Here is a 70,318-nt window from a genome sequence, read left to right as displayed (position 1 = left end):
TGCTAGTTAGAGATGGTTTCTAAGATAGGAGTTGGTAATATAACAAGATATATATATGCCCCCTCCTTAGCTGTGGGAAACCTAGTGTAACGTTTTTCCTTTAATGACCTTTTTATTAACTGGCAGTAGTTCAATAGCCAAAGAGTTGTCATTTGGCTAAGTGGGCGAATAATTTATAACGTAAATAATATGCGCGGATTCTTCTGTTTGACTGAATTTATGGTTGTTTTCGACAGCTACCCTCCCGTGTTTGTTAAAAGATTAACTCTCATAATTTCCGTTTTTTTTAATAGTATGATTGGAACAAAATTAAATCCCATCATTTTTCTTTCCACATAAACAAGCTATTTTCAGTAATATATACTCTTTTCTGCAGAAAATATCTCGATCATTTGCTTGCCCAAAAATGTTACTGAAAAATATCTCGATCGCTTTTTAACTTACCTAAACAATGATTGTTTATATAGGTATAATCGATAATTGAATATTTTGGATTGCTATGTGATCTATTGCTTTGCAGGAAACTTTTCGGATCTAATGATGAAAAGGTATAATCGATAGTTGAGTATATTGCAACTTGGATTGTTATATGATCTATTGCCTTGCATGAAGCTATTCGGAACTAATGAATAAATTTCAATTCTGCTCTTTGGAGCTGTTGCTATCCCAATACTTTGACATATTCTATTTACACGTTTTCTAATTCTTTACAATTAATAAAAGGCACAAAATATGATTATAGTAGTAAGCACTGGGCATCACTGGGCATAATTGACGTGTAAACGTTAGCTTTTACAAATACAAAATATTAACACTTATAATTTTCTCTTAATATAATTTTTGAAAATCGAGAAAAATGATACTCAAGTACGTAAACGTTTTCGAAAATAAATGATTAAAATAAGACAATAGAAAAACCATTTAATTTTTGATAAAGATAGAAAAAATTACATAGTTAGAAAAACCATTTGTTCATTTGTATAATTTAACCACCAGAAAATATTGCAACAATATGACTTGTTAGTTTTTCTTCCTTTAATTAATTACATAATGATTCCATCATTTTCTAATCATCTTTTTATTCCCCAAGAATTCTCAGCTTACCTGTACTTGGAATTCTAAGCTTAACTGTTGCCACAGTCAACAAATATACAAAGCATTAGCTAGTTTGTTTGTACACAAATTTTCACTAACGACACGAAAAAAAGGTCGAGGCGCGAGATCGATGGGAAGGTATCACGGAGTTCTGTACAGGCATGAGAATCTAATGTGATTTTGGCTTGGTGATCTTATCCCACGTAGAAAAAATGAACCTCATCAAGGAGTAAAATATTGTCTGAAAGCAAGAAATCACAAAGTTCCAACAAGAGGAAGGCCAATACCACGGATAAAGCAACCTGAAGAACAAACTAATAAGATGCCGAGGGTAACGTCCCACCTGTATCATTGTATAACAAACATTATTTACGTAGTGAACTTTTATCATGGTATAACAATAACATGATTTATATAGTGGAACATTGATAGCTCGCTCCCAAGAATTATGATGTTCTCGTTGCCTTTAGAAGTGTTGTATGTCTCTTAATAAAACACGAATTGTGTGGCATATATTTTATTATGTTCAACTCTATCTATTTCTATCGAATGTACAAGAATGGCTATAACAGATAACAGAGTTTCTGTTATTACGAATAACAGCAATTTGTCCCTTGGGAAATCAGTTGAATAACTAAAAGAAAAAAAATAAAGCTGCATTTATGCGCTGGTTCTTAGATTAATCTATCGGTAGCTTAAATAATTTTACACCATAGATTAATGACATAATGCCACCTACCAACAAAACTTTTAAGCTTCTAATTGAAGTTAAATACTTCTTAACGAGGGACACTTTCTTATTTATGGCTACCTTGAATTCATGCATTATTTAGTGGTACTAATTTCACAAAAGTACGAATTAATTAAAAAAAATACTAACCGGGAAAAGTAAATCTAATGCTTCCCAAGCTGCATGACGAACGGCTCGAGTAGGATACAGTGGGCCACCAGGAGAAGTAAAGCTATACAAACAAGTTTTTAATCTCGTACTAGTAGTCATTCGCAATTCCATACCTGTGCCATTATCATAAACAAAAGAATGGCATAGCTAAATCAGGATGAGATACAAATAGAGTCCCTGTTCAAATATTGAACCTAAATGGTTGATAGAGTACCCTGAAGGATCTTCATTTCAGATAGGTAATGAAGCAGCACTGGTTCCACCTTTAGCTTTTGAAGCTGATAAGTGACAACAAAATCGACGCCATACATTAAGGGTAACATTGTCATGTCTTGATACGAAACAGAGGATACGGCTCTTAATTATGAAAAGGTAATACAAATGTACCTTACCTGATCAGTGAGTTCAGTAACAAATATATCTGCTGGACCACCGATTAAGAAGGCAGTTGGGAAAGCAGGACATTGTTTCAAGAAGCTATCTATTTTGTCAGCTGCAAAGAAAATATTATTGTGTTTTAAAGGGCTAGTACATTTTCATTTATGGGCAAATCCACTCCCCCAAATGTCTGCCTACCTTTGTTGTAAAATATAATGAATCTTGAGAGCAAGAGATACGTATCCCGCTGAGCCTAATAATAGGGTGAAAAGTAAAGAATTTCAGAATGCCATTGCTAGAAATAATATTGTAATTCAAGAGTCTAGCAAATAATTGTCGCCAGTATTTATCTAATGTCAAAAACTACAACTTATAGGGTTAATCTAACCTGGAAAGGAATTTTATTCAATCGAGTGTGGTCTAATGCAACATCTTCCAAAAGGTACTGAACTTGAGGGAAACACAAGGAACATGCAAAGGAATTGGGAAAAGAAAGCAATAATCACAAGTCACAACATTAGTCAGATGATCCATGTCAGTGCAAATAAACACACTAGATTCCTTCTAGGACTCTTACACGGAATAAAGACTGGAATCGTCTTGTATTTGTTTGAATGTCAATCCTGTACATGGTATCAAAATATATTATTGCAATATCATCCCAGATTGAATTTATGAGTATGGTACCGTATGGCACTGAACTACAGCAGATGTTCTAGCCAAGACAATCTTGATAATATTTGCCATTACTTTCTGCTTTGTTTTATATAGAGGGGATAAACTTGAATGGATTGCTATTGAATTGGCATAGCAAAACCAGGTAAAGCAAAATGTTTATGATTTTTTTAAAAGAAATAATGAAGGGTGCCTACAAATATTCTTCTTAACAATTAGGAGCAGAATAGAGCATGAAAGGAAGTTCATACATTTTGTCCAGACATGAAAATGAAAGTCGATAGAATTGTAACTATTGAAGCCTGGCTTCCGCAAATAATAGTCAATTAAGTAAAGTTTTCTATTGTGATAGCCTGCATTCATACCAGAAAACATTTGTGGCACCTTGAACCAGAGCAGATGAATACCGGAGGAGCACTTCTGGATTATCAAGATGAACTTCAAATAGCTGCAAAAGGTTGCGAAGTTATTGTGCAACACAACATGACTACATGGAAAATGTTTTACTAACAAACTACATGCCACAATTAGAATTCATGAAATATGCATGCATAGGATTCATCACAGTCAATCATTAGAAATTTAAAGGAACTTGGGTTAGGAAATATGGAGATTGACTCCTTACAGTTACAGCAGAGGAAACCCTCTGTAATCCCTAAAAGGCAGAAGTGAAACAATAGAAATGAAATTAAATATCCTATAAAGGCCACATCCCATCTAAAACCACGTACCCTGTAAAAATATAAGATTCTCATAATAAAAATTAAATAATGTTATTTACAAGGATCAAAATTATGTAATATGATGAATTCTCTTGTTATTAACTATAATTTACAAATTTTGAGATCCCTCAAAATTATAACACAATAAACAAATTATATTCATATCTTACACAAAGACACACACACATAAGCCACAAATCATTTCACTTATATTGCATAAATATTTATACAATATATTTCAAAATAATATGTATTGGGTTCCTTAAGATTAAATTAGAAACTTGCACCAAAATCCATTAGGGATTTGACAAGCAGGTTTCATCAAGTGCTCAATAGACAAAGAAATTTGGAACTGATAGCAGAGAAAGCATAAGTTTTAGAAACCTGTGACAAATATTCTAATTTCTAAATACTTATTAGTTATTAGCATTTCAAAATTAAAGTAATCAAGAAGAAATCATAGTACATAAATCAGAAATGGGATATATATATATATATATATATATATATATATATATATATATATCAAATGTTTATATATTTCATATTTTCATGAACCAACTGAAAAGGAAATAGCACAATTTCAGAGAAAATTTGCATGCTTCAGAATATCACATACAAAAATTGAAAATGTTCATTTGTCAGAAAGGCACCTGATAGAACTGGACCAGAATTGAGATGAACAAAATGAACAATCTCTGATTGGTATCAATGAAATACAGAACAATACTATGAAATGAGTAAAAAAATTTCAACTTGTAGTGTATCAAATTGTTATGCCATGCTTGTCACTTTGAAAATGGACATTTTATGTTCAGAATATTTCACGAAATAAGAAAAATTCATTTTCCTTTTAGAGATTACAGAGAGAGGTTTAAATTATTTTGAACTGCTAAATACAAGTTTGAAATGTGACTGACCATGAAATAGAATCAATTTTCTTGTTCAAAATGGGCATTTAGCCTTCAAGGCAAGCAATGAAATTATGAATGCTAAAAAGGCTGCAATTGAATGCCCAAAGTATAGGCTCTGAGGCATAGATACTATCCTTTTCCTGTTAATGACCATTCAGCTTGGGACAATTTTTTTTGCACATGTCACAAGTAGAAGCTGATTTTTATTTCTCAGATATTAAAAACCCATTGCCAGTATCAAATATGTAAGTTTATCATTAATGTCTGTCTTTAACGTTCAATCTACAAATATTATTCTAAGAATAGTTCTAATTCATCCTTACCGATATCCCAATATTATTCTAAGAAAATAAAGTGCCAAATGTTTTTGATGTTCTTAAGATATTAAACACTGAATATTATTAGGAGGATACAGCAAAACTCTTTTTGAATGCATGCCAAATATCAATTATGGATTTTTTTTAACCTTTGTTTGAAAAACTTGATAATTGGAAATATACGGACTAAGGAGAGATTAGTTTATGTTAAAAAGCTTTAAACGAGACAGATTTAGAACAAACAGAACCAAAAGGCAAAACTAGAAATGCAATGGCACTATATTACTGCTTGGAGAAGTGCAGTTCAAATGAAACAGTATCAACAGTCCATTTGGGTAAATGGCTTAATTAGGCACTTAATGAACAAGTGTTTATCATACAAGTGCTTATGTATAAAATGTTTTTATCATATCAATTCAAGAGTTTGTTGAAACAAATTAAAAATTTATGGTCATATCATAAGCTCTTTTCATACGCTCTCCCAAACACTTGTACAAGTGTTCATGCCATAAGATAAGTTCAAATAATATGAAAATAATCTCTTCCAAAAGCACCCCAAATCTATAGACATGAAACAGACACTGGACATGTACAATGTCCAAAATATAAGACACCGGGATACAGCTATAAACACATGCAAGTGCACATACACACATGCATGCATTTGTATCAAAATAATTTAGTTAGTGATAAACACCATGAAATACATTAAAAAGAAACAAAATACGAATCAACTTTCAAGAACCAAATGCAGGTTTCTAATAAAAAATGAAGGATGCTTTTTGGTGCTTATTTAAGCTAAATGATGGAAACCCCATGGCAAGGCATAACTATACAACAGAAAATTGCACAAGAAAGTAATGGAAATTTGCAAGCAGCCCACAAACAACATGGAACGAGAATGGGAGTAAGGTATGAACCTTGGGGGTTGTGGAACTGTTGGTGTTACAAGTAAAAAACCTAGGGCTACTGCAGAGGTGTTCTTGAACTGGAACACTTTGTTCATTGTTCTGGAACCTTGGGCTGTCAACAGAGAAAGCATTATCGGTTCTGGAACCAAATGATGAATAGCAAGAAGCCAAAAACAAGGACAGGTACGTGATTAATAGCAAGGAGCCAAAAACAAGGACAGGTCTAGGAGGAGAGAAGTGACAAACAGCAAAGAGCAAGGAGGGAAAGGAAGGAACAAGCAATGGCGATGAATAATGAAGAAAAGGACTGAATAGAGAAAGCAATGTTCACAAAGGAAGTGTGATGGACATAATTCTTAATATTTTTTGTCTTGAATATTTTTAATAAAATAATTTTTATCTTTTTATAAGTGACAACCTTAAAGTGTCAAGTCATTGGAAATTAGGAATGTTGGTCGAGTGTGCAAACCGTGTTTTAAAAATATTTTTCTTGGACACCTGATGAGCAGTGTCATAAAGGTGTCATTGTGGGAAGTGTAACCGACACTTCTAGAAGGAGCAGTCTCTGTGCTTCATATATGGACAAACTTCTACTTCGGATGATCATGTTAACCATAAGTCATAGTTACAACAGTTTAAAAGAATGTCTGACTTGGCTTCTATTTGCTTTAATTATCGAGGACATGGTGATCATGAAAGAAACAATGATACTTATGCACTTCAAATACTTACCTTTTTAATAGAATCCAAACTGGTAAAGCTACTCGAGTAACTCATTTTTTTTTTTTTTCATCTGAATGCTAAAATCCAAAACCAGTGACGGAAGATCATACAACCACACATAGGGAAAAACGTCATCAAGAAAGCAACAAGACAAAATGTAGACACAAGCTCACATAGGGACATACCCATTTATGAAACAGGAGGGCAAAGATATGTGAAGCAAACGATTGGCTCCAAAGTTGAACAATCAAGTCAACGACAGGTTTTCCACTCTCAGATACTCGCACAAAATAATCCGCAAGCACGTCGTAGAAGCATAACGGACCATCATTAATATCCTCGGCGGGAGAAATGACATCTTCTTCCTTGTTGACAATTACACCTGTTATTGTGAAAAATAAAAAACATGCACTTTATAATTCTTGCTTAACAAATAAAAATTAATAATATATACATAAGAAAACGAAGTTGTTTTTTGGATTCAAATATCCACACATTAGTTGTGAATTTCATCCTCTATTATCCTACTCATTTCTCTAAAAAAAAAAAAAAAAAAAAAAACTCCCAATCACATGCGATCAACCATATCCAGCAATCAGAGAGCACCATAACATAAGAGCAGCTAATTATATTAGCACAAAATTATAATCCAATTTTCTTAGCCACCAACATGCTAGTAAACCTCGATGAAAAATTCATATTAAGCAAGAGAACTATATATACTTAAAGCACAAACAATTTAACTCCAATAAGCTATCTGAATCTCCGCACTCTATAATCAATCACACAGACAAAACATCAGATTGAAATAATGCATCGTTTTAATTGCAAAGCAAACTCGCCTTTGGCTCGGTCATCGACTTCTAAAGCAATGTCCGCGAACAGCTCTTGCAACAAATTGCGCCTCTGCGAGGAATTAGCCAGCGCCTGCACCACAATCATCACAGAGACAGAGAGAACCAATCGATTACTCATTCATTCGACTATGCTAAGAAAGGAGCGAGAAAATGGAGGAAAACGAACCCGCTGGAGCTTCTTGTGGATCGCTTGAGAGAGCGCGTCGAGATAGGCGGAGGTTCGGGGCGGTGAATGAGTTTCAGACATTTCCGATCGGAATCGGAATCGGAATCAGAATCGGAGGCAGCGAAGAAAACCCTAGCGCACTATTCCCGATCGAGACGCGGCTTCGGCATTCCTCTAGAATGTTGGCGAGGGAAGGGGAAGAGAGGTTGGTGCAGTATTGCAGAGTTTGGTTTGTGTGAGTTGATTAACCGGACCAGGGACGGAGCCAGGATTTCAATACTGGGGGGCCGAGAATAAATAATATATAATTTATAATAAATGAAAATTAAAGTATCAAAAGCATATAAAAAAAATATAAAAAAAAATTAAAATTGTTGGGGGGGCCGTGGCACCCGTAGGTCCCCCCTTGGCTCCGTCCTTGAACCGGACGAAGGCGATTGCAACCGCTTCGGTGTGTGTTCTGTTTATTGCTTTAAAACGGAAGAACGTAGAAACATACGTGGAAAAGAAAGAGAAGGGTGGGTGAGAGATTTGACGGTGTGTGATTGAAGCGTGCGTGGGTGTCAGATAGACTCACACGTACACAGCGCCACAAACTGATGTGTATTGTGTTATATGGAAATGGAAATCGATGCGGAAGCGTGGCGCGGTGCGGTGCTTTTCGGATAAAGAAACAATCTGAGGTGGCGTGGCGTCGAATCCACTTTTACTCGCTATATTAATTAATATCTATAATTAATAACAAAAAATATATAGAATTTCGTTTTGTCTTTTTATAAATAATTATATTTGTATTCTAATTTTTTTCAAGAGAAAATACAAAAAATGCATATATAAAAAAGAATAACTACTTTTTTTAAAAAATAATACCCCTGACCACTTTTTTTAAAAAAAAAAATTTTTCGCCCGTTTTTCATTCTTAGTTATTATTATAGTGACATGGTGAATGGGACATTTGCATCGCCATACACGACAGATAGGAGAATCGCTTGGCTTAGCTTGGCAGAACAGGAAAGAAGACAATAACATTATTACCGATTTTGTTTCTGGTGGATTCACGAGGAGGAATCTTTCTTTTCTTTCCTAAGTTTAGAAAAATTATTCATTGAAGTATCAATCTCTTAAATGCGAGTTGTAATTATTGAAATTTACTAATAAAAAATACTTTAAAGATTAATTAAGATAGAATAATATTTAAAGAGATAAGGTAATAATTTATTCTCAATTTAATTGATTACGGATTGAAATAATTATCGACTTAACTATACTAGACTAGCAACATCTTTTTTTTTCTTCTTCTTTTCAATGTTTCTTAATTATATAGGATCAGATTTAATAATATTATTAAAATTTTGAATTCAACAAGGAGATGTATAAAGTGAGAAAGTAAAAGTTATTAAAAATTAATTTAAAGTTAATTAATATTGGGATGTGTTTTAATTAAAATAAAGTACGTATTGCTCTTTTTTTTCTTCTTCTAAATTATTTATTCAGGAAAATTAAATCTTAAATATTTAATTTACTAATTTACATTTTAATTAGTGTATTATACAAAATAAATAGTTATTTTATATAATTATATTTTATAATAAATAAATTATATATTATAATTAAATTAAAATTTATAATAAATAAACATATTTTAGTATATAAATTATGCTTTGAATTTATAACCAACTATTTAAACGATTATATAAGACTGTGTTAAATTACTAATGTAACACTTTATATTTTTGATAATTATTTTATCAATTATTATGAGTTGTTGAAAATTTTTGGAGTTTATGAAATTTTTGAAGAATTTTTGGGTATTTATCGATAATTGTGTATTGATAGAGATTGTTATATTTTATTAAATTTAAACTTAAATATTATATCTGGATTTTTATATTTACTTTAAATATTAAAATTTATTTTAATTTTTAATGTTATTTAAAATAATTTATTAATTGTTATTATTTTTATGAATACTAATTTGATTACCATTTTTTTTTAGGTTCGTTCATCCACCGACAGCAGGCACTTCAAAGGGTGGGATAGCTGGTCCCAAGATTTAACGCGCTGCATACACAAGGCAGGATTCGAACCCCTGACCTTGCTTAAGCGTGGATCAACTCCTACCGCTGAACCACACGCTTGGGGTTAATTTGATTAACATTTAATCATCATTGTACCATTAAATCGTGAATTAGTATTTTCACCAATTCAATGAGTCTATTTTTAAAATATTACTTTTTGGTAACAGTATTAATCTCCATTTTTATATGGATAATTTTGTTTTTTTTTTTATTTTACTTAAAAATCTAACAACTCTTTTCTCTTCCAACATTTTTTTCATCTCGCTTACCTTCTTTAAATAACTGCCCACTTCATAATTTTTTTTTGTCAAAACAGAGACGTCTCTTTTCTACTAGTTTATAATTAAAAAGTTTTACACTTGTCAATTAGTATAGGAAAAATTGTAACTTGATCATGAAATATTCTTAGTATTTATGACTTATTCTTTGTAACAATTTTTTTTTGTTGACAATTTTAACACAACTTGACTATATATAACAGCATTAATAAAAGGCAGGTCAAAGCCCAACAGTTATATGAATAATCTTCTCTTTTCCGTCCATAATCACGCTGACAAATATCGTGTTTTTGTTGGTCTAGCCTTATTTTAGCACGTTTTATTCAAAAACATCATGTTAACCATCTTATTTGGTCAATAATCACCGCCCACAAATAACTTTTTTGAATAACATGTTTAATAATAATACCAAAATAAGGTTGGAAAAAAAAAAACTCAAACAAAGTAAGCTTGATTAATAATAACATCAAAAGTCAGAACTTAATACTGCTGACATATAACAACCTATTAATCAATGACAAATAAAAAACTTTAATTTTCTCCCAGAGGTTTAAATTCTGAAAAAGGAGCATACAACATGGACTTTCTTTAACGAAATTTTAATCAAGAAATAAATCCACCGGCAAAATTTGCACGATTGCAGTTTTTGTCAAACTAGAGTATACAGGTCTTTGACATTTGTAGAAGTCTAAAAGAGCCATTCCTACTTATCATAATTATGAAAAGGAAAAATATGAAAACTGATAGACTAACTCATCTCACTTATTATCTACCATCTACTTTGACATAAAAGGAGCGAAAATAAGTTAGTTGTTCTTGGGAACCCCAAGCCTCAGACGGAAATCCTCTTCCATAAGAGGAAGACCATCTCGCAGCTTAACCTTTGGTTCCCAGCCAAGCAATTCTTTTGCCTTTGTTATGTCAGGCTTTCTCTGTCGGGGATCATCAGGAGTGTTATCCACTGTCTTAATCTCCACATTTGGATTAATAAGCTGCAAATCAACAGCAAAAGCATAAATTTTAAAAGTATTCTCTTACAAATCCATTAATCTAGATGCCATGCATTAGTTTTATATTGTACACACTTGCTTGTAAATCAGAATATTTGCTATAATTGGTTTCCACTTTATTGTGTACAAATTAGAATTTGATTGCATATAATCATGATAATGTTCCCTGATTTAGGAGGTAAATTAGGAATTAGAATATTTTTATCTAATGGTTGCAAATATGTCTTCTCTATTTATGAGAAACTCAGAGTGCAAACAGACCATTAAAGCCAAATTTTGACAATGCAGTCTTCCCCAGAGTGAAAGCTCCCTCTTAGATAGGTAATTAAGTATTATATCACACTTTACTACTCATAAATTTTCAGCTTAAAACTAATGGGTGTATGAACCAAACTATGAGATTGAGAGGTGAGAAAACTATAAAAGCTTTGAACTGACCTCCTTCACCGTCTCAGCAAGTTCCAGCATTGTAAATTCACCTGAAAAAGCAGAGGCTTGAACAGTTAGAGACAGGAAAATAAATCAAGGACATTTTCACAATTGTAAAAAAGGTTAACATACTTAAAAACCGGCCTAGCAATAGAAATCTAACCTGGGTTTCCAAGGTTGATTGGCCCAGTGTCCGACCCGTCCATGAGACGGATAAGGCCATCAACCTATCACAATTAACATAATCAGCTTACTAAATACTAATAGCAACTCAATGAAACAAAGATGCAAATGGGATATATATACCAAATCAGAGACAAAGCAGAAACTGCGAGTTTGTGTTCCTGGAGACTGGACCGTCAAGGGTTCACCACTAAAACACACCAAAGACAGTGAGAAAACTGACAGATAAACTGATAAAGCATCAATTTTGAAATGGGGAGAAGACAGAAAAAGAAGTCACAGTCAGTCAACAAAATCAAGGTATTGAAGTAATTTAATCAGTAACTGATGCAAGTGAAAAGCATGACCCATTGCACGCATCACGCATTCTATTAAAGGCCTGAATGCTGGAACCAAAACCATTATTAACAGATCAAACAAGGCATGTCGAAATAACATTACAGCATATAAACTACAAAGAATAAAGTTCTAATTACCGAAGAGCTTGAGCAATGAAGTTGCTGACAACACGTCCATCATCAATATTCATGCGTGGACCATATGTGTTAAAGATTCTTGCAACACGTATTTCTATGTTGGAAGAATACAAAAAGCACAGTTAAATTGCAAAGAAAAATTTCTACCACCAGCTATACCTTACAAAGGAGGCAATTATGAAGAAACCAGAAATTACCTATTCCATGCTGCCTATGATAATCAAACATCAAAGTCTCAGCAACACGCTTCCCCTCATCATAGCAACTACGAACTCCTATTACAAACACGTAATCAAGTGCTTAGACTACTTTTACATAAAAATTGAATTCAAAGAATTTCTTTGCCTCAAAAAGGTCAACCTTGCATCCAGAAGCTAATGCTTATGTGAACAAGAAATGTCTCACATACACAGACACACACTTTCAATGCTTTTACCTTCTTAAGTCCATAACTAACTACCTATTCCTTGGTTTATACAGTGAAGATATCTTTCAGTCATAGCAGAAAATATAATTTCATTTAAGAAGCTCAAGGCACAGATTGAGACAGAGATAAAAGCATGTACCAATAGGGTTCACATTGCCCCAATAGCTTTCAGGTTGGGGATGCTCAAGAGGATCCCCATATACCTCTGATGTTGATGTAAGTAAAATCCTGCCAATAAAATAACAACTAAGACTATACCAAAAGGAAAAAGGAATTAAGACCAACAGGTACTAGAAGATAATTTGCCAACCTTGCCCCAACTCGCTTTGCAAGCCCAAGCATGTTCAGTGTGCCAATCACATTTGTCTTTATTGTCTGTAAAAAATATTATTTCCTAACATATTATATAGTCTCTCAAGGATCAGCAGAAAGACAGAACTTTCAGGCAATGATACATGACAGAAGTAGAATAAATATGCCACTGTATGTATGGGGTTCTATATACTCAAATATAAAGTGGCTAATGTCCGTGATTATGTAATGAATATTAAAAGCCAAACCTTGCAGTTGGGAAAAATATGTCTGCACACCAAGCAAAAGATAAAGAAACAGAGACAGGATAAAACTCAATTATACCTTCACAGGATTATATTTGTAGAAAATAGGAGACGCGGGGCATGCAAGATGGTAGATCTGATCAACCTCAATCATCAAAGTTTCGGTGACATCTACAAAGGGATCACAATGATAAAGCGTATCAGCATCATTGATTTTCAGACACATTTAAACATTCTGAACTTATTGTACTATATACACTAAGGTACTGTTAATGTTTTCTGAGAATAGCATACAGCCAGCTGATTAACATTTACAACCTTTAACATTGACATTAATGTTCACACATGTGTACCAAATGAGACATAAAAAAAAATCTAAATTTTACTCTATCATATGCACAACAATTTAATTTATAGATAATTGAATAGTAAACAAAAATGGAGTATACCATGGCGGATAAGCTCGAATCTTGGATGACCAATCCATTTCTTGAGGTTGTCCTTTGATCCGGTGAAATAGTTATCAGCAACAATGACCTGATTAGAAGTTATATAAGCAGAATAGAGACGTTGAAAAAAAAAAAAACGGTACTCAATAACATAATAAACTAATTAGCTGACCTCATTTTTTTCATTTTCCATCAATCTATCAACTAGGTGAGAACCAATGAATCCAGCTCCTCCCGTAATCAGAATTCTCATATTAGACTGTTGTCAAGAATGAAAGGAATGTTAGTGAAACAAGGCATATGTTATGCAAAGTAAGTGATTCTTTCTGACAAAGAAAACTCCGTTTCACTGATCAGTATCAGCATCCCACTCCCCCCGCCCTCCCCCCAAGAAAAAGGGATAACTTTGAATTCTTTTTTGGTTACCACTTATAACCCCCTTCCCTATCCCCAGGATATAACTCTGTGCTGTTAGACATATTTTGCAGAGTAAGCTCTCATGGTTCGATTTTCTAAAGGTCCGTGATCGCGTTCTATGTAAATAGTAAACTATACCGATCTGCAGTGTTTAAGAACAAACTTAAACACATCAATAAGGTTCATCCATTATATTTATTTTGATCATATTTTGCAAATGGTGAAAACAATATATAACAATATTCCTATCCTATAGTACATGGGATAGAAAAATCGAAAACACCACCATTGTATAACCGAAAGAAATCTACCATGCCAATTAACGATAAACTTCAATTGTACAATCCGGATAACAAACGAGAACAACAATGTGACAAGAAAATCATTAATAATAATTATAAAAAAAGAAAAACGAAAGTACACCTGAAAGAATTTGGAGAAACGCAATGGAGATGGCATGGGAGGTTGCTTTGAATGGTTATCTCCATTAGAAGAATTCGCTGCCATTGTTAGACCTCCGAAGTTCAATTCCTGCGCCAATTTCAATGGGTTATCAAAATTTTCATAAACCAAATCAATGCCTTCAAATCTATCAAACAAAAGGTTCAATCGGGCAGAGACAGAGAGAGAACAGGTAATGAACCTGATCGTGTGCTTCGGAAAAAATACCAACCCAAAACCCTATTCACACTTGTGATCCAAACACATCATGATCACAAACCAAATTATATAGATCCAAAGACAGAAGACTCTTCCACCAAATGCTATATTTAGAAGAAATTTCAAAAAATAAAAACATTAAAAATTAAATTATAAAAAAAGCAAGGCTTGAAACTCACGGAAAGTGGAAGGACGTAACGAAAGCTCCTAGGCAACGACAAGAGTGATGAAAATCAAAATGACACACAAAAACAGAACATGCAAAGAATAACCCAAGTATATCTACGGAACAAAATACCAATACCAACCAAATCCGTACGAGTTAATTACCTAACGGTTACGATTGAAGGTTGAAGAAATGAGAAACTGTGAATGAATTATGAATGGGAGGGATGAATATTGAATAAGCAAGAACAATGAAAATGGGACCGTAAAAGCAATCTCATTATATAGAAGATTAAATTAAATAATTAATTCCAAATAAATTGTACTACAGGCACGAGATTAGTGCCACGTGTCCTGCATGAGCTCAAGTGAAGTTCGGGACAAAAGCGCTTAACAGAATCAATATATTATCTCAGTTTGTTGTTGCTGTCTCTCAACTTCACCATCATGTTTGTTTGTGGATTGGTTTAAATTTTATTTACTTTATTCACTTTAGATTTTGATGTTCTGCAATTATAAATTCAATAGCATCCTTAAAAAAAAAAAATCAACAGCATAAATCTCATCCTTTAATTTTTTTTTCTTCTAACACCATAAATTTTAAAAAAATATTATCCTTAAAAAAATTTGTGGATTGATTTTACACTTTAAATTGATTTTTTTTAATAAATATGATATTTTCTTAACAACAAATAAAATTTAATTAGAATTTAGAGGAAATATAAAAGTCCAAATTAATACACAAACTAATAATATTTTAGCTTGTATGATAATTTTTATATATTAAATATAAACGATTATGTTGTAATAAATTATTTTTTAATGAAATTATTTTTAGAAAATTTTCTTATTCGATAATAGTATTTTAAGTAATTTTTTTTAAATTATCTATTTTATTATTATATTTACTTATAAACTAAATTTTAATATATACTATTAATAAAAGAAGATTACTTCAGTTGATATACACAATTTTTTTAAGACAAATTTGTTCCTATAATCACTTCTGAAACTACTCTTTATTTTTCCACCATTTTTTAAAAACTACACTTACTAAAAAATTTATTTTAACTGTTCATTTATTTTATTTTTATTTTATGTTAGTGCATTTGAAATAAGTTATCAATAATTAAAACTAATATTGCATCATAATATAAATTTTATCATATATTTAAAATATAATTTATATTTTAAAAAAGTATATTTATTAAAAATTTGATTGAGTATAAAAAGTTGGTCAAATTGCAAAAATTAATAAGAATTTATAATTATTATTAACTAAATTCATTAATACAAATTATATTTAATATATCAATTATTTATATTATTAAATGTCAAATAATTCCAAATTAATACATTGTACTACGTGTTTTGAATGCACTATCAAATAAAATAAAATATTAAATTAAAAGTTATATTATGAAATAAAAATTTATATATCTCATTTTTTTCTTAGTTTTATGAATAGATGTAAATGGAAAAGATATAAGGAGTTTAAAAATTAATATATATATATATATATATATATATATAAGGAAAAATTTACTTATTTCTCTAAATAATTTATGTTATACATTTAATTGTGAAAATTTTTAATGTATAATACAAATTTAAAAAAAAATAAAAATTATTTAATATTTTATTTCATTACAATAAAAAATTTGTATAGAAAACTCTTTCTCAAAATTGTTACCTTTCTCCAAATTTTTTTTTTTTTTTTGAAAATTGAACTTAAATCCATTTTTCATAAATTCAGCATGTGATACCAACTAAGTCACATTCATTGTGTTATAGTAGTAAGCCAGAACAAATTCATAATAATTATTTTATATTTAATATATTTATATTCATCATAGGTATATTACTTAAAATTTTGTTACTCTAATTCTCATCGTTATATTTACCCTATTAATTGATTTTTAATATTTCATTTAACACGGTCTTTAGATAAAAAATTAGCTTCTAAAAGAAATTTTCTTGTATATTAAATTAGGATAGCAACTCAGCTTCTGTATTTTATCGATCTCAATGGTATCTAAAAATTACCTTATAATGTTTTGACGGCGCAAAAAAAAAATTACACATCCAATCATGAATTGTACGTAAAACTTTAGTTTGAACATTTAGCTTATTGTTGAAAAAAAAGTAAAGTTAATATTTTAACATGTGTATTTTATAAATTAAATATTTATTATATATAATTCAATTTTATAATAAATTATATATATAAATAAATATTACATTTGAATATATTAAATATATTTAAATTTTTATAAATAAATATTTTTAGACATATGAATCATAATTTTAATTTAAGATAAATAATTTATATTATAACACAAGATTATTTTTAATTATTGATAATTTATTTTTAAAATATTAAATTTTAATTCATAAACAATATAATAAATAGAAAATTAATTTTTATAAGAAATTAAAATAATTCTTAAAAATCTTTTTGTCATAGTATAGTTCTTATAATCATTCTCTTGTAAGATAGTTGTTTACATTTAATATATAAAAATTGATAGAAAAAATTATTTGTTTTTGTAATAAAATTTTAAAAGTCATTCAAAATAATTTCTAATTAATTGTTAATATAATTTTTTTTACACTAATATTATAACAAAAATAGCATTTTTATATTATTTCAACGAAACATTAATATCTATTTACATATACATGTGAAGATAATAATGTGACTACAATAATAATATTTTTAATCTAATAAGATTTGTGAAAACTAAAAATAAAATTCGATTTTTATTTACAATTAAATTTGAAGATTGTATCATTCATATAACTAACATTTTAACATATACACATGTTCTTTTAAAAGCTAATTATTTTTAACAATTAATATGGGATAAAGTTGTTTATCTAAATCATGTCAAACTTTATTTATGATTGAGATTCAATATTTAAACTAGAAATTCAAGAGCATAAATATTAAATTACATGGGTTAAGAACCTTTAATGAATACTTAAATTTGTAATAGTGGAATAGATTAAAAATCTTTTTTATATCTGTTATAAAAGGGTTATATATTATCGTATATCGGTGTAAAATAATTTTACACTCATTTAATCACAAAGTATCATGTATAATATGTTTGTTGACTTTTATAACAAGTACTTTAAAAGTTACATTAATAGTGATTTTTGATTAGTTTATGGTGTAAAATTTGTTATATTAACAATAAATGATTATTAAATTCTTTTTAAGAAACATGTTTGCTAAGAATATCATAAGTATGTTTGGTTTGTCAAAAATATTCTTAAGAATGAGAGATATAATTATATATATATAAAAAAAGCTTTTCCTTTTTATAGAAAATACTTTTTTAAGCTTGTATAATGTATAAGTTTAATATCTATTATATATAATTAAAATTTATAATAAAATATATATACAAATAAATATTATATTTAAAATTTGTATAAATAAATATTTTTAAACATATAAAATTATATTTATATTTATGATTAATATTTTATATTGTAGCATAATATTATTTTATTTATTGATAATTTATTCTAAAATATTAAAATTATATAGGATTAATATTAGATTCCCATCATTGAAAAAGTTTTAGTGGAAAACTAATTAAAAGACGATTATTATATATAATTTTAAAAAATTTTATATCAAACATATAGGAATTTTAACATTTCCAACCCAAAATTTTCAAGAAAATTAAAAGAATGTCTTTACCAAACCCTCCCTAAACAAAATAAGTCTTGAATGAATAATTAGTTTTATAGTAAATTCAAAAAACTTATACTGTTTTTGGTAAAGAGAAAAGAAGTGAAGGGAAAAAAGAGAAAAGCAGAAAAGAGAAGTATAAAACAATAAAGTAGAAATAAAAGTTTTTAAGTAAGAGGAAAATATTGTAGAAGTTTATTTTTTTATAAAAAATAAATATAAATATATATTTTAAAAAATATACTTTTATAAATTATTTTATTTAAACATAATAAATATTTATTATAGTAACATTATTTTTAAAAAAATAAATAATATAATATTCATAAATAAATTTATTTTTAGATATAAATATATATATTTTAATTATTATATTTATTTATTTATTATTATTATTATTTACTAACTTTCCTACACTTTCCCTCATTTTAAAAAAGCCTTTTTTATGGATCTCACAATAATATCTTTACACTGCTCCTCAATTTTCCCTTATCAAACGGCACTCGTATTTTAACTTTCACATAGCTCTTTTCTTTTACCCAAACATATTATTAAGTTTATGAAGACTAGTTGGATGACTTGTGCCATGCACGGGGTTGTTTGAATTTTCTTTTTAAAACTATTGGTATCCTTATGTTCAAACATCATATCAGAATTTTAATCTCCATAATAAAAGCATTATATTGCAATTAATTAGTAAAATTATTTTCCTGTTTAATTGACATACTAAAATTATTAGATGCTAATAAATTTGTTTATAACTAATAAGAGATGTTTAAATTTAATATGTATAATGACATAATTATCTCTATAAAAAAGTTACAGAATAAATTGGATACTATTCTAAATTTAGTAATATTAAAATAAGATAAGATTCTTAACATTAATTAATATTATCATTAAATGAGATGTCAAAAGATAAAAATAAATTGTTGACAAATATTTAATGACACTATGATTTAGAGGTATATTTCTTATAATCATAATAAATTGAATTTGAATTTGAATGTCCATACTCGGGAGACTATTATATCGCCAATAATCATTAAAAAAAATTGTGCTTAATTAGAATAATTAATAATTAAACGTAAAAAATTTATTTTATAATAAATAAAAAATATTTGAATTTAATGACATGATTATTCTATAAAAGACAGAAAAAATATCGGAAACCATTTTAGATTTAATAATGTTATGATTAAAATACCTCAATTTCGACGAAGAACAAAAAATTAATCCACAATGAAACTTTAACTCTTCTTATTCTCTCAATTAGCTTGTTCTTTTACAGATTTTATATTTCGCGTATGTGTACTAAAGATATTCATTAGTCAATAAATAAGGACCAATTCCTGTAGTAGTGTAAAGATTACTAAAAGTAAATTTTACTTCTCATATTAGTTTTCTTTTCCATACAAGATTCTAATACTCAAACAACAAAACTATCTTCTACTCTTCTAACTTGAGTTTTGTTGGTTGTTTATATTGATTTTGATCCGTACGAACTAAATGCCACAAAAATTAAATTGAAAACAGGCATATGTATTATTATTTATTTATTTTTGGTAACAGTAGACATATGTATATCGTCGTGCAATATTTTCCCCCCATTTTATCATTAAATCATATCCAATTATTAGTTTACAACCAACAACCGTTATATTCATCTTACTTGACCGGACCTCTTTGTTTTGGTTGTGTACATAATTTACACAGCGATAAATTTGTAATAATAGATCTCAATTAACAAAATAACAAACAGATTCTCAGTAGAACCTATTTGACATTCATAACAGACCATTATAACTTTATTTCTAAAGGAGATTCAAATATACTCAAATCCAAAGCTGAATCCACCCAACAATCTGAATTTGTATTTCGGTACATACAACACCTTTAAGACACACCTACCCTGGCTTACAATGGATAAAGAAAGTTGAAAGAGAACTTCAAACAGCTAGTTTTTAATCAAAAAAATTCAACTCAACACAAAAATAGCATTTCCAAGGGAAGTTGGGTGGAGAAGCAATCATATTGTACCCATTGAAGAGCAAGTTCAAGTTGGTTTTCCTGGCTGAGCGTTTTAACCTTCCTCTCCATAGCTTTCAATATAAAAATGTCTTTTTAAAACTAATAGATTCATCCCAACTACTATCAAAATGTTTATTGTGATATGAAGAGAAGGAGTGAAAACAAGCTTAGTTGTTCTTGGGAACCCCAAGCCTCAAACGGAAATCCTCTTCCATAAGAGGAAGGCCATCACGCAACTTGACCTTTGGCTCCCAGCCCAGCAATTCCTTTGCTTTTGTTATGTCTGGTTTTCTCTGACGAGGATCGTCAGGAGTGTTCTCAACCATCTTTATCTCCACTCCTGGATTAATAAGCTGCAAAACCATACACAGGATTAACCAACTACAACTTTTTCACCAAAAGCTACATTATTAAAACACATGTTTTTCTCCCACATTACTTTGTTAATTGTATATTGCATTGCACATACACAGTCCCTCTCATGAAAACATGTCCATAATTTGTTATCAAGGAGTTTCTTTGTTCATACTTTTGCTCAAAGCTTGCAGTTAAAATATAACTAGATTAACACGAGAGGGGTGTAGGGATTCTCCAAGAATTGAAATGGTTTGCAAGTTACAACTAACCTCCTTCACATTCTCGGCAAGTTCAATCATTGTAAATTCACCTGGAAAAATAAAGTACCAACACATTAGTATTAGGCAGAAAAATCAGAGCTCAAGTGTCTCAGTTGTAATATAACCTGGGTTCCCAATGTTGATTGGACCAGTGTTTTCCCCTTCCATTAGACGTATAAGTCCATCAACCTAATAGATTTCAAATGTATAATCGTAGTCAATCACACCTAGTACTTAAGATAACACACAAATAGGAAACATGTATGATATATACCATGTCAGAGACATAGCAGAAACTGCGGGTTTGAGTTCCTGGAACTTGGACAGTTAAGGGTTCACCACTATAACACAAAAAAATTATATGAGAAGAAACAAATAGAGTCCAACTTGAAATGATAAAAAAAATATGTATGATTAGTCAACTAAATCAAGGTATTTGAATCAACCTAGCAAATAAACAGCAGGCTCAACAAGCACATAATTCATACAGTTATAGAGCTTGGGTTTCTCATTAGTGCACTTGAAATAAAGTAAGTAACTTGATTACAGACGTGCATCAATGTTTCTTGAGAGTTGAGATATATAAAGTCACAAAATTATTTATCAGCATAGCTGTTTTACCGAATTGCTTGAGCAATGAAGTTGCTGACAACACGCCCATCATCAATATTCATGCGTGGTCCGTATGTGTTAAAGATTCTTGCAATGCGTATTTCTGAGATAAAAATATAAAGAAAAAAAAATCAGAGTTATTAGTTAATGGCAGTGCAAAACTTGTACTGTTTGAGCCCTCAATTAATTAGAAAATGTCACCATCGACAGAAAGAGGAAAAAGAAAAGGAATTACCAATTCCATGCTGCCTATGATAATCAAACATCAAAGTTTCTGCAACACGCTTGCCCTCATCATAACAACTCCGAACTCCTGTGCACACATATTTTTATATTTAGGCCATATCCTCACAAGTTTCAGCATAACATACTGTTTGGTTTACCGTATCAAAACCTAATACAATATCAATAAACAAGTAATTGAGGAGCAGTGGAGCACCTCACATCATGAGCCCAAAACATTGGGAAAAATGTTTTTTTAACCCACCCCCAAGCAATTTTACTGGGTCATGATAAAAGGTCAGTATAGCATGCACGACATGGATCATTCTAAATTCCTACAAGTTTGGTATATAAACGACATGGATATTATCAAAATATAATTCAAAGAGATCATATATTTGCAGCTTTCAGATCATGTTCATTAACAAATGCATGTTCAAAATGACAAACCACTTTGAAGTGTGAAAATTAAACACCAGGTATACATTATGATGAATTCAGCTAAATTAGCATTGGCCCCACTATGATGCCATTGATATTTGATACACAAGTTTGGATTGAGAATGAGAAGTGTATGTACCAATAGGGTTAACATTGCCCCAATAGCTTTCTGGTTGTGGATGCACAAGAGGGTCCCCATATACTTCTGAAGTAGATGTAAGCAAAATCCTGTCAATCAAAATTACAAATTTGTAAAATCAACAGATGGTAATGGTTTCAATTATAAACTTTTTTTAGAAAAAGAGATAACCTTGCTCCCACACGCTTAGCAAGCCCAAGCATGTTCAGCGTTCCAATCACATTTGTCTTTATTGTCTGTGGAGTTTTTACTTTAATTGTTAGATCATTTCTCAAGATTCACTAGATAGAGAACAATAGACCAACGAAAAGGTCATAAACAGTCTGAATTACTAGAAATAATAACAATTGGAAACATCATAACAATATATATGAAATTCTAATTTTAAATCTGCAATAGACCAGGGGGGAAGGGGGCAGATTGGGGGAAATTCGAGCTACTTGTGTGCAAGAAATAAGTCATGTAGACAGCTGAGTGACAACCATGGTAAAGGACAGAAATACAAAAAGTAGACTCTTAAGAACCCCACCTTTACAGGATTGTACTTATAGAAAATTGGAGAAGCAGGGCATGCAAGATGATAGATTTGATCAACCTCAATCAACAATTGCTCTGTGACATCTGTTCGGGGAAAGAAAAGTATATGCATTTTAATTAAATTGAAACACATCTAGAAATAAAGAAAAACTTTGCACATGATAACATCATCATTCATGTTGTTCAACACAACATGATGCAGCTGGCTGCTCTATGTTTGGTGACTGATTTAGAAACATTGAGAATAATCCGTCAAATAATTCCCTAAAATTACAAGTCATTTTAGGCCCTAGTTTTAAGGATCTACTGATTTGATATTTGAATTTGACAACTATAGTCATTTTGGTCCCAGACTTTGGTGCACATCAGTCAATTTAGCCCTGACTTTATTGTACATCAGTTAATTTGGTCAACAAAATTTAGGACTAAATTGAATGATAATTGTTAAATTCAAGGACTAAGTTGATTGATCTATAATGTTAGGGACCAAATTGACTCATAATGCCAATTGTGAAAGTTGGGGACAAAAATTTATTTTTCACAATATCAAGGACCAACAAGCTTCTGTTGTATGATCCTTCACAGTCTTGAAGATCAATCACAATGTAGAGAACTAAATTAAGAGGCCAAACACATAGTAAAAGGTGGGAAGACAGGAAAGAAATTTTAACCACAAATTGCACCCTACATGGACAATTGCAAAAAAGAAAATAATAAAATTATACCATGACGAATTAGCTCAAATCTTGGATGGCCAATCCACTTTTTAAGGTTGTCTTTAGATCCGGTGAAGAAGTTGTCAGCAACAATGACCTGATTAAACAAACATAGTGTCACATGTTGTTCCCAAGTTTTATTGCACATGTCGAATAACTAATAAACTTCAAAACTATGAACAGAATTATATAAGCCATGCTAACCTCATTTTTTTCATTTTCCATCAATCTGTCAACTAGGTGAGAGCCAATAAACCCAGCTCCTCCAGTAACCAGAATTCTCATATTGGACTGTTGTCAGAAATGAAAGCAACATTGTAAAACCAAGAGTTCACATAAGGAAAGACAAAAAGTATCATGTAAAAGAAGAGATCCTGGCAAGAACATTGTTCAGGTAGTCAGTATTCTCTTGATAATGAAGTGTAATATGATGTTTTATGCACATATTCCACATGACTTAAACTAAGTTGTGCAAGAGAATATATAAAATGAAATGTAGTAACAATCAAAGGGGCAAATTATTTTAGTAGACCAATTGGCACCAGGAGCTGAAAAGTAAACACGAGAATGCAATCATAGCATATATTTTGACAAGAGTGAGCATTGAAATAAAAACTAAAATGGCGACAATCAGAATGACAGAATAACATGAGAATGCTACGCGAGACTTCACCTGAAAGAACTTGGAAAATCTCAAGGGAGACGGCAAGGGAGGTTGCTTTGTTGCTTTTTGATGATCTCCATTTGAAGAATTTGTTGCCATTATCAAAACCTCTGAAACTCAAATCCTGAAACAATTTCCAAAACGGTCACATTATGAGTCCAGAACACATGCATTGAGTCAATAAATTTTATAAAATCAAATCTAATAAAAACCGAGTAGATGGCCAAGGAGATAGTAACACTAACAGACAATTCAATAACATACATAAGAGAAAGAGAGAGTATAACAATGGACCTGATAGTGAACTTAAGCAAAGACACACAAATCTAAAACCCCAAATCACAGATCTGATCTAAACGATCCATGATCAGAAAACAATTTATAGAAGAAAGAAGATCCCGAACTTCAAAAATTTCCACCAAACACCAAATTAGATTTTAATTTTGAATTACTCAATTCCATTGAAAAAGAACCAATCAACCAATAAACAAGTAAAAAAATAATTTTGGGATCCTTCAAAGTCACGGAAAGTTAAAAAGCATGATGACAGTTCCTAGGCAACAGCAAGGACACGAAAACAATAAGATGGCATCATACCAAACTTTGAAAAAAGCAAACACCCAAAAATCAAAACTTGTACAGAGTTGTTAAATACTACCTGTTGGAAACAGAAAAAGAAAAAATGACGATAGAGGTGGAGTAGGAGTAGGATTTGGGTGGTTTTGATTTTTTAAGGATACGAGAAGGTGATACTAGAAAGCATTGTTACGTGTTGTAAGTGAGGAGTGAGGTTAATTAATTACGCTGTTAGACACAAATTAAGGGAATTTGACTTTACTTTCAAACTTGGATGAGAACAGAGCTGTCTGTCTGTACTCTCTGTTACTGATTTCAGAGTATTGGATAAGTCATAGTTGATTCCCCAGTGAGTCAGAGATAGATTACGTACCCTAAAGTTAAAAGGCAGTTATTACAGTATCATATCAATCCAAGTGTCTTGAAATGGTCAATATTTTAAATCAATAAAAATAAAGTGCTCTCTTCATTTTTTTATAATAGTTTTGACAATATTTTTTTTATATATTTTTTTAATTATTTTTTAAAATTAATAATTTATTAGTTTTTTATTTTTATCTTTGATAATTAATGTATATTTAGTGGACAGTGTGTTTATTCACTTTAATGTATCTATTTTTTTTTCCTAATCACTTAAAGAATATAACAGAAAAATAAATAATAAATACTTTAAAAAATTAAAAAATTAATTATTTTTTTAATTATTGTTCATAAACTTAAACATCAAACAATAAAAATGGAGAGAATAATGTATGAATTTTATTTTTTTAAAAATTTCTCTCTTAAATAATGTGTTATTAGTAAATGGATAATTTAATTTTTTAATAAAAAATTTAGTCTAAATATTTCAAATCATTTTATAAAAAATAAAATAATAATAAATAAAATGTAATAAGATTTTGTTTGTTTGAGTATCGGGAAATTTTGTGACTTTTTCTATTTAATAAATGATAAAACTTTCTTATTTAAAAAAAAATTAATGAAAATATTATATTTCTCTCACTCATTTATAGCAACGATCCCAAAAAAAATTAATTAAAATAAAGATACAATTAAAAACAATTAATTTTTTTTAGACTTTTTAAGTAAATTATTTTTTCCTAAAAAAATACTAATATTAGAAGAAAAAAAGTTAAAGTGTGTAATATTTTTAATCTACGCATATATTAAAAATTGCTAGTTCAAAATGTTTGACATTTCTTCTTCTTTATCAAAGACATGAAACTGTAACTAGAGGTATTATTTTATCTATAGAACTATATCATACAATCTACTTATTACTTATAATAGAAGGTAAATTTTATAAAATATATAATAAAGAAGAACACCGTAAGATTTCATAAATTAAAAACTATATATATATAAGTTTACCACCAAATATTAAAGTTAATGAAATTGCATTTTCAATAACTTTTTGAAAAAATATTTTATAGAATTTTGCAATTATAAATATGTAAAGCACGAATTTACACATTCAGAGGAACTCTCTTCTCCCCTTTGTGTTGAATGTTGTGAATCTAATGGATTCAAAGAGTGTAATTTACACTAATTGGTGTTTTGTATGCGCGCTTTCTCTCTCTCTTTTTCTTTTCTTTCTTCAATTATACTACATCTTATTCTAATTATAAACAGTTTTTTTAATTCTAATTATAACCGACAATTATTAATTTTTAAAATTATTCAAAGATAAATTTCCTCATACCATTAATTTAGTGTTAACTTTATTTATTATGTATTTAATTATAACTGATATTAAATGTAACAATTACTAAAGTAAATAATATCATTGAAATTAAATTTAAATTTACGATAGAATTAATTAAAAATATAAGATTTATTAATCCGAAATTGATTTAAACTAGATTAATTTATTGGCAACCCAAGTTAATTGAGTTCTCTAACATCAACATAAAAAGTGGACTGATGTGATTCGTTCTCTGTTGATTGGATTTTAAGTAATTAGTTAGTTTAATTTTAAATCAATAAAGGTGTTTATAAAACATGATAAATTCAATTTTGAACAACAATAATTCCTACCAGCCAAATTGAATCACTTGAATTGATGTTTAATTGAAAACTTCTCTCTATTTAATTTTGATTTTAGTTGGATTGATAAACACAATACCCCGTACTACCACCTACTTAGATTAGAAATAATAAAGTTGTCAAATTTTGATGCAAGTGCTGTCAAGGGTCACCTGCATTCTTCATTACTACATTCACTTTAGAGGATCAAACAATAACTAGAAGCAATTTTCTGCGGCAACATGAAATCTCTGATATGATTCTATTTGGAGTTTTGGACAACAAAATTTATAAAACCCAAAAACGATTATACAATGCAGCTGTTCAAGCCATAACCGGAGATCTAATCTGAAGAATCTGAAACAGTGGACATTTACTGTTCGGAACTTTGGATAACACCAGCTCCAAATTCAGAAACACAATCTAACTAGACGTGTACTCTAAAATTTTATTCAACAAGAGAATAAAACTAATTTGGCCAATCTTAGGTTACGGAGATAATTGTCGACTACCAGGGTTGTAAATTCCAGCACCAAGAGCTATGAAAACCCAAAATATGAGAATACTTATGATAGCAGTTTTCAACATCTGGTCAGAATTGCTGATTTGGCGGCCATCTAATTCATTAGATGAATGCAGTGATGGCAAACCCTCATTGTCAATGATATCCTCCACCCTATCAATCCTGCTGGTTCCAGTCGCATGATTTTGTAGCATATCCCAGTTGCCCATTTTAGAACATCTCATGCAAGTGCAGCAGCCTCCAAGATATGATGGTAGCGTGGGCAAATTGTCATAAAGTACCTTCTGATATCTCTCCCCCCCTAATTTCAACTTCTTCCTAGTAGTTGGCTTTAAAACCTATGATTCAAAGTTTTAAATTAGTTTATTTAAAGAAAGCAAAAAATTTTATAGTGATATTTTTAGTAAGAAATAAGCAAAAGTTTCACTTTTGGCTAAGAAACTTTATCTTGATTTGAGGCACTTAAAGGATAAGTGAAATTGCATTTATTCAGGCACCTGATCGAATAGCCAATATATGAACACCAACTTCACGACTACCTTCCATCTTGCCACGTTTTTAGTTATTTTAGGCTAAATAAATGGAAAGGAGAGTTTACCTGAAGAAAAGTCTGGGCAATAACACGAACAATTGCTGGAAGTCGGATGATAAACAAACCACCAAGACGATTAGGAAAGTGATTTTGCAGAAGGGAGGAACATGATCTTAACATTTTCATAGGAATTCTCAATGGAGATAACCCTTCACAGTCCACCAATACTGTAATTTGAGGGTTGTCTGCATCAAGCAAGTGCAAGACTCCATATTCTACCTGTGATACTGAGGTATAGACCATTGGTTACCACTAAACTAAAGCATGAAACAGATTAGCTAAGAAACTAGTTAATTATGTCCAATAGACAGAAGGGAGAGAGAGGGGGGGGGGTTGTATTGCTGTCTTAAAATAAAGAAAATATGAGAGCTAATGGTAAGAGAAATACTGCATGTCCAAAAGAAAAACATACCAACAGCCTGAGCAAATTGGTGTCTATCTTCAGACGCCAAGGAGCTACAAGCTATCCCAAGCCTTACAATGAGGCAAGGTCTGTGCAACAAATCAGATCCATGCCAGAACACCATATTTGACCACACCTCCAGCTCTTCTACTGAAAGAAATCTGTAACTTTCCCGCCAGCGTATTGTCTTCTTGATTGAAGTAAAGAAGCATGAAAAGTCGTTATTAGAAGCTGTGTAAAATCTGTGGAGTTCATCATCATTGATTCTGCATAAACACTACTAAATCATGGTCCGCTGCAACAGGAGAAACCAAGAAATATGCAAGTAAATATGCTATTGCTATCTAATAAGGCTGCTCTGGCCAGGATTTCAAAACTTGCCCCAAGAAACACAATAATACACAAGATCAAAATGAGAATACATTAACAATTGGCAATCATTATAGAAAGCTGGATTATCTATTACTATCTGTTAATTGTTGCATAATTATGAAATTCAGAAGTTGGTGACGAATATCCAAAGTGATTACATTGAATGTTATTCACTTAATAGTTAATAATGATTATTTAATAGGCTTAAATAAGTTTTTTAGTTCCAGTAAAAAAATTATTTATTTATTTTCCTTATAAAATATGTTAACATTGTTTTTGTTCATTGTAAAATAAGTAAATTTTGATTTTGATCATTCTAAAATACTTTTGTTTGTTTTTCATCTCTTTAAAATCTAAAATCACTATTTTTGGTAATTAATGATCATTGATCATTTTAAAGTAAATAATAATATTTGTTTTAAAGATCTATAAAAAATTCTAGAGATGTTATGCACTAATATGATATTACTAACAATTGTGAATAACACTTAAGATACTCACTTAATCTCTTGATAAACACATAAATCGACAAAAATAGTCATATAATAGTAGAGACTAAAAACAATAGTTCTAAATTTTTGATGATGAAAAATAAAGAAATTTTTTTGCAAAAACTAAAATCAAAACTTGTTTATTTTGCAGGGGCTAAAAACATATAACCGTTATTTAATATGTTAAACTATGTGAAAATAGACAAAATACAACTGTGGAATTCCTGATAAATTATAAATATCTTGTGCCACCCTTTTATTCCAGAAACAAGAGAAAGGGGTAGAATCTACATTATCAATATCAATGAAAACTACAAAACAACTGTAATTGTTGTAGGAACATCAAATAGCCTGGTTTTGAAATGGAGTTATGAGAGAAACATGTCTTAGTATTTTTAATTCATTTAATACCTTTCTGGCAAACTAATCCCTTGTTTTTCCAGCTCTTTCTTGAGTAGAGTCAACCAGTTTTCATATTCTAAAACTTCAGGAGCTATCTCACAAGGACTGTAAAAGGAAAGAAAAATATTAGTAAGAACCAAAGAAGCTGCATAAGAGAATTCAAGACATGAAAAGCTCCAAAAATAATTTTAAATTTATTCTGAAAAACCCGTAGATCATAAAAAAACACTTCATTCATGGCAAGCCTAGTTACAGAACAAAGTTATTGCTTTGGAGATTCATGTGTATAACATGTATTACCATTCAAAGACTAAAATAGATTTGGGTCAAGCCTTCACATGTTTGGCACTTTACTGATCAATCGAAAGTTCAATTTTATCAAAAGTGCTCATTTTTAAATGATATCAATGGTGTTCACAAATATTTATTTTGGCTCAATAAACATCAATATCCCACATTACTTTTTGAGAAATATATCAAAGGCCTCTGATAACAATAGTTTTGAACAAAAAAAGAACCAAATATGTTTCAAATGAAAGGCATATTTTTTAGGTGCCAATGTTAGTCGTTAGATCTTAATATCTTAAAATTAATTATCAAAATTAAAACACAAAAGTCATATGAACATTTTAAGTAGTTATGTAACTTTACATAACTTTTAATCTCGGCCATCCACAGATTGATTGGTTAATATTTACTCTTCTCACTCTCATGGAAATATAGTTCTCTAACTAATAGCTATACACATCCCCTACATATTCCGAGAACTACAGTACAGTAACTTCGCAAATCATTCATGTTGAAACAAGGGTAATACAGGACACACATAATTTAAGTGCAACCACCACCAAGTTTGGCAAACACCTCCAAGAAAGAGTGACCACAAACATCATATGTAAATATGGGAAAACAAAAAACTTTTTATTATAGAAGACATTTCACTTTGTGCGTGTGTGCACGTAATTTTATCTAACACATGATGCATTAATCCTGCAAACTGCATTAAGTTTTAAACAAAGCACTAAGCTGCTAGTCTTTTTTTCTAGAAGGTTTATCCAATGTTGTAGAATCATTAATCTTCCATTTTCACAAATTTTTATGGATCCATTATTATATTCTAGACTCCAAGGATGAGCACCAACAGAGGGAAAACCGGGAAAATGGTATAAACATCAAACACAAGATGTTATCTGGCATGCGAAGAAGTTGTCATTGTCAATCCGAATGGTCCTTGGTAGGTAAGACAAAATTATAACGTCTAACCGTTACATGATAATTAAAGGTTTTAAATGTTTTTCAATGTTTTCAAACAAATGGTAACAAATCCTCCACTATTTATATTTTTCTACTTCACCTACAGAACACAAGATGAATCTGAGAAATTATAAGTTATAAGCACTTGTTAATTTAAATATCAAAGTCTCTTTTACAGGTACAAGGACAACCATCATTTTGAAGATCCATCACTTCCGAGGACTCAAGAAAAGGACGAGTACTTATTCCCCATAAATACAATACACTCTAGTAACTCTCACAAAAAAAAATCATTTTAAGAACTGCAGAATAATATAATAATGTTTTCACATCAGTACAAATAAATTTCTGAAACAGATTTGAATAATACATCTAGAAACTTAGGAAATAGTCCATTAATCCTATCGTTAACAAAATTACTCCAAATGGCATTATAAATCTGATTAATGTGGGATGACTCCGAGGCTTTTTTAGCTGTATATCAATTATTTGTGAAGCTAAAGGTAAATCTGCACGTTTATAAATTTCCAGGCAGATTAATGTCAGAGAACCCTACATTAGAAAACAACCCTCTATGTATTATGGACAGAAAGGTTAATGATAACTCAATAAACAAATGCTGATCTACCCATCCATCACAGTTCTTAAGAACATAGATGTTGCCATTCTTAGCTCATAAAGGCTAGTATTTACAATCAGAGGATACAAGGGTTAAACAACACAGGTAAAGCTTAGCATTGAGCTTCAAATCATATACCTTGTATTCAAATTAGCCTGCGCAGGAGATAATTCTGCCGATAGTTCAGAATCATTGGAATCAGTAACACAATCTGAGGTTCCATCACTACTTTGCAGTTGATCAGTAAAGACTGTTGCAATCGAAAGGACTAATAATGGTCTCGAAAGTGCCTGATAATAGATAAATTTATTAGCTATCTGTTTCATGATTATAGCAAAACTTTCAAATTAGAACCAGGGGTACACAAAAAAAAAAAACAAACAAACAAACAAACCGGAAAGAGAGAATTCACTCATTTGATCCTCCTTAACCTAAATAGTAAGGGGCTCTGGGAAATATCAAATGGTACATCTTATGATTGCCAATGAAGACAGAATACTAAAAGAATGAATAACCTAAAACAAAATCCATGTCCATAGTCTCTACGAAGATAATAATGATCCATTTTATATAAAACAAAAATGAGGAAGAAGAATTTATCTTTGAGAAACTTTTCAAACATGCATGATGCATAGAAGCCACCAATAAAAAGCTTTCTTAAATCCCAAACAAAGATCTCCCAGAAGTGTACTGATACAGATAAAATGAGCCAATTTCTGAAAACGTCAAAATGATGTTCCTAGATAACTCACATTTATAGATAATGATTTTCTGAGGCATCATATTCTGCTGCTTTAGGGTTTAGAATTTAGAATTTAGAGTTTAAAATGATATTCAATTATATTTTTCATAAAACCTTCAGAAATTAATAATCACAAACCTGCATGCTTTTCACCAAACCCCTGAAGAGTGCCCACTTCTGAATCCATTTGAACGGTGGATAGACAAGAATTTGAAGACCTTGCAGACCTCGCCATACAATCGGACATTTACTCTTGGAGAATCTTCTGACGGTCTCTAATGCAGCAACTTTGAGTAAAAAAAGAGTGACACGACCCACAGTGCTGCTTCCAAAGTTACCATGGGTTAATGACACAAGGTGTTCATAATTTTTCTGAGCAAAGCCTTTAGGCCGTGATGCAACCAGAAGTTTTTTGTATGTTTTCTTCCCAGTGACAACAACACTGCTTTCTTTAGAATTAGAGCTCATGCTCGAGTTAGAACTATCCACCCTATCTCCCAAGTAAACTGAAGGCATTTCAGTTTCTAGCAAACAACAAAACAAAAAAGCACGTTCAGTTTCAGATGCAACAATTAATCTCAAATAAAATGCCTTCAAAGTGAAACTATTTCCCACACTTCAAAGTGAACGAGAACAATAAATTATTGCAGGTTTTTATCACAAGGTACAGAGCCTACATCTGCATAGCTGCAACGCAACTCAACAGTCGACACAAATCCTATACATGAAAGAGTTTAATTTCCATTTTACTCTATGAACCAATGCAACTCGTCTCATGTATAATTTTTAAAGCAATTATAAAAACTAACAAACTTACATAACAATTTATAATTAAATGACAGTTAAAAAACATTCATAATGTAAATGCATTCTAATTAAAATCTACATTAAACTGAACTGTCCACAAAACTTGTTAAAATGGAAATTTGAAGCAATAAAGCATATAACAACAAAAAAATATTTAAATAGTTTAAAAAAAAAAAGGCGAAACATACACGCCCTAAACGACAAAACCAAAAACCTGGATTGAAAAACCACGGATTAGCATTATAATTTGTAAAGCTTAAAACCACTACGATATCAAAATTAGAAACAACACAATGAATGAATAATTGAATATACAACGAGCGATTCTCCTTTAAAGACGCCAGCAATAATCGAAAGCAATAGCAGTGCGACTAATCGTTAATTCGATCCGAAATGTTTTAAACGATCAGCTTCGAAAGTTGACCTGAAAGAAAAACGCAAGTGTCAGGTTGGGAGATTAGGAGTGGAAGCGAAAGTTGATGTAACGAATTTTGAGGCTCTGAGATTGTTATTGATCTTCGTTTTGTTCGTCGCCGATTTCCATGGAATGCTCCTTCGTTAAATTTCCGAGTCTCGTTTGTCGCAGTGGCAGATCGTTGGTTTGGAAGAGGGACCGGAACCGAACCTGATTCTCAGACCTTGGGTCGCTACGTGGACGGTCCAGATTTGTTGATCGCGACGTTATTGTCCGTCCATCTGTTACTCAACGATCTTCATCTTTATCAATGACAACAGCACCCGCAGACACGCAAAATGCCACTCTTGTCATTTACGTTGATAATTATTTCTACATTATAATATAATAATGATTGTTTCAATTTCATGTAATAAATTTAATTTTTTTTTTTCGTTCCTGGAGTATCCACCGCTGATAATCTCTTCGGCACCTCAAAGAATGGGATAGCTGGCCCCAAGATTTAACGCGGCTGCATACACAAGGCAGGATTCGAACCTCTGACCTTGCTTAAGCGTGGATCAATCCCTACGACTGAACCACACGCTTGGGGTTATAATAAATTTAATTTAAACATTGATTATTACAACGTTTTTTTTTTTGTTTTTAAGAAATACATTTAGACCGGAGTATTTAGCATTAGCATGGAGTATCTTTAATTTGATATTATTTAATGTGTGATGACAAATTATGTGGATAAGAATTTATGTGGCATATTTCCATCTAAAAGAAAACTAGTAATATAAATTTAAGTGCTTAACTTAAACTAGTAATATTGGTGTCAGAAAAAGAAAAAAAAAACTTGAAATAGTAATATAAATTGTTCTTACCGGAAATCTGCTGTAAAGCTGATCCGCCTGGTAAGATCGGTGAGCCTCATTCACGGGTACGTTGGTTGCTCCAAGATGGGAGTGGTACCTGCAAAAGAGACTCCGATGCCAAAGTTAGTCTTTGTGGGAGTATGAGTCTCGTATAAATAATGCACGTACCTTTGTGTGAATTAGGGTTGTGTTGGGCCTTGGGCCTGAGATCTGTTATGATCTGATTAGATAGTAGATCTCGTCTAGAGCGAGATCCCCGAGATCAGTTATGATCTGATTAGATTGCGGATCTCGCTTAGGCCGAGATCTCCCAGTGCGTGCCCGAGGTTATTCCACGCTGTGATACCGAGCTCGAGCTCGGCATGGCAGTACGGATAGTACATTAGGCGCCTGGTAAGATCGGTGAGCCTCCTTCATGGGTACGTTGGTTGCTCCAAGATGGAGGTGGTACCTGCAAAAGAGACTTCGATGCCAAAGTTAGTCTTTGTGGGAGTATGAGTCTCGTATAAATAATGCACGTACCTTTGTGTGAATTAGGGTTGTGTTGGGCCTTGGGCCTGAGATCTGTTATGATCTGATTAGATAGTAGATCTCGTCTGGAGCGAGATCCCCGAGATCAGTTATGATATGATTAGATTGCGGATCTCATCTTGAACGAGATCTCCGAGATCAGTTATGATCTGATTAGATTGCGGATCTCATCTGGAGCGAGATCTCCGAGATCAGTTATGATCTGATTAGATTGCGGATCTCGCTTAGGCCGAGATCTCCCAATGCGTGCCCGAGGTTATTCCACACTGTGATACCGAGCTCGAGCTCGGCATGGCAGTACGGATAGTACATAAATATAGTTGGATATCATAGATGACAAATCATCTTTGAAATGACCTAAAACTAATCTAAATTATCTAAAGCCTACCGTTTAACTTTTTGGGGAGTACGAGGAGAAACTTTAGAATATAACCATGCAACGAGTAATTTAATCTTTCTGCTTGTCTTAGAATTTTGTAAATGTAAAACAAAAATGTAGTTAATAATTCTCATCAGTCTATGATGTAAAGGGAAAAAAAAACTCGTTTGATATACTCTCTTAGTCGTTGATGTTGATATCAATATCTAAAAGAAATATTTATATCAAATGTAAGTAGATGTTTTATTAAATTTATTAATATAAAAACTATACTAGTAAATATTTGTATTGTTCTTCAGATTATGTAAAATAAAAGAGAAATAGGGAATAATTGGGTTGTAATTTTATTACAAAGGTAATATATACACAAATATGTATCTCCAATTTGATGATTATGTTCCTATAATTAAGTTGATGATTCTGTTCCTATAATTAAGCTATTCTGATATTATAGTTTCCATATTTTTAGTAAAAATCATAGGATACAATTATCTTTCCTAACACTCCCCCTCAAGATGGAGACTGAATGTCATGAACTCCCAACTTGCTCTTCATTGTAAGAAAAGCTTCCTTCCCTAATAGTTTAGTAAACACGTCGGCAATTTGTTCCGCTAAAGGAACATACTCCGTTGCAACTGAGCCATCTTGAATTTTTTCACGAATAAAATGGTAATCTATCTCTATGTGTCGGGTTCTTTCATGAAATACCGAATCAGACGCAATGTGAAGAGCTGCTTTATTATCACAATACAACAATGCTGCCTTTGAGTGCAATATCTCTAAATCCTTCAATAGTGATCGTAGCCAAGACAACTCACAACATGCACCTGTCATAGCTCTATATTCAGCTTCAGCTGATGATAGAGAAACTGTCTTCTATCTCTCTATTCTCCAAGAAATTAGTGATGATCCCAAGAATACACAATAACCTGTAGTTGATTTTCTTGATATTAGGCAACCTCCCCAATCGGAATCGCAGAAAACACGCAAAGATAGATCATTTTGGGAAGAGAAAAATAAACCTTGACCTGGATTGTTCTTTAGATACCGCAATATTCGCATGGCAGCTTCCATATGAGGTTTACGAGGAGCATGCATGAATCTACTCAATATGTGCACTGAGTAAGTGATATATGGACGGGTAACAATCAAATAAATCAGGCGTCCTACAAGTCGCCTATATGAGGATGGATCTTTCAATAAATCTCTTTCATCTGACAATTTTACATTTTGCTCCATGGAAAAATTCACAAGCTTAGCTCGCAAACATCCTCCATCTTTTTAGAATCTCTATAACATATTTTCTTTGCGAAATAAATATACCTTTCTTTGACCGAGAAACCTTCATGCCCAAAAAATACTTTAAGCCACCTAAATCTTTAATATGGAATTGATTATGCAAAAAAAGTTTAAGAACAGCTATGGTGTTGGGATCATTACCGGTTATGATGATGTCATTGTTAAGTCTCAATTTTACCTCTTTTTGGATGAGACTTATTGAACGAATTCCACTCATCCTCTGAACCATTGCAATATAATTGTTCTCTTTTTGGTTCATTTTGTGTGCAGATATAACTAACCCAAATTTAGCTAACAATACCTTAATACACCTCATTTTTTGTGCAGGTATTGAGCTAGGGACTTGAGGATTGAAGATCCATAGGATTGGAAACTAAAGAGGCTAAGGAGCAGAGAAGAAATTGCGCCAGGCGCAAGATGACTCACGCCAGGCTTGAGAAGAACAGAGCCTGGAAGCCATGGCGCCGGGCGAGAGAATACACACGCCGGGCGTGGTCGAGACAGAGAGTGCTTGAAACTCTCTGGAAGACATCGCGCCGGGCGTAAAAAGAAATTGCGCCGGGCTTACACTGAGGCAGAAAGTGCACAAAAGAGTACGCGCCGGGCGCGAAGACTTACACGCCGGGCGCGAAACCCTAATCTGATCTCCCTGGCCCGTATTTGAAGCCATTTTCGGGGGAGAAACCCCCATTCTCACATTGGGTGCCTCTAGGAGCTGCGGAAGGGATTCCCAGGGCTTGGGATCGTCCGTGTGCGGATCTTTCCTTCGGTTTTTCACTTCCTCTTCCATCTCTATTTTGTATTTGCCCTCATTGTTGTGAGTGGTTTCACCCAATTTTTGTGGGGATAGATGTAACCAACGTACTCTATTGTAATCTTTACGGTTTTAATGATATATATACATGTTGTTTTATTCTTTGTTATGTTTGTTTCTATTCTTAATGCTTGCTTTGGATTGATCACCCTTTGCATGATTTAAGGTTCCATGGGTATTGGAAAATAACCTTTGAAACTAGTTCTGAAACATATGCCTAGTGGTGATTGTATCTAGGGATAGAGCTTGACCCATTAGTAGTCTTAAACCCTAGCCCGTAATGCGGGTGTAGATATTGGGTACTCAAGGGATTGATATTCAATATCCGCACCTAGGTTCTTTCTCTAAGGGATTAGGTTTGAGTAAACTCTTGGGTTGACTAAGCAATGAATTCAACAAGAGATTAAGGATACATTAGTGTTATGTTTGGTGAAATCTGACCCCCACAACCTCACAATACCACAATACCATTCCTTACCTTTTTCACTCACAAAACAATATTTATTTACAGCTTTCATTCCAATAGTCACAACTTTGAATTCACTGCACAAACTATGAAATTGGAATTATTCTTTAGTCACGAATAGTCAATAAATGCTTATATTACCTTTTAATCCCTGTGGATACGATATTTTTACTACTTGAACGGTCGATATACTTGCCGTGTTTGAGACCGTTGATTGAATCAAACTGATTTACAATTATAACAAAAGTACTTCAACGGAAATCTCAACAGTCATCAACATAGATCAATAAGGCAGTAAATGATTTGTCTTTCTTACATGTAAACAATGAGTAATCTGATTTGGACTGAATAAATCCAGCACCTTGAATAGCTGTAGAGAACTTGGCAAACCATTGACGAGAGGCTTGTTTTAATCCATATAAGGATTTGTTAAGACGACACACAAGATTCTCCTCCTGTCATTGAAAACCAGGAGGAAGAGACATATAAATTTCTTCAAAGAGATCTCCGTGAAGAAAAGCGTTGTTGACATCAAGTTGATGAAGTGGCCAATTTTGAGCGGCTACCAAAGCTAATAAACAACGTATTGTGACCATTTTAGCAGTCAGTGAAAAAGTATCATGGTAATCAATACCTTCAACTTGTGTGTAACCTTTTGCTACTAATCGCGCTTTATAGCGTTCAAAAGAACCATCGAAGTTGCGCTTGATTTTGTATACCCAATGACAACCGATAGCTTGCTTTCCCGGAGGAAGGGGTGTGAGGAACCAAGTGTTGTTGGCCTCTAAAGCAGCCAATTCAGATTGCATTGCTATTTTCCAATGAGAGTGCGAGGCAGCTTGTTCATAACATGTAGGTTCAACATCATTAGTAATAGTAGCAATAAAGGATCTATGTTGTGGTGAGTAACGATCATAAGAGGTAAAATTGCAAATAGGGTATCGGGTACCTTGACTTGGAAAAGATGACGAATGACAATGATTCGGGAGAACTTACTTGATTACAAACATAGTCATTCAGGGCTATAGGGCGAACATGAGTTCTTTGAGAACAACGCAAAGGAATTGTTGGAGGGATGGTAGGGGCAGATTCTGCATGTGTTGGCTGGATGGGTGATGAATCTGGGACAACAACAGGTATGACAAAATCTTTTTTAGGTGGAGAAGAAGAGATGGATTCGTAGGGAAAAATATCTTCGTGGAAAATAACATCACGACTAGTGAAGACTTGATGAGAATCGATGTTATACAATTTGTATGCTTTCTAACCAACGGGATAACCAAGAAAAATACATTGAGTGGCTCGAGGAGCAAACTTATGAGACACATGAACATTTGTAGCATAGGCTACGCATCCAAAAACTCTTAGGTGGGAATAAGAGGGAATTTTTCCATAAATTTTTTCGAAAGGAGTTTGACGAGAAAGTATAGGTGTGGGTAACCTATTAATTACATGAACAACAGTAGAGACACATTCTGCCCAAAAGTGTAGAGGGAGATGAGATTGAAAACGGAAAGCTCGGGCTAACTCAAGGATATGTCTATGTTTTCGCTCGACCACCCCATTTTGTTGAGGTGTATAAATGCAAGAATGTTGGTAAATAGTGCCCTGTTGTTTAAAAAATTCTCGCATTGAAAAGAATTCTTTTCCATTGTCAACTCGAATATTTGCTATAGTAGTATTAAATAGAGTTTTCACAAAAGAGAAAAAATGGGTTAAAAAATTTTGTGTCTCGTTCTTATGATGCATGAAAAAAAACCCAAGTAAAACGAGAGAAGTCATCCACCATAGTCAAAAAATACTTTGCACCAGAAAGGGAAGAAACTTTGAACGGTTCCCAAATATCGCAGTGGATTAATTCAAAAGGCTTAACAGAAGAAATTGAACTAGCCGGAAAAGGAAGCCTAGTTTGTCTTGCAAGAGCACAAATATTACAATTATTATTTTTCTCCAAACAGAAATGTAGGAATTTTTTTGCCAAAAAGTCTAATCTAGAATAGGATAAGTGTCCTATACGTCTATGCCACAAGATACTAGAAGGGTTGGAAGTATAGGCAGATTTGATGGTATGAATTAACTGGACATGATTGTGTGACTTATTCATTGCAACCAAGTAATAGAGTCCATCTTGTTGTTCACCCAAACCAATTGTCGTCCCCGTCATCAAATCCTGCAAAACACACGATTGAGGAAAAAAAGTTACTGAATAATTTAAATCTCTTGTGACTCGATTCACAGACATCAAATCCACCTTACAAGATGGCACCCCAAGCACATTCTTCAAATAAATTATAGGACTCAAAGGTAAATTTCCAATAGAAAGAATTGGAGCCTGATCTCCATTTGGCATAACAACTGGTGGTAAGGAGGTGTTTTCTTTACTGTTGACAAGCAAAGATGGAGACGAAATTATGTGATTTGTTGCACCACTATCAATTATCAACTTGGGTGCGGACAAACCTGAAGAAAGATTGGCATTATTTGCCTTGGGAGAAACTGATTGAGATGCTCCACTACTGTCCTGAATAACAAACAAAATTTGTTGCAGTTACAATTTAGTTAATCCATTCACAATGGGTTGAACATGAGTTGTTAGGGCCTCTCTAACATGAGTTGTTAGGGCCTCTCTAACATGATTTTCTGAAGATTGATTGTTGTCGTTGGGCTTGGAATGATAGTGTTTATTTGTAGAGTGCTTGGACTGTCTAGGTGGATAACCGTGTAACTTCCAACATGTCTCTTTTGTGTGATGATCCCTGTCACAGTGGGAACAATGTAGCGGCTTGCGATAATTAGAATTAGGACGAGAAGATGAACCAGATTTGTGGCGAACAGCAAGGGCTATTGATTCCTCTTTTTGAACAACCATGGCAGAAGCTTCAATAGTCTCTCTTCTTGTACCCAAATTTCGTTGCTTTTCTTCTTGAATGATGGAAGAATAAGCTTGTGAAACATCAGGTAAAGGAATCATCAAAAGGAGTTGACCACGAACAACACTATAAGATTCGTCCAACCCCATGAGGAATTGCATCAACTTGCGTCTTTTGTTGTTTGATCCACATGTGCAAACTACATCATTGTAGGATCCTAACTCATCCCACAATTTTTTTAACTTTGTATAGTAGGCAGCAACCGTCAGTTGATCTTGAGTAAGGCAAGCAATCTCTTTCTCGAGTTGGAAAATGCGTGGTGCATTGCTTTGAAAGAAACGATTTTGAAGATTTTCCCAAACTTCATGAGCAATATCATAAAAAATATTATTGTCTGCAATATCAGGGGTCAATGAATTAAGAATCTATGAAAATACCATATCATTGCATTTTTTCCATGTTGCATAGTCTTCTGGTTTGGTTTTGGCAGATGGTGCTTTGAGAGTTCCATCAACAAAACCAAATTTAGATTTTGCATTTAACGAGATGGTAATGGCTCGACGCCAAGTTGAATAATTGTCACCATTAAGAGGTTTTGAAACAAGAGCCATTGTAGGATGATCAGAATGGTGAAGGGAGTAAGAGGGATTAGATTTGTTCCCATCGTTAGCCATAATGGTTTAAAAAAAGAAGGAAAAAGAGAGCAGGTCGTTACCGCTCTGATACCATGTAAAATAAAAGAGAAATAGGGAATAATTGGGTTGTAATTTTATTCAGAAACAAAGGCAATATATACACAAATATGTATCTCCAATTTGATGGTAATGGCTCGACGCCAAGTTGAATAATTGTCACCATTGAGAGGTTTTGAAACAAGAGTCATTCTAGGATAATCAGAATGGTGAAGGGAGTAAGAGGGATCATATTTGTTCTCATCGTTAGCCATAATGGTTTAAAAAAAGAAGGAAAAGGAGAGCAGGTTGTTACCGCTCTGATACCATGTAAAATGAAAGAGAAATAGAGAATAATTGAGTTGTAATTTTATTCAGAAACAAAGGCAATATATACACAAATATGTATCTCTAATTTGATGATTCTGTTCCTATAATTAAGTTGATGATTCTGTTCCTATAATTAAGTTATTATGATATTATAGTTTCCATATTTTTAGTAAGAATCATGGGATACAATTATCTTTCCTAACAGGTTATTGATTTATTTATTTATTATTATTATCATATATCAAATAGATTTAATTTATTATTGTACTCAAACATTTCACAAATTTTAATTTTTAAATATTATCTATAACAATATATAAAGACGATAAAATATTTTTGTACATATTTTAAAGATATTTTTATCTTTTATTTATTTTGATAATCACACATTTTTTTAACATAAATCAATGCAGTAATTTTATTTATTAATTTAAATAAAAAAATATTAATTTATTGAAAACAGTTTTTTTTAATAAACTACATCTCCATTGCAGATTTGTAACTTTCACATACAAGTGCATTTATTTTACTAGTATTTTATAATTATGTTACATAGTTGTATATTTGTATTAAAAGATATTCATACATACATAATAATAAGTTGATCCAAAAACTTGTGAGGCCATCAATTCATGCAGATCAAGTTTAACTAAGTCATTATTAGTTCGACTTGAAAATCTACTGAGTTCCAAAAGAACCATAACATTTATGATCTAGGGCTGGTTATATATCACCAATAATTCTGTCGGATCCGTTCGAACTTTGGTAGGAATGTTAGTGAGTTATTTTTCCTCGTCTGTCAGTTTCCAAGATTTGGGTTTTGGGCTGCGACCCTCTAATGAATGTGAGCATCTACGTACGTATTAAAAAAAATATGAAATGCTAAGTTGTGTAAATGATTTTGTTAGTAATGAATTCTTAGTCTGGACCACAAAATATGCGATGCCACAATTTAACAAAATAATATTTTTAAGATTTTTTTTATGATTTTTTATTTATATATTATAAAAAGGATATAGGATGATGTAACTATTTTTAATGAATCATTATATCTTTAAAAAAAGATTTCTCATATTTTATAAATAATCATCTCTAATCACTCTTAAATTTTCTTTCTTTATTCTTTAATAATAATAATAATAGTAGTAGTAGTGGTCTCATATTTATTTATTAAAAAATTCTTTAGAATTTATGGGAAAGAAAAGGTCTAGTGTAATAGTAGGTTCCGGACTATATCTCACTACCAAAGTTAAGATTTATTTCATTAATATGGGTGTAAATGGGTAGAATTGGATTGAGTTTGGATGAATTCGTTATTCGATTCTATTAAAATTTTACATGTTAGATTGGGTCAAATTTGTATTTATTTTAAATTCAATCCAATCATGACTAGTTGGATTAGATTGAATTAATCGGATCAACATAATTAAATTTATTTATTTTTATAAAAATTAAAATATTTTATAATAAATATAAATTATTTGATATCTTGTTACAAACATAATGTTATCAACTAATAAAACAAATAATGATACAAACTAAATTAAAAAATAAATTTTTTGATTCGATACATTATTATTAGTTCAAATAATCATTAATATAAAATAAAATTTAAAATAAATGTTTTATTATTATAATGTTATCAATCTAAAAACACAATATTTGTTATTAAGCAAGAGTGACAAAGTGTATTGTCTTGATAATTGATTATATTAACTTATTATTATTATTATTATAAATGATTAGGTCGGATTGGATCACAGATTAAAAAAAAAATAAAAAATACATTATTCAACTTATATAATATCGAGTTTTAATTGAGTTTGATTAGATCTATTCTAAACACTAAAAAAATTGATTTAAATTTATTGAGTCAATTCGAGTCAATTCAAATTCATGAATTATTGTACCTGCCCATACCCCTAATTATCAAAAACAATTTTTTTTTCCTTCATCTTTTATATATATATATATATATATATAAATGAATTGCTTCTATTTTGTCTTTTGTTTTTATTTTGAAGGATTTTGTTTACCTTAAATTTTCATTCTTCTATTTTTTCTTTTTATCACTTTAATGCAATTTTCATAAACTGCTGCATCGTATAAATATTGACGAAAGTTTTTTCAGTTTATTTTGAGTTTGATATGAAGCTAGTTAATATTTATGTTTTGGTATAGAAAATGCATTAAAAAAGAAACTTAGTTGTTGTCCAATCCTAAAACATTAAAAATTCAATGAGTGTAGCTTCTCTCTCAAGCTTAGAAGTCTCCTATTATATATCAAGTATATTTTTTACATCAAAATTTCTTATCTTTTGCTCCCAAATTCGTAAATGACATTATATCTTTATTATTCTTAAATAATTTCACAAATTATGACATTTATAAATATTTTAAATACATATTGTTGATAATAAATGATCTTACAAATAGTGACATCTTCATGACTCATGTCAAGGAGTGTCTTCATAATGCCAAGACGCATCACCATTTCAAGAACTATTAATCTACCACTAGATACAACATTTTCATAACATCCAACGCATAGTGTCATCCAAATGTCAATACACAATCTTAGGAAAACATTCTAATGACCTAATGATACAATTTAGATGAAAATTTTGTAATTCATAATTTTGTTACCAATCTGAACATGATTAAAAGTTACATAAAAACAAAAATTATAAGTAGTTGAATATTATCGGTAGATTCTACCTCAATTAGTTAAATAAGAAGTGTGAATGTTATAAATAGTGGGCCTCTCCTAAATTAAAAAAGGATTAAATACCTATAGTTACATTTAAATTTTCAAATCATGAAAATATGCGATTAAAAGCACTTAATAATTTATCTTGCAAAACATATACATAATCTAGAAAAAATATAGGCTAAAAACCTAATTTGGTCCCTTATAATCTTTTTTTGTTTTAATTTAGTCCCTCACTAATTTTTGGTCTCAATTTGGTCCCAAACTAATTAATTGGTTTCAATTTAGTCCCAAATTAATTAATTAGTTTCAATGTGGGACTTCCGTCCAAATTATTTAAACGGAGTTAACTTTTGGCCACGTGGATGCCATGTAGATGCATACGTGGCATCCACGTGGATGAGAATTTTTTTTTAAAACACCTGGACCGGAACGGCCCGTTCTGAAACCAGAACGGGCCGTTCTGATTGCAAAATTAAAACACCATCAGTGACGCAAAACGGGCCGTTCTGGATTCAGAACGGCCCGTTCCAAAACTGTGAATAAAATATTCTTTGCTTAATTGTGTTTTTGATATTATAATTATGCAATTTTAATCTCTAAAGTTTTAATTGAGTAATTTCAGTTCTTAAAAGATTATAGTGTAATTTTAATCTCACAATTTTTTTTTGAACAATTTTAATCTCTTAAATATCATAATTGTTCAATTTTAGTCTTTCTCATTAAAAATTTAATAATTTAATAATTTTAATATATATATATATAATGTTTTAAAACTATATAATTGTTTGTTTATTTAAATTAACGTATATTATTATTATTTTTAATGTATCAAATGATATATATTTATTATTACTAAATAAATAAAATTTATATATTATTAGTATTTTAATATTACTGATAAATTAATATCAATAATATTTTTACTATATTTATAAATAAATTAATAATTTGATAAATATAACTTAATATATATTAATATACTTTTACAAAAATATAAATATATAAGATCAGATATATATTTCTAATTAATATACTTATATTTTTGTAAAAGTATATTAATATATAACAAGTTATATTTATCAAATTATTAGTTTATCTATAAATATATTAATAATATTATTGATATAATATCGAAAATTATAATATACATTAATTTGAATAGATAAATACTTATTTGATTTTAAAACATTATATATATATATATATATATTAAAATTATTAATTTTTAATGGGAGAAACAAAAATCATACTATTATGATATTCGAGGGACTAAAATTGTTCAATTAAAAATTGAAGGATCAAAATCGCGCAATTGTAATTCTTTAAGGACTAAAATTATGCAATTAAAATCTTGGAGATCACAAAACTGCACAATTGTAATACTTGAGAGATAAAAAATACAATTAAACCAATATTCTTGATTAATTTTATTAAAAAATATAATAATTTTGAAAATTATTTTTTTATGGTAAAAATTTTAAAATTACTTATTTTTATAAAATATAATTATCTTATAAATAGAGTAATAATTTTTTCTTTCTCTTTCTGTTTGAAGAAATATTTAAATATCACTTTATAATTTTTTGCAACTTATTTAAGATTAAAAGAATAAAATGATAAAAATTAATAAAATAAACATAATAAAATAAAATATAAAAAATATTAATATATTTATTTTATTAGATATAATAACATAATTAAAATATAATTAATAATATATATTTTATAAAATTATTAATATTTTATATATATAAAAATAAAATAAAACCGGAACGGCCCGTTCTGAAATCGGAACAGGCAGTTCTGGATGCAAAATTAACACACCAAAAGTGCACCCAGAACGGGTCGTTCTGGGTCCAGGTGTTTTAAAAAAAATTCTCAGGCATCCACGTATGCATCTACGTGGCGTCCACGTGGCCAAAAGTTAACACCGTTAAAGCAATTTGGACGGAAAGTCCCACATTGAAACAAATTAATTAATTTGGGACTAAATTGAAACCAATTAATTAGTTTGGGACCAAATTGAGACCAAAAATTAATGAGAGACTAAATTGAAACAAAAAAAATTATAAGGGACCAAATTAGGTTTTTAGCCAAAAAAAAAAAATATATATATATATATATATATTAAGTAGTAACAGAATTATATTATAATGAAAATAGACAAATACATCTTCTCACTTTAATTAAATTACTAGTATATATTTAAAAAATATTATATTTTGTATCTCTAATTTTATATATTAAATTTATTTATGATTGTTTGACATTTATATTTTGTTATTTGTACACATATGATAATTATTATTTTTTTATAAAAAAGAAATTGCACCTACTTACCAAATGTCGTGGATCCGCCACTCTATATCAAGCATTAATTCATCGTAATTGACCAATCATTTCCTTAAAAAAAAAAAATAGTATTCATCTTAAGTGCCCCTAGAGTATTTGTGGTGCTTAATTTCGTTTGGAAGGGTAAAAGAAAACATAGAAATAAGAAACGAGGAGGTGCATGAAGTCCACGTGCAGGTGTTACAGGAAGTGGCACGTACATGATTAGGAGAATAAAAGTACGTAAGAGGGAGAGGAAGAGAGGGTGTGAAAAGGAAGAGAAAGGATGGATCAGGATCTGATATCAGATAGCATAGTGGCGCCGAATCACAGCCCCGTCTTCGGCTACGTCGTGCTTTACGTCAGAGACGTTGCCGCCTCCGTCGCTTTCTACACCAAAGCCTTCGGCTACGCTGTTCGTCGCTTAGACGAATCTCACAGGTTATTACATACAATACATAACTTCGCACTTATAAGGCAGCGTTTGTTTCTTTATTTACTTTGAATCGTTATGTTAGTTAGATGGGGAGAGTTGGAAACGGGGAACACGACGATCGCCTTCACGCCGATGCACCAGCACGAGACCGATGATCTGACGGGTGCGGTCCGCAATCCTGGATCTAGTAAAGAAAGACCACCCATCGAGGTCTGTTTTGTTTATTCCGACGTTGATGCTGCATACAAGGTAACATAACATAACATATATTATAATTAATGTATCATAGTATATATGTGTGTTGGTCTTGTTTTCTTGATGCGTTTAATGGATCAGCGTGCGGTGGAGAATGGAGCGGTGGCGGTGAGCGAGCCACAGCTAAAGGAGTGGGGGCAGAAGGTTGGGTACGTCAGAGATATTGACGGCAACGTCGTCAGAATGGGAAGCCATGTCAAGCCACACAAATAAGGGCAGTTATATACATATGTACGTAACGTGGAAAGGAAATGATGTTTTTACGTTAATGTTTTGTTTTTAGTTTAGGAATTAATAAACTAGAACTATAACCACTGTGTGAGATGCGTATTTACGGTCACTAGAGAATAAAATTATCAACTGCACGCTATACAATGAATCACTTTTTTTTTTTAATCTCAGACTGCCACCCACTTCCTTGTAAATAGTTTAACTAGAGAAATTTTATGCATGTCATTTTTGTATACAATGTTTCTGTATAAGAGGATTGAGATGGATATGCCATGGAAAGAAATAAAGAGAAAAAAATAAATGGATGCATGAATAACATTTCTCTTTTAACTTGCGCGATCGTGACTGTCGTGTCTGCACATATTATTTATGGCTATTCATCAAGGTTTGCGATCTCAAATTTATCTCCCTCGCTGTAGGTTCCTCTTTTTTCCTACTTTGTTTTTTGCCTTCACGTTATTTCTTTATTTGAATCCCCAAAAAGCACAAGAAAAACTAATAATACCTCCCTTGCAAGAAAACAAACCCTTGGGTAGTGATAATCCTTATTAGTTTTATGATAAAACTTGGCTTGTGGTCCCCCCCCCAAAAAAAAAATTGATTTTATTGTGTAGTTTGATGCGGATTGAGAATTGACATGTTTCTTAAATTATCAGAGAATGCTAATCATAAAATCCAAAATTAGGAATGTATGTAGATTTATAAATTAGTAATTGTCGAAATTAAAGAGTAAATAAACTTATTTTTATTCGTTCATTTAGACTTAAAAAAAAAAAAAGATCAACTCATGATACTATTTCAGATATTAATGTTTTACTTTCTTTAATTGCAATTAAAAATTCATGGCAAGTGATGCGGGATTGCTTTATAAAATCCACAATTTTGAATCCGTAAAACTATAATCATATTTGAATAAATTATTCCATAAAAACTTGTTAAGACAAAATAGCAAAACGTATTGAACTTAAAAACTAAATTTATCTTCCCTAATTTTTAGAGAATATAAATGAAAAGAAGTTTAATAAAAGACAAACACACAAGTAGATTCTGCCTTATTGAAAAACTCGAATCATTTTACTGCTTCACTTAGAATTTCTTCCGCTTGTGCAAGTTAAATAACGCTTGAACACAAATGTATAGCTAACTAGATAGTGATAGTGATTCCTTGGAAAACTTAACACTATCCTTGGTCTCTAGATAGGGATCTGCTGCAATGTTGCTATTTGCTACTCATCAGGCTTAATTATATAGACTAAAGTTAAGACAAGTTTCACCCTTTCAATTCGGTACTCATGAATAAGCAATCAAACAAATTTGACGTTTATAGTGTGGTGGAAAAAATAATTCAATCAATCGGAACTCGACTTCTTGAGAGCTAGAACTGGCCAGTGCAAACTCCGCAATCATAATACGACCAAACATGGTACCAAAACTCAAATATAAACCTTTTTTTAGATAAGAAACCCAAATATAAACTTATGCGAATGAACAAAGTAAATTTCCAATAAAGTAGTCAAAAGACCGGCCAAAACACTTAGAATACAGATTGTTTTCCAAGTTATGCCAAATGGCCATGCAGAGAACATGGAACTGAAGAAAGAAGGAATGTGGACAACTTCCAATGCCATTCTTATACGGTCAACAGAACCGGTGAACCAATCCATTACACATTATATGTCCTCCAGTTCACAAAAGCACTATGCGGTGTACGTGTAGGCGACAAATCACAACATTTCTTGTGACTTTCTTACACATCGGCTAACCTTTTTCTTGAAATCGTCTCTCCTATCTCTCCACTCCTTCTGCAATACGAGATCATACAGATCAGGTCTAAGAACAATCTCAAAATAACTTTCAGACTATCTATCAAAGATTACATACAAAAATACCAAAAATAAAATGAACAACTTTGTAGCCCCATTCAAAGCATTTCAACATTCAAAGATATAAGCAATGGCAATGTGAAATTCCCATAACAAAAAAATTAAATAATCATACATTATACACATACATGCTAGCTTTTATAGAGTCAAAGAGGATATCAAGAAAGCCATCAGGATAAATACAAAACCAAGTTTGAGAATTGCTTGAAGATGGCATCCCATAAAATATTGCTTTCAGCAGGTACTAATTATTAACATGGAAAACATAACATTGACATACCACATTATAAAAAATATTCTCATATTTTCTTAGCTTCTGTACTTAGACCAAGGCACTAAAAGAGATGGCTACCCTGTTAAACCTTAATATTTAGCCACTGCATTTAGTAAATTGTGGAAATTGGAGACAATGCCTCGTCACAAGTTACGTAGTCTAAATATCAGAAGTCCATCATACAAATTACAAAACAAAGGAGAAATAAAGGTGGTGCAAACTATGGAAATAGAATTCAAGCAGGGTGGATGAAATGAAGAAACAACTCAAGTGTTGTGTGACATACAACATATAAGACCTAGATGCTGTATGAAACTAAGTGTTAGACGGTAAAAATTCAACAAGAGAATAAACTCACAATGTAGCAAAGATGAGAATGTTGCTATGGATAAATGAACGTACAACACGAGATTGAATTAGGAATGAATGCATAAAAAAAATGGAATTAAACTTTCTGTAGAAACTGTGGAAGAATCTCGCCATAGGCTGTCTGAACATGTGTGTAGAAGACAAATAGAAGCCCCAATTAGGAGAGTTGATCATATGAAAGTTAACCCTATTGCTAGAGATAGACAGATAGTTAGAAAAGGCTTGGTTGTGTTGTTATTTAGTAACTTGTGGAAGTCATTCATACTAAAAGAGAAGAAACTCTTTTGTTCACTTCCACTTATTATTGGAGAAGTACAATACGAAACATATAGACTTAGTAACTCACCACTTACACCAACTAGGCAACTAGCAATCAAGCTAAAGTACCTAGGAGAATATACATTAACACTTGACGAGAAGTTGAGTATTTACTGAAATAATTAGAGCACATACGTGATAAAAACAAACTAAGTGCAACTGGTTTACAGTTCATAAGATAGAAATAATTTCTATAAAAGACAATCCATTATACTATCAAGTTAATAACAATTCTACGGCTAGAACTGTCAAAGGCAACTCATGACCCAATCCAACACACCACAGGTTTAGGCTGGATTTGGTTAAAAAACCCAGCTCACCTCAATTTAGTAAACATTGGCCCAAATCACTTTGAACACGAGTCACCAGGTTGAAATCATGATGAGACGGGCTAGCTCACAAGGTCAGAAGTTAACATTAAAAACACAGAATCGCTTGCCACATTACTAAAATAAAGGTCACGCTCTCTCCTCTCAAATTAACTCTCTTGCTCATTCAACACAAGTTGCACACAAACACCAACTAAAAGAGAGTTAGGGTTCATTCAATCATTCTCCACATCTCCTTCATGATTTACTGTTTCACCGCTTTGTGCACACCAGCACCACACAAACCAATTCTTCACTGCTGCAGCACAACTTCAGCAGCACCGCCATTCATGATGAGCAAGCTTGGCGTGCAGTGACCAGTGATCCTTTTTATCTCAAGTCCTTTAAAAGAGAGAGAGAGAGAGAGATTCAACCAATTTAACCCACCAAGAGTTGGCTCACTTTTTAGACCAACATGTGATGAACCAACTCAGGTGAGTTAGGTTGTCTCACTTTGAAAACTCTATTTGTAGCATCTAACAATATCATGTTTTCATTTTCTTTTCTAAGATACAAATAAGTATCCTATGGGAGCAAAAACAGGTAGGAGACGGGTAGGTTGCAGTAGAACAATCAAGTAAATACGAAACAATGATCAAACTTACTGCAGCTTCAACATTTGCGGGAGATTCATCATTAGGGCTGGAAAGCATCGATATGATACTCAATACTATACTCTCTACCTGCAAGATAACATATATATTAATATATTAACACGTGATTTAAAAAACTTATAACTTCACGAGTGACAAGTATATAAAATTGCTAGTGGTGGACAAAATGCTATATACCATTCACAAAAAGGACATCCAGTGAAGTTATTAATGGCAAACCAATGTTAAAATTGTTAACACTCAGAAATTAATTTTGCGACATTAAACATTTGAGGTCTTTACAACATTTAATTATTTCTGTTTGATATATTAAGCTGAAAAGCTCAATTCTACCTTAGTATTTCACTTGAGAGTTCTTCAAGCCATAACAAACTTGAAAACTCAAACAACTACTGAGCCTTTTACTCTGCCCATGCCTATATTCAGCAGAGACTAATGAGAAACATGAAAGATATAATTCATACATGAGAGTTCAAGCTTGCAAATTAAACTCGTCATATCTGGTAGCCTAGTAATATTATATTTTTTACTGAAGTGCATAATATCAATATGATAGAACTGGATAGGAAGAAAAATAAAAAATAAAAATATATACAAATCAATCCACCCACACTTTGTAGCTTAGTAGAGATGGAATCATAAACTGGAACGGATAATAAACAAATTACTGAAAAAAGAAACTATAACCTAGGTATTCAAAAGCCCTGCACTCTCCCACTGAAATTCTGATTCAAATCTTACGTACCAACTAACTCTCCCCCTTTCCTACTTATTTCAGCTTTCTTCTTGTTAAAAATTACTGTCTACTGGACAGTTACAAGTTACAACTCCCTCTCTTCCCCATTTATTCCTACACTCTTCATTACAACTATTTGCACACTAACAGTTACTGCTATTAATAAATCCTTATGACCCTAGTATTCTTTTACCACTCTTACTCTTCTTGTTATAAACATTCTTAATGGGTGGTTGGTTTACTAATAAAACTCCCCTCCCCACAAATAAAAAAAAATCCACCTTGTCCTCAAATTGGAAATAAGGGAAGTTGTCCTAAACAGCAGCAGCTGCTCCCACGAGTTAGAAGGCCATGACATGCAATTAACATTTGGTCAACCCCTTCTAAACTCTCACAAATATCCAAAACAACTGATGTCAGAACCTGTAACTCCAGCTCTTCGGTCAGCATGGAGGTTAGGGGTTGGGAATAGCTTTGTGGCAAGAAAGCCTCCTTCAATAGACACACATAGAACAAAGGGTGAATTTTGCTCTCTGCTGATTCAATCTATAAGCAACCAGTGCAATCATACTGGAAATCTGAAATGGGCCACTAAGAGGAGGGCATAATTTCTCATTAGATCACTTAGCCAAAGTTTAAGTTTATATGGCTGTAACTTCAGAAAAAACCAATCTCCTCCCAAAACTGAGCTTCACACTTATGTGTTTTAGCTTGAGTTCACATAAATCTTTAGCCTTTAGCAAATTGGTCCTCGACTCAGCCAGCATTTCATCTCGCTGACAGGTTAATTTATTGACCTCCTCTACTGCTGAAGGAGTTGTAGCTCCCTTTTAAAAGATAGGAGAATCCTAAACATATAAAGCCTTAAGTGGGGTCAGCTTAGTAGAACTACTATAATTTGTATTATACCAAAATTTAGCCCAACTTAACCACTTTGGCTATTGTTTAGGTTCCATCCTTGTCACAAATGAGATAAGTCTCCAAATATTATTAACCACTTTGGTCTAACCATCTGATTGTGGATGACATACCAAACTAAATTTGAGTTGAGTGTCCGCTAACTAAAGGAGGGCAGTACAAAAATGGCTGAGGAAATTTCATTCCCATAACAAAAGAAGTTTGAAAACCATGCAATCTAACCATTCAATTAAGTTAGGCTTCCACTACATCTTTGGTAGGAAAAATTATGGCTCAAAGGTATGAACTGAACATGCTTATAGTGGCAAGGTCTCATAGTAATTGTACTGACAAGTGTGACATGCTACAACAAATTTCTGAATACCTTCATTCCATCCAGATAAACCAAGTGTATGAAAGAAACCTGATTGTCCTCCATTTGTTGAGTTATGGAATTAAGACAAACGAACATGGATACAAGGAGAACTTCTAGGGAAAAACAACCTTCCCTGGAATAATAATTGATTACCTTGCAATTCATATGCAGGATGAACTTCAAGATTTAACAGTAGTTCTTGGATGCTGCTGTGAAGCTTTATATATGCCTAGAATTTTCCCAAACAATCCTCTAGGTCTTTATTTACATTTTTTAAATTGCAGCAGATTACATTTCACTTGAATGAGCATATGAGGCTTTATTTTTTTTTCCTCCATCAACCTTTGTTTATTTAAAAAATTTAAACCTTGTTGGTTTGTCAGAATAATGAAATGTCATCCTCCCATCAGATAATGCCAACATTTTTGAACTGCCGTGACAATGGCCATCAACTCTTGCTCATACACTTACTTTGTTTGGGCTCTTTCTCACAACCCCAGATTGAAAATAGCAATTGCCCATCCTTCCCTGCAGCAAAAATGGTCTGAAACCAATGCTGGAAGCATCAGTGTCTAACACAAACATTTAGGGAAACTTCAAGATTGTTAAAATGGTCATGGCAATTCTTAATGCATCAGAAACACTGTTTTTCCCCATTCAAAATCATTTTTCTTCAATAACTGTTTTTGGTCCGCTTCCCATAGTGTTGCACAAAACAACAATACCATCATGTAATGGCAATTTTTTATGATCTATCAAATACACTATGTTTCAGTCCCCCATTGATAATCATTTTTCTTCGATAACCATGTTTTTGGCCATCTTCACACAGATCCACACAAAACAGTATTAGCATCCTGTAAGTCTCAAACAACCTGTAAGCCCCTTCACATCCTTTGGTGTTGGCCATAAACACATAGCTTATACTCTTTATGGATCAGCTTCCACCCCCTTAGTAGAGAGAATATGGCGTAGATAATCAACGCTGGATCAGAATGTCATTTCCATTTGTTAATAAACAAGGAATCAGTGTGCAGTACCCCTAAGACTGCTCATAGGTGTAGCAAGTGCTCCTCACTTTCACTATATCTTATAATATATCATCAAGGAACACCACAAGGCATAACTAAAAATTCATAATGCCCTATGTGTGTCCTAAATCCTTTTTTTTTGTCTTCTTCCTTCATTGTTCATTCTTATCTAACTAAATTTCAAATCCAACTTGGGAAAAATCCTTGCACCTTCTAACTCATCCAATAATTTGTTAATCACAAGAATAAGGAACTGGTTAGGAATTGTAATTTTGTTTAATGCCCCATAGTCCATACAAAGATGATCCTAATAGTACTTTCTTAGAGTATCTCCTAGTTGCGCTTACAGTATCTTCAAGTTGCACTTTATTTGACAATTAAGTTAAAGGTATTTATATTATCTCCCTCTTTTTTCAAAATGGGAAGAGAGGAGAGTGAAAAGTTGGAAGGGAAGATGCATATTATGAGGAGCTCCATTTTACTACAACTAATTAAACAGCTTGCTTTTAAATGCAATGTCAATGATGCAGTAACACATTGAGACGTAAACTCTCCAATTTCCAGGAATAGGCATAACGTGCACCTGGCAAAACCTCAAGGATTAAAACAGAACAGCAATTGCATCATAGCAGCTTCTGGAAAGTATTGGGCACTTTAATTTTAATATTTTAACTTGACTATTAAACAAGAGCATTCTGGATTTGAATGTATTTGAGATAAACTGATCACAAATTTCCAACCCTAAGTTGATTCTTAGTCACCAATATCCAAGTCAAGCCATAGGTGTGATAATGAAGAGTAATTTATATTTTCCACGTACTGTATGAACAGGTGTCCAGCGCTCACTTGCAAGCTCATAACCATTTGGATCCTCACCAGGAGGATGAAGAATTGATATGCAAACCCGGCCATCAGGATATACTGCAAATGGAACAGTATACATCACTTCCATGTAGTTCGAATCAAAGCAAAATCGAAAACAAAAACAAAAATACTAACCATTGGGGTGCCATATCTCTGAGGTGAATCTCACTGAAGGTGGACTATTTGGGTAATTGGATGGGAAACTCATGATAGCATTGAAAAATCCTCCCTCGCTTTAGGAAATTCAACCAATTGACAAACAAAACAGCAGATAAACGTCAGTAAAATTCCAACACTAACCAAAGGAAAAGCAAAGCGGTAACAACTTGGAACATTATCCGGTGCAATCAAACGAACCCAACCCAGATCACTCCCAATAGTAAACAGCATAAACAATAAACAAAACTCATCAAACCAAGCAATCAAGGAAACTGTTGATGTACCAAGAGAAAGCAATTAAAACCCATAACTCAACCCCAAAAGAAAGACAGAAGCAATCAAAACCCAAAACCCAAAAATCCAAACTTGGAATCATAAATCACCAAAAAAAAAAATAGCGTGAGAAAGTTGGAAAAGCAGAAGCAGAATACAAAAGCCAAAAGGGGGGCTTACTAGAGAGTATCGGGTGGTCCAATTATGGTAACACTCCATTCAAAAATGTTGTTTTCATCTATCAAACCGGCGGAGAAGCCGTCGACGGGGTTTTTGCAAAGATCTGCGAGAAAATGAAAGGAAGCGCAATCAGAAAGTGGCGGACAATCGACAAACACGGCCCTATTTTAGAGTTGGAAATAGAAGAGGAAAGAGTACCTTTGAGCTGCTTTTGAAGGAGAAGGCTTGCCTGGGATGCCATGAAGAGATTGTTTTGAAAACCGACACAACCTCAAATTGGGATTATTTATAACTCAACATAAACATGGTTCGGTTCAGGTCATTTCAAGGATTACACAGCCATTACCATTCACCAACACTCAACCCGGCCCAAATACTTCCAACAATTACAATCTTTTTAGTTTTAAAAAAAAAAAATCTTCTTTTTTCTCTCCACACAAAAATTAGTTACACTTCTTTATGCCCCCTAGATTAATCAAAATTAAAATTTATTTTATTAATATATATTTATATATATTATTAAAATAAAATTTTAATTGTTCAAAGTTAATAAACAAGATAAAGTATATATATATAGGTAACATATTATTTTTTTTATAAAATTGAGATTATTTATTTATAATTTTTAAGAAAAACAATTACTTTCTTTAAATTCTGTCATTATTAGATGAAACATAACTAGATCTCATTATTTTTCTTCTATCAAACATGTTATTAAGAAAGGAACAAGGTAAAAACCGTTAGAGATTTATATTTTAGTTTGATTTGACTTAATTAAAAAATTGAGTCTAAAGTCATATTTAGTGCTCAAATTTTAAGTGCATGCTAGTGCATGCTTTTGTTGAGATTTTGATGAGCTCTATGTAACACGTTACTTTTAAAATCTTGAATAGATTTTTCTTTTAATGGAACAAAAATTTCACCCGTTACAGAGTCTTAAAATTTTGCTTTGTACATGCTCTTTGTACTTGTTCCCCTTCCACGAGTTGGTTATCTCATTCCCATGGTGTTGGATCTTCAAACATCAGCAAAGATGTGTTCGATTACGGTTACGTTTTCCGTAATCACTCTCCCACACCACTTTCTCCACCACAACACTGTCTTGGAACATTCTCATACAACATTTTCTTCACTGAGACACCATTGTCCATGGTAGCCTTCTTCCATTTTCATTTTCATTTTATTTTTTAATTTTCTAATTTTAGAGTTGTATGTCTCAAATTCTTTCCCAAATTGTAGTGTTTTTTTATTTATTTTATGAATTGATCACTTATATATTGTCAGTGTAAAATTTTTTACACTAACAACCAATTAGATCTTTTAATTGTGTCATGTCACTGTTAAAAGTAAATGTGTTTATAGTGACATGACACAATTAAAATATTTAATTAGTTGTCAATATAAAAAAAACTTTACACTGACAGTGTATAGGTGATTAACTCGTATTTTATTAGTTCAAATTTGTTTATGACAGTTTTAGGTTAACTTGTTTGTTGTGGCTGTGTTTTTTATTTTGATTTTTGTTGTTGATTCATGTATACAAGAAGACCGGTTGTTGTTATCGTACATTATTTAAAAAAAATTACTAAACTAAGATTTTTTAATTTACTTTTTTAAACACTTTTTTTAATTAAAAACTTGATTGAGTTTTGTATAAATGAATGAGTTTTTCAAGATGTATTTACACCACTCCTCTCTGATAATTTTTTTTAAGAATCAAATCATAACTTAAATCTCAAATAAGAACTTTGAAGTATTTTTAAGATGAATTTACACCACTTCTATTTGATTATAATTCAATACTTTTTTTATTTTTAAGTATTATATATTTGTGATTTTAGTCCTTAAATTTTAATTGAATAATTTTAATTTTTTAAAATATTACAATTATATAATTTTAGTTTTTTTTTATATTAAAAATGTAATTATTTTTCTTAATTTAACATTCACGTGTGACATGAATGTATCAATATTTCTAATTAACTTATCTTATTTAATATATTTATATTTTTATAAAAATATGTTATAATTTATATTAATGAAATTATTAATTTATTTATAAATATATTAATAATATTATTGGTATTAATTTATCAATACTATACCGTAAATAAATATTATTTGGTAGATCATTTGATAATTTGTGTTTATTTAAAGAATAGTAAATGATAATTTTTAACAATGTCTTGATAATATTTTTTTAAAATAAAAATTACTTAATTTAATTTCATTCTTAACCAATATCTCCTACTTGATATTCATGGCCCTATAAATTTTTGTACTAATTTTCTCAAGTCGAGCTACTGCAAATATTTGTTAAAGTTCTTCATGCAAAAGGTACTTCAGTTTAAGTTTTATAATACTTTTTGCCAAACTTAATAGGATAAATTCAGTTTAAGTTTTATAATACTTTTTGCCAAACTTAATAGGATAAATACATGGGCGATGAAACCAATTTTTGCTTTTAGTAAAGTTGCTACTTTACATTAAAAAAAAACTCCTAAATATCATTATTTATACTGTCTGCAATCGACATTTCAAAATTAAGTAAGTATATTCTGATATATATAATCTGCATCTTTTTTAGAAATGACAAGTACCTTAAAGACAAGACAATCTGCTAAGATTTGGTAGCATAATTTTTTCTAGTACCGTAAATATCTATTGTCACACGACTTATACCAAAATTATTAATTAAACCACGACCAAGAACAATCTCACGCAACACTTATTAATTAGATTGAAACAAGACCAATCTCACGCTAATGTTCACTCGATGTGATATATAATTTGTAATTTGATACAATTAAATCAGTCACTTCAAAATTAACTATTTTGATAACGTATTCTCTAAGTTTTCAAGCCGATTTTTATTGAGCTGATTTCTACAGAGTCGATTTATTTTAGGTTGATCTCCTTAAACAGCCTCATGGATCATTAGAATTATATCTCTAGGTCAATCACACTAGTATAAAAATCTAACAGACTAGTCTTGACGCATTCACGCAATGTGTTCGAGATAAGGGTCATGAGAAGAAGTTAATACTACACATTAACATAACATTCACCACATTTCAAAGTTCTTTATGCAAAGCACTTCCGACAAAGTTCTATACTGGCAATACTTTTTGCCAAACTTAATAGTAGGTTGAATTCGTGGGCGAAGAAACCAAGTTTTTGCTTTCAGTAAAGTTGCTAGGCTGCACTAAAAAAGTTCCTGAGTATGTTGTTTATTTATTCTGTCCGCATCTTCATTTTGTACATAAGTTTAATTTAACTAGCCGTTTGGCCACGCTCCCGAAATACGAAACATTACATTACTATTATATTCAACATTTAAAAATTAACTATGTATATTACAATATAGTATAATTTGTAACTTTTTCTTTTAAGGTAACAAGTTATCAACAATCCAGCTTGGACTGCAGCAGCAAAAACAATTAAAAGGGAACAAGAACAAATAACAATCTAATGCGATTATGCCTGTACATTCACTTCCTCAACGGTACATTAATAAACATAATCCAGTTAAATCCAACACTTCCAAATCATCTCTATATATTAATATTAATTACGTAGCTGATATTAATTCACAGTCATTTTAACTAAATCTATCGGTCAATACAAAAATAGCATGTCCTAGCTGGTAGCCCACACGAGCATTGGAAACGCGTGCATTGAACAGATTGCTGACTGCCGACGATGCCCCTTGCCTTTCCGCAAAGATCAAGAAATAAAAATGCCACTCAGCTTTCTTAATCTGATCTCATTAACTCGTAAAGCACGAATACCCCTATTTGTAAAACAAACTTGGTGTTCACTTTTTCAAATTTTCTCATTTATAGACAAATGATAAAATTACCGTCCTCTGAATACTTTATTTTCAACACGTAATATTTTTATCATATACAGTACTACTACTACGAGTAAAAGTAAAAAAGACCGAAATCACGTGTCATGCGCAGTACAGCACTCGATTATTATAAAGAACCGAATTCTCGAGATAGGAGCCAATGCAGCAGGATTGGTCCCTTTCTTTTCTAAATCGATAAACATCATTCACCATGCTCCGTGTTTGGTCACGTGTCAAAAACGTGATTTTTCACACGAAATTCCAAACAAAGAAAGACAGAACTAGGAATACGAAGAAGATAATTTAAAAATTACATTTTGGGTTTTCCAAGCTAGTGAGTCACACGACACAACACACAAAGACAGAACATGTTTTTTTTGTTTTTTTGGAGTGTGGAAGGAAAATGTTATTGGAAAGAGAAAAGGCGAGTCACTGAAGAATGACTCAGAACCCTAACAGAGTGCTCAATGGCAAAAGATAACCTTGAGCTCGCGGGGGGAGGAGCACTGGTGCATGAGCGAAGGCGTGTCATGGGCGAAGGTAAAGGTGGAGGGACACGCGTGCTTGAAGAAGGAGGAGTAAACAGAGCCCTTACACGTGTGGGCGCTGTTGAAGTGGTTCCGACAGCACAACTCGTCCGTGTGGAAGGCCTCGCAGCCGCTCTTGCACGCCACCACGGGGCCGTGGGCGGCGGGGACGCGGTGCTGGAGCACGGCCGGACACGTGGCGAGGAGGTCGGCGCGGCAGCCCACGACGGGGCACACGCCTCGGCCCTCGTGCGGAGTCACCGTCATGGGGACGTTGAAGCCGTCCACGAGGCTCACGCCGTAGGAGGCGAAGTCGCCGTTGCCGTGGTGGACCTCCAGCTGGGCCAGGGTGGCGGGGGCGGAGCCTCCGGCGCCGTTGCACTGGAGGCGGCCGCCGCAGTCGCCCGTGGCGCAGGAGAAGGCGGTGCCGGAGTAGGCGCAGGCGGTGCGGGCCCAGACGCGGCCGGACCAGTGGGCGTCCGGGACGGGGATGGAGAGGTGGGTGAGCGTGTGGAGGGTGAAGCCGCCGCCGCCCAGGTTGGGGTGGCCGGCGTTGGGCTGGATGGCCGGCCACACGGTGTAGTTGCAGTTGTTGACGAGGGTTAGGATAAGAGCACCGGTGGGTGAGGAGAGGGTGGTGACAGCCAGGATGAGGAATGAGTATAGGAAGAGTGAGTGAGCCATGGCTTGGGGTAGTACCTTAGTAGTAAAAGAATGAAACTGTGTTGTGTTGTGTTGTGTTGGGAAGGGTTTTATCTTAGATTTATTTATAGACAGTGTTTCAACTTTCAAGTGAGTTTCCAATAACAAAAGGTGGGAACGGGGTGTTTCGTTTTTTGTAGGACGGAGTTGCCCTTTGAAAGTGGAGTTTTGAATTTTGAAATTTTTGATGGTGAGGGGCAAAATTGGTATAGCGGGAAAAGTAGGGAACGTTTGGTTTTTCTGTGGTTTGGACAAATTCTGAAAAGATGGTCTGAAAGTCTGAATCCACAGACAAGACTCGTCAGGGGGAGTGGGGATTCCGGATAAACTATTCCAGAGGGCCTTGAACCTTCCAGGGTTCACCCAAAGTCCCAAACACATTGGATAAAAATTTAAGATAAAAATTTAAGTCCCAAACACTTTTTGATGATTAGGGTCTGTTTGATATCATGAAAATAACAAAGAAATTAAATGGGATAGAGGAAGAAAAAAAATTGTAAGAAATAAAAGTGTATGTGTGTGGTAGAGAAAGAAATCAGAACTAAGTAATATTTAATTGGTTGGATTTTTATATTCATCGTGTGTACTTACATTTGTGTGATTGAATCAATAAAATAAAATAATAATAAATTGTTTTAAGTTCTACTGACACAAAATCTTAGATTCATTACCTGTGTTAGATATTTAATTACATTAAATGTTCAAAGGAAAAACTTTATCTTACTGGAATAAATTTATCTTTTATAGAAAATACATGTATTATTAAAATTATATATATAAATATATTATACTGACATTCACCCCTTGTTTTGGCAAAAAATAATGGCAATTAGGATTGCCATATACAAAACGGAGCCACGTCATTGCCATTGTCGCTATATTGATTTTAAGGGTTTACTTACTTCTTTATCGTTGATGATATATATATTCCTTTATCTTGAACTTAGTTCATGACAAACAAGGTGGTGGAGTATCTTTATATTGGTGAGATATTATTCGTTTTAGGTCTAAACTTTTAGGATTTTCCTACAAAGCTCACTCACGCTCAGAGTGCTTGCACTGTCGCTCCATCATGAGGGCGGGACACGGTTTTGGTGAGATATTGTCCGCTTTTGGACCAAGCCCTCACGGTTTTGCTTTTGGACATCACCCAAAAGACTTCTCTTCCAATGAAGACAAGTGTGTGTATATAAACCCATGACCATCCTCTTGTTTAAACGATGTGGGACTTTGATTGCATCCTAACAGTAATGTCAATTAGGATGGTCATATACACAAGGGAGCAACGTCATTGCCATTATTGCACTATTGTTTTCGAGTGTTCACTTACTTTTTCCTTGTTCATGATGAAATATGCCTTTGTTTTTTTATTTTTACTTTTATGACAATCCTAATATTTATCACATAATTCAAACTTATTTATAATATATATAAGACTATTTGTAACTTCTTTCTTATTTCTCAACATTCTTGTATTTGGGTTTGACACCCCTAGTGCCTCCTTAATACATTTCTTTTAGCTGATAAAAAAAACTATTAAATTATGACATATAAATATATTTATCAAGTTGTAAAGACTTATTTTTAATATTTTATATTTAAAGAGTTGTACTGCTGTTAGTTATACTAGTAGTTGTTCTTTTGTATATTTATTTTTAAGGACATTTAAAAAAAGTTGTTAAAACGTGTAATATTAATTTAAGATTAATAATATCTAAAAAAAAGTAGAAACTATAAAAGGTAGTTATTAAAATATATTCTCTTTAGAGGGTCGAGGCACTTCGTGCTTCTAATAATTATACACACATAACATATTATAAGAAGGTTGCATATAGTTATTTAGAGAAGATATATTTTTTTTTTTTACATTTGAGGGGTATAATGGTCTACTAAAAATGGAGACCAAAAACGGTTACATGTCTCGGTATCCCCTTTATAATATGTATAGATGTATAGATTAGTAAGATAAAAGGCACTTTGTATCTATGATAGAAATTAAATTTTTTTAACCATTAATTAATGAACAATTTTTCTTAGTTTTATATTTTCTTTAAAGTAGTTAACTAAAGGGTAGAATTGGAAAATAAGTATAAACTTATATAATAACTAATACATGAAATATTTTTATATTTTAATTGTGTTTATTTTATCTCTCATTATTTATTAACATTTTAGTCAAATATAAGTTAAAAATAGGAATAAAAATAAAATCATTTAATTAAATAATATTTATTACAATCAACTAGGTCACCACATTTATTATAGTTCAATTATTATGTAGTGGAAAATAGTAAATAACAAATATATGGTGTATTTAGATGAAGAATTTTACAAATTCAAGGATTTTGAGATTTTTGACATTTGAATTACTTTGATTTTAATTTTTTATCATTCTTAAAATATTTTATTTGAATAAGACAATTCAAAATTCTTAAATTTAAAATTCTTGACTTGAATATGGTAATTTGATTTCACTGTGATAAAATTGATTTTAAAAATATTTTTATATGTTGAGATTTTTAAATTAAATTTTATAAAAATAAATATTAGCTAAATTATAAATATTTAATAATTTTTAAAGTTAATATTATAAACTATTTAATGAATTTAAAAAATTTTAATTATTCAATAATTAAAAATACGAAGAGAGTAGAGATGAGATAACATATATAAGTGAAATTAAAAAATTATGAGAAATTAAAAAATTTTACTTTTTTTTAAAAATTTGAAATTATATTATTTTAAAAAATTTTACAAATAATTAATTTCAATTTATTTATAAATTATCCATTAAAACAACGTATTTCACCTCAAGACATTTGGAATTCTTTAAACAAATAAGCACATTTTAAGATTATTATGCAACAATTATGTAAGCAATCATTTAAGTTATATCCATACAAGGTAGAAAATAAACAATTGAAAATAAAATGCTCATGAGCCATATACATATAATGTACAAATAAAGAAAAAAAGATTTTGATTTAGAGAATTTCTCTCTAACCACTCTAAAATTTTCTGAAAACTCGAGTTATAAATTTACTTATAAAGAAAATCCTTATATTTTTTTTTCTGAGTTAACCTAACTTATTTCCGGTTCAACTAACCTAAAAACCAACTTGACCCTTCAAAGTCCCTTGACTCCTAAGATCCTAAACAAAGTTACCCATAACAATACTCATACAATAAAACTATTACATCACAAAATCAATAGTGTTACAATATAGAATATAACTTTTAAATCAAACTAATTAAATGGTGAAATAAGTAAATAGATGTGATAAAAATTAGATAATTTTTTACTTTTCAAATTCATTCAATCCAACTAAAAATATCTACTCTATTTCACAAGTAAAGAAATATAACATTAATCAATACAAGCATATATAGATACTTTTGTTTTAAAAACAAATTAACAATAAGAAAAATTAATAACAAAATATAGTTAACATGTATATTAATTAAATTACCTTGAATCAAAATTATTTTTAGATCTAATTTTTAATATTCTTTTATCAACAAAAATTACAACCATAACGATTAATTTTAATTTTTAATGACAACTACAAAGCTCAAACTTAAAATTTACGTAGATTTTTTTATTACCAAGTCAAATATAGTCAAAGAATTATATTAAAATTTCATGAAGGTGGTTCTAAGTTATTATTAATTGCATTGAAGTGAATGGATGTTGAGGAGTTATTGAAGATAATCCCAACTCTTATTTTATTTATTTATTGTTTATTTATATAATTTTAAACGTATAAATGATATTAAATATTAATCATAAAAAATGTTAATGTTTAATATCATTTATATGTTCAAAATTATAAAAAAAAAATTAATAAGAAATTAAGAGAGAAAAAATGGAGAAGATGTAATATGATTGCAAACATATATACATTTATCGACGCGTGAAAAACCATTTCCCTAATAACACGTGAGAAACATGGTAGGAATCACTGTGACCTGTTTATTTTAGCGCATGATTCCATCAAGAGTTTAAAAAAATGAATATAGAAAATTATAAGAGGTAAGAAAGATAAATTAACATTTAAACTAATTTCATTACTTTTATCCTTCTGATTTTTACTAATAAAAAAGACAACTTGTTGGTTATTTACTATTATTTTTATCTTACCTGAAATAATTTTGTTTATTGTAAATTTAAACCAAGCATAGTGTATACTGTGAAAACTAATTTTACCCAATGTATTTTGATAATTCACGTTAAATTAAAATTATATTTGTCGAGATACGAAAACGATGCACATGCTTGGTCGTAATTTGGTGTGAGTCGGTCACGACAAAAACGTGTGTGCAATGTGCAAGATTTCAAGAGGATGGATAAAAAGCTCTTTTTACGAGGTCCTTGTCGGTCAACATATTTTTTTAAAAGAAAAAAATTGCAATATCCAATTTTAAATATATTCAAGATCTGAGAATGTAATTCAAATTTAATAACTATTAATTAATTAATCTCTATAGTACTGAAGAAAATTTTGATTTTTGTAAAAAATATATATTTGATTTGATGACCTTATGCTCAATCTCATTAATCATTATTGATGACAGTAATTTTTTAAAAATAACATTTATATACAAATTAAATAGGTCAACCTAATAGTAAGAAATTAGAGTTTTTTTTAAATAATATTTATATATAAATTAAATAGGTCAACTTAATAGTAAGAAATTATAATATATATATATATATGTATATATATATATATGTGTGTGTGTTAACTTTTATTTTTACATATTAAAAAATATACTTATATAAGTTAAATAACTTTTTTATCTTATAAAAGAAGAGGTTTTACTTTTAGTTTTTAAATAAAAAACAATTTTGTCCTGATAACTCATTTTACTTAATTTTGATTCATGTCGTTATAAATGTAACAAAAGAAACTAGAACTATCCTTTAAATAAAAATTGACTAAATTAAGAAAATTAAAAAATAACTAAAAGTCTAAAACAAAGAAAATAAAATATTAAAAATATCATTATATAAAATGAAAAAACTAAAATATTATGTTTATAAATAATATTATATTTAAATATATAAATTATATTTTAGATTTATAATAAAAAAATTATATAGTATTATAAAATTATTTTTATTTATTGATAATTTATTTTAATAATAATAATTTTAAATATATAAATAATTACAATAAATCAAAAATGGATTAGATATAGAATTAAACAAAATCTAAAATCTCTATCATCGAAAAAAATCCGAAACATACTCACATATAATTTATAACTCTTACATTTTTTGATGTAATGAAAAAAATATTTATCAATGTCATCATTATATATATATATATATATATATATATATATATATATATATATATAATATGTTTGTAACTCTTATAGTATTTGTTTAACATGATTTTAGAAAGACAGAAGTATGTGAGAAAGAAGCAAGAGAGAAAATGAATTTTCTCAAAAAAGAGAGAAGAATAGTTTAGTGAGACACACTATAAAAAAAAAACTAAACCTAAACCCTAAAAAAACTCACATGTGCCACGAGTTTGTGGGAGAATAAAGTAAAAACTTATTGTAAGACTCACTGTAAAGTAAAATACATATTTATTCTCTTTATTTTAGATTAAATAAATATATTATAGGAGTAAACATGTCTTTATCCTCTTCATAACAGATAACTCATATAAAAATTAATCTGATTTCTTAAATTATCATTATTTGGAATTTAATGTTAAGAATAAAAATGATCGTTAAAGAACTACCTCAGTTAAATGAATAAATATTTTTAAAATGTCAATATTAAATGGAGCAAAATTAATCAATATTTACTTGTATTTGAGATCGACAAACATAAATACTTAACTTTGCTTCTATTTATAGTACTCACTTTTCACTCTTTGTTAAAAATGCAATGACACACTATTCATTTTTCTCAATTTGTAGAGAAATAAATAAAATAAAAAGTACAAAGCTCGCAACCATTTTTATTTTTCTCGTCTCTCATTGTTATTCCTTTGTCACATATTCACTTTTTTTTTCTTCTCTTTCTTTCTATTTTTTCTTTCTCTGATCTATTTTAACTCTACCGAACAAAGTGTAAGTATTTTTTCTATCTATTTTTTTTTCTCAATTCTACCAAAATCAGTTACAAAACTACGTTGAAGGCAAAAGTACGAAAAAGTTGTTTCAACTTGTTTAATTTCTCATCATAATTTTAGGGGTTGGAATTTGATTCCAGGGCACATATCAACAATTCTAACATGGATTCTTTATGTATTACCGTTGAATTTGAATAAAAATATTAATTGTTATATTCAGCTCCAACGGTTTAGACATTATAGAAGGGTAAATTTTAGTTAAAGTTTATAGGTGTTTTTGTTGGTCATTCATGAAGTAAAATTTTATATCATAAAAGTCAAAATAGAAGTAAAATTATAATTCTGATTTGTTCACCGTAAAAGATAAAACTTATATATATATATATACTTATTTAGGTGCCCGTTGTTCTTCATTCAAATTGTAATTTCACATCAATAATTTACATTATAATTAAAGATTTAATTATCCTTTTAATCTTTAAAATTTTATAATTTTTTACTTTTAAGTTTTTATAATTAAAAAAATTTCATCGTAACTTGTATATATATTATACAGAAGGACATGATAAGTGAATTAAGCTAAAGATTCTTCGACATATCCGAATACTTAACATAGTAGAGTAAACTATGAAGCTATGACTAATTTGAGCATTAGTGTCTTTTGCATGTAAATCCTTTTTTCCATATTCAAAAGAGTATAACAAAAAGTCATTGGATTGGCAGAGTACATGAAGTAGTAGACATCTGGACAAAGACAGCTAGGAGAAGATTGAAGTAATGAAATTACTCATGTACCCCTGTGTAGGTACATTTGCCATTTTTGTTTCCTTTAGTCTTTGTAACCTATTATTATAGAGATTAAAATATAAAGTCAATAAAACTATACAAATTAAAAGAAAATAAAATGACAAATATAAAGATGAAAATGAAATATTTTTATTTATTAAAACTAAAATAAATTTTATAAAATTATAGAAATAACAAAAATAATCAAACCCACAGTAAAATATTTCATTAGGAATCAACATAAATTATCAAATATCTATAATAATAATTAAAAAAAGTTGACTATGTACAGAGTCCACAAAAATCTCCAATTCCCTCACGCAATAAACGGATGGCAGATGATAAACACATCTCCACTCTCATATAAACACACCCCCTTTTAAAAAAAAATATATAAAATATCTAAATTACCCTTAAAAAAAATAAAAATTCCTAAATTTACATACCTTCCCCACCTCCTTCCCGCACCCCACACCCCCCGTTCTCCCGCACCCCAGGCCACCGTAGAGAAACTGGAGCATGAGGAGGAAGACCTCGGAGCCGACGGAGTTGACGGGTATGACTCCGGAGCGCGAGTTGATCCTTGGGCCGGTGGGGTCCAGGCCAGAGGGTGGGTCCGACCCACAGAAGAATTTCCTGAAGAAGAGGCTCCGCGCGGCCAGTATGCAGCGGTGCGCGTGAACCAGACGTCCCTCCACGCTGAAAGTGACGTCGCTGAAGGCCTGGCCGTTGATGAGGAGGTTCAGGTAATCCAGCGGCAGAGATCTTAGCGACTCTTCAAGGGGCATGGTGATGCTACTGCTACTGCTATGCTTCTACTGTTACTGTTTCTTACCTGTTCCTGATAAATTTACTGTGCTGTCGTCTCAACGCTCTAGGGTTCTATCTTCTAACTTATTGCTTGGGGGTGTTTAAGGGAAAAGTGAGAGAGATGGAATAGTGAGAAGAACAAGAACAAGAACACCAAGGAAGAGGTTGGTTCATGTTCATCCCTTTATTGATGATGATGCTACTGTGCTTGTTTTTATGGGATTCGCTCGCTCGCTCGATGCTCTATGGTTTGGGATTGCAAATGTATTTTTCATAGATATTTTTGGTGTGAGAGATAGAGAGAGAGGCCTGGGAAGAGAGAGAAACAAAGATTGCAATTTGGGTGGCTATTCTGGGCGGCTCGGGCTGTGGGGGTGCGGGGAAGGGGGTGTGGGGTGTGGGGTGTGGGGTGCGGGAACGGAGCGGGGAGGAGGTGTAAATTTAAGAATTTTATTTTTTTTAAGGGTAATTTAGACATTTTATATATATTTAAAAAAAAAAGGGTGTGTTTATACGAGGGTGGAGGTGTGTTTATCATCTGCCTAAACGGATCAGTACAGCATGACACATGGAGTCCAAAATAAAATTTATAAAAAATTACTTTGGGCCTTAAGCAAGACAGAGTTAGTTAGAGCCTAGGTTATTTGGGCTTCTCATGGGCCGTTTAATTATGCGGACCAAGTAATTAATTATTATTTTTGTTTATGAACTGGTCATTGACTCTGATGATTCATTGTAGCTGAAGAACCAAAGGAAAGAGAATAATACCAACCTCCCTAGTCCCTCCTCACCGTTTCAGCGTTACCATTACCCAATCACTGTGCTTTGTCACACCAAATCATAATTATTAATCAGTCCCCACCTTTGTCTAAAGTCACAAGCAGGTTTATGCATAACAACACTATGATAAGGAAAATTCTTACAAAAATTTGTTGCACTCAAGTAAAATGTATTGGGTAATAAATTATTGAGACATCAGACATCGTTGATTTTTTGGTAATTGATTATTCATCATATTCTATTGGTATAATAGACTAACCTAAGTCCATTAAGTTCGTGCAAATATTTCTATTTTCAAGTGAACAAATCAGATCATTATATCTGAAAAACCAGACCAGTGGGTTAGTTTAACTTAAGCAGATTATCGTCCTAATTTTACGGGCCACATATTTGTTCATTTAGGTCGCTGCCACAAAACATTTTGGCACATTTGTTTTGGTAGCATTAGCGTGGTTCGGTGATTGATTTGGTTCAACTCTAATTGAAGCAATCATGACAACATTTGACTTTTTAACTAAAGATTTTCATCATGTCTCACATAAG

The 70,318-nt window shown here is 31.4% G+C and overlaps 8 protein-coding genes and 2 non-coding genes across 15 annotated transcripts in view; 2 read left to right on the top strand and 8 right to left on the bottom strand.

The window, feature by feature from the left end:
• Nucleotides 1–955: 955 nt before the first annotated feature.
• On the bottom strand, nt 956–8,322 carry LOC109798611 (K-stimulated pyrophosphate-energized sodium pump protein). The gene is made up of 11 exons (XM_083062025.1): nt 7,660–8,322; nt 7,479–7,563; nt 6,822–7,018; nt 3,415–3,497; nt 2,952–2,997; nt 2,763–2,819; nt 2,573–2,627; nt 2,389–2,489; nt 2,211–2,274; nt 1,976–2,109; nt 956–1,438 (listed from the first exon to the last, which is right to left on the bottom strand). Exons 1-11 carry the CDS (start codon nt 7,738–7,740, stop codon nt 1,265–1,267), a joined length of 1,077 nt encoding a protein of 358 aa, XP_082918151.1. The 5' UTR covers nt 7,741–8,322; the 3' UTR covers nt 956–1,264.
• A 2,200-nt stretch (nt 8,323–10,522) lies between these two features.
• Nucleotides 10,523–15,107, bottom strand: LOC109798693 (UDP-glucuronic acid decarboxylase 6). Of its 3 annotated transcripts, none has more exons than XM_020359049.3 (13): nt 14,954–15,107; nt 14,387–14,494; nt 13,719–13,805; nt 13,547–13,634; nt 13,177–13,268; nt 12,851–12,915; nt 12,680–12,768; nt 12,311–12,388; nt 12,114–12,207; nt 11,761–11,827; nt 11,618–11,681; nt 11,464–11,504; nt 10,523–11,007 (listed from the first exon to the last, which is right to left on the bottom strand). In XM_020359049.3, the coding sequence occupies exons 2-13, from the start codon at nt 14,468–14,470 to the stop codon at nt 10,822–10,824; spliced, it is 1,035 nt and encodes a 344-aa protein (XP_020214638.1). In that variant the 5' UTR covers nt 14,471–14,494; nt 14,954–15,107; the 3' UTR covers nt 10,523–10,821. The 3 variants fall into 3 exon arrangements, with proteins under 3 accessions (XP_020214638.1, XP_020214639.1, XP_020214637.1); XM_020359050.3 differs by lacking the exon at nt 14,954–15,107 and adding an exon at nt 14,803–14,830; XM_020359048.3 differs by lacking the exon at nt 14,954–15,107 and adding an exon at nt 14,607–14,733.
• A 5,130-nt stretch (nt 15,108–20,237) lies between these two features.
• On the bottom strand, nt 20,238–25,436 carry LOC109798439 (UDP-glucuronic acid decarboxylase 6). 3 transcript variants are annotated; one of them, XM_020358724.3, is made up of 13 exons: nt 25,312–25,436; nt 24,483–24,597; nt 24,014–24,100; nt 23,819–23,906; nt 23,086–23,177; nt 22,728–22,792; nt 22,557–22,645; nt 21,990–22,067; nt 21,764–21,857; nt 21,417–21,483; nt 21,268–21,331; nt 21,152–21,192; nt 20,238–20,878 (listed from the first exon to the last, which is right to left on the bottom strand). In XM_020358724.3, exons 2-13 carry the CDS (start codon nt 24,570–24,572, stop codon nt 20,693–20,695), a joined length of 1,041 nt encoding a protein of 346 aa, XP_020214313.1. In that variant the 5' UTR covers nt 24,573–24,597; nt 25,312–25,436; the 3' UTR covers nt 20,238–20,692. The 3 variants fall into 3 exon arrangements, with proteins under 3 accessions (XP_020214313.1, XP_020214311.1, XP_020214312.1); XM_020358722.3 differs by lacking the exon at nt 25,312–25,436 and adding an exon at nt 25,132–25,304; XM_020358723.3 differs by lacking the exon at nt 25,312–25,436 and adding an exon at nt 24,768–24,924.
• Nucleotides 25,437–27,302: 1,866 nt separating this feature from the next.
• On the bottom strand, nt 27,303–34,039 carry LOC109798940 (phosphatidylinositol/phosphatidylcholine transfer protein SFH10). 2 transcript variants are annotated; one of them, XM_029271283.2, is made up of 7 exons: nt 33,595–34,039; nt 32,611–32,996; nt 31,869–32,020; nt 29,867–29,962; nt 28,602–28,858; nt 28,196–28,416; nt 27,303–27,935 (listed from the first exon to the last, which is right to left on the bottom strand). In XM_029271283.2, the coding sequence occupies exons 2-7, from the start codon at nt 32,986–32,988 to the stop codon at nt 27,564–27,566; spliced, it is 1,476 nt and encodes a 491-aa protein (XP_029127116.2). In that variant the 5' UTR covers nt 32,989–32,996; nt 33,595–34,039; the 3' UTR covers nt 27,303–27,563. The 2 variants fall into 2 exon arrangements, with proteins under 2 accessions (XP_029127116.2, XP_020214971.2); XM_020359382.3 differs by having other exon boundaries at nt 33,704–34,038.
• Nucleotides 34,040–35,974: 1,935 nt separating this feature from the next.
• Nucleotides 35,975–41,587, bottom strand: LOC145950780 (uncharacterized). Its single transcript, XM_083062505.1, has 10 exons — nt 41,362–41,587; nt 40,676–41,307; nt 40,295–40,564; nt 40,060–40,213; nt 38,993–39,164; nt 38,637–38,934; nt 38,360–38,498; nt 36,788–36,841; nt 36,394–36,582; nt 35,975–36,291 (listed from the first exon to the last, which is right to left on the bottom strand). The coding sequence occupies exons 1-10, from the start codon at nt 41,585–41,587 to the stop codon at nt 35,975–35,977; spliced, it is 2,451 nt and encodes an 816-aa protein (XP_082918631.1).
• A 5,487-nt stretch (nt 41,588–47,074) lies between these two features.
• DSI-1VOC (dessication-induced 1VOC superfamily protein) lies at nt 47,075–48,225 on the top strand. Its single transcript, XM_020359666.3, has 3 exons — nt 47,075–47,399; nt 47,481–47,643; nt 47,731–48,225. Exons 1-3 carry the CDS (start codon nt 47,245–47,247, stop codon nt 47,860–47,862), a joined length of 450 nt encoding a protein of 149 aa, XP_020215255.1. The 5' UTR covers nt 47,075–47,244; the 3' UTR covers nt 47,863–48,225.
• A 1,131-nt stretch (nt 48,226–49,356) lies between these two features.
• On the bottom strand, nt 49,357–56,578 carry LOC109798649 (ubiquitin-conjugating enzyme E2 7). Its single transcript, XM_020358993.3, has 6 exons — nt 56,421–56,578; nt 56,223–56,325; nt 55,746–55,843; nt 55,567–55,667; nt 51,698–51,775; nt 49,357–49,682 (listed from the first exon to the last, which is right to left on the bottom strand). Exons 1-6 carry the CDS (start codon nt 56,461–56,463, stop codon nt 49,605–49,607), a joined length of 501 nt encoding a protein of 166 aa, XP_020214582.1. The 5' UTR covers nt 56,464–56,578; the 3' UTR covers nt 49,357–49,604.
• A 3,592-nt stretch (nt 56,579–60,170) lies between these two features.
• On the bottom strand, nt 60,171–61,370 carry LOC109798754 (Pathogenesis-related thaumatin superfamily protein). The gene has a single exon (XM_020359140.3). It carries the CDS (start codon nt 61,284–61,286, stop codon nt 60,540–60,542), a length of 747 nt encoding a protein of 248 aa, XP_020214729.1. The 5' UTR covers nt 61,287–61,370; the 3' UTR covers nt 60,171–60,539.
• Nucleotides 61,371–68,058: 6,688 nt separating this feature from the next.
• Nucleotides 68,059–68,771, bottom strand: LOC109798552 (uncharacterized). The gene is made up of 2 exons (XR_014428333.1): nt 68,632–68,771; nt 68,059–68,242 (listed from the first exon to the last, which is right to left on the bottom strand). It is a non-coding gene; the product is annotated as an uncharacterized LOC109798552 (transcript).
• A 627-nt stretch (nt 68,772–69,398) lies between these two features.
• The window catches only part of LOC109798715 (uncharacterized), a 2,192-nt gene continuing 1,272 nt past the window's right edge, over nt 69,399–70,318 (top strand). The window contains exon 1 of the transcript XR_014428332.1: nt 69,399–70,318. This exon is cut by the window's right edge and continues 731 nt beyond it. This is a non-coding gene — a transcript (uncharacterized LOC109798715).

The sequence above is a fragment of the Cajanus cajan genome, chromosome 8 (assembly GCF_000230855.2).
Source record: "Cajanus cajan strain Asha chromosome 8, NIPB_CcT2T_4, whole genome shotgun sequence".
Classification (NCBI taxonomy): Eukaryota; Viridiplantae; Streptophyta; class Magnoliopsida; order Fabales; family Fabaceae; genus Cajanus; species Cajanus cajan.
The sequence above is the reverse complement of the archived record's forward strand: the minus strand, read 5'-3'. Positions and strand labels throughout refer to the sequence as shown.

Coding starts and splice junctions, on each gene's coding strand:
- LOC109798611 (XM_083062025.1), bottom strand. CDS start 7,740: ATGTCTGAAACTCATTCACCGCCCCGAACCTCCGCCTATCTCGACGCG. Junction 7,019..7,478: donor AGTCGATGACCGAGCCAAAG/GCGAGTTTGCTT, acceptor TCACAATAACAG/GTGTAATTGTCAACAAGGAA. Junction 2,628..2,762: donor TGAATAAAATTCCTTTCCAG/GTTAGATTAACC, acceptor CCCTATTATTAG/GCTCAGCGGGATACGTATCT.
- LOC109798693 (XM_020359049.3), bottom strand. CDS start 14,470: ATGGCAGCGAATTCTTCTAATGGAGATAACCATTCAAAGCAACCTCCC. Junction 13,806..14,386: donor GTTTCTCCAAATTCTTTCAG/GTGTACTTTCGT, acceptor TCTTGACAACAG/TCTAATATGAGAATTCTGAT. Junction 12,208..12,310: donor TCATAGGCAGCATGGAATAG/GTAATTTCTGGT, acceptor CTTCCAACATAG/AAATACGTGTTGCAAGAATC.
- LOC109798439 (XM_020358724.3), bottom strand. CDS start 24,572: ATGGCAACAAATTCTTCAAATGGAGATCATCAAAAAGCAACAAAGCAA. Junction 23,907..24,013: donor TGGAAAATGAAAAAAATGAG/GTTAGCATGGCT, acceptor TTGTTTAATCAG/GTCATTGTTGCTGACAACTT. Junction 22,068..22,556: donor GGGCAATGTTAACCCTATTG/GTACATACACTT, acceptor ATGTGTGCACAG/GAGTTCGGAGTTGTTATGAT.
- LOC109798940 (XM_029271283.2), bottom strand. CDS start 32,988: ATGCCTTCAGTTTACTTGGGAGATAGGGTGGATAGTTCTAACTCGAGC. Junction 32,021..32,610: donor GTTTGGTGAAAAGCATGCAG/GTTTGTGATTAT, acceptor ATCTATTATCAG/GCACTTTCGAGACCATTATT. Junction 28,859..29,866: donor GGGATTAGTTTGCCAGAAAG/GTATTAAATGAA, acceptor GTGTTTATGCAG/AATCAATGATGATGAACTCC.
- LOC145950780 (XM_083062505.1), bottom strand. CDS start 41,587: ATGGCTAACGATGGGAACAAATCTAATCCCTCTTACTCCCTTCACCAT. Junction 41,308..41,361: donor CTATGCAACATGGAAAAAAT/GCAATGATATGG, acceptor CTGATATTGCAG/ACAATAATATTTTTTATGAT. Junction 36,842..38,359: donor AGATTACTCATTGTTTACAT/GTAAGAAAGACA, acceptor TCCATATTAAAG/ATTTAGGTGGCTTAAAGTAT.
- DSI-1VOC (XM_020359666.3), top strand. CDS start 47,245: ATGGATCAGGATCTGATATCAGATAGCATAGTGGCGCCGAATCACAGC. Junction 47,400..47,480: donor CGCTTAGACGAATCTCACAG/GTTATTACATAC, acceptor TATGTTAGTTAG/ATGGGGAGAGTTGGAAACGG. Junction 47,644..47,730: donor ACGTTGATGCTGCATACAAG/GTAACATAACAT, acceptor TTAATGGATCAG/CGTGCGGTGGAGAATGGAGC.
- LOC109798649 (XM_020358993.3), bottom strand. CDS start 56,463: ATGGCATCCCAGGCAAGCCTTCTCCTTCAAAAGCAGCTCAAAG. Junction 55,844..56,222: donor GGACCACCCGATACTCTCTA/GTAAGCCCCCCT, acceptor AATTTCCTAAAG/CGAGGGAGGATTTTTCAATG. Junction 51,776..55,566: donor GCTGGACACCTGTTCATACA/GTACGTGGAAAA, acceptor GTTATCTTGCAG/GTAGAGAGTATAGTATTGAG.
- LOC109798754 (XM_020359140.3), bottom strand. CDS start 61,286: ATGGCTCACTCACTCTTCCTATACTCATTCCTCATCCTGGCTGTCACC.